We start from the raw sequence: 71,692 nt of genomic DNA, 5'->3' as shown, positions 1-71,692 counted from the left end.
GGAGAGCATTGCAAGGATAAAGGATGGATATGAGGGGATGGGGAGATGAGCAGGACTGGGGTGCATGATGTGAAACTCACAAAGAATCAATAAAAAGTAAAAAACAAAAAAAACAAAAAAACATTTACTCCAACTTTAAAACTCCTATAACCATTAACAATTCCAAAACCATTAACAGTTTCAAAGAGTCTGTCAGGGCTGGAGAGATGGCTTAGTGAAGGTGCTTCCTATGTAAGACTAGTGTCCTGAGTTCAATCCCTGGAGGTAGTGAGAGGGAACTGACTTCACAAGGACGTCCTCTGACCTCCATATGTGCACACCCAAATAATGAATGGAAAAAAAAAAAAAAAAACCTGTTCAAGCCCTGATCCTGAGAGTCCTCCTCCTGTCTGAAACTTCCAAGTCAGGCCCCCACTGTCTGCTCCCTTAGCAATCTTATCTCCCAAGCGCCTGCTAGAGTGTCCCAGTAAGCCCTGTTTACAACGTTGGAGAGCTTTTCTAATCCAAAATTCCAGATTGTCACATCCCAGCCATAAAACACTTCTAAAGGCCTTAAGACCACAGCTAGGTTTATCTCCTCAGCAACCCTGCGGCTTAGTGCCAGTTTCTGTCTTAACTTCTTTTCCCTTTGCTGTGATAAAATACTAATAAAAACAACTTAAAGGAGTTCTTTTAGTTCACTAATAAGGCTACATTACATCATGGTGGGAAAGCCAAAGTGACAGGAACTTGATGCAGTTGGCCATGTCAGACCCACAATCAGAAAGCAAAGAATGAGGAGTGTGTGTTTTGCTCCTTTGCTGAATCTCCCTCAACTAACCCAGTTAGGATAACCTTCCACAGTCATTCCCACAGACCTATTTCCCAGGTGATTTTTTTTTTTTTTGGTTCTTTTTTGGATTTTTAGATCTGGTTTTTTTGAGACAGGGTTTCTCTGTCCTGGAACTCACTCTGTAGACCAGGCTGGCCTTGAACTCAGAAATCCACCTGCCTCTGCCTCCCAGAGTGCTGGGATTACAGGTGTGCGCCACCACCGCCCGGCCCAGGTGATTTTTTTTAATACCAGCCCTGGTTCTCCTGGAACTCACTCAACACCAAGCAGCCCTCGAACTCACAGAGATCCACCTGCCTCTGCTTCCTGGGCTAGGATTAAAGACGTGCACAACCACACCCAGCTACTTTTGAGTGATTGTAAATGCTGTCAATTGTAAATAACACAACCCACCACGCCCAGGTTAGCCTTGAACTTGTCAGTCTTTTTACTCAGGCTGTTGAGTTTCTTTGATTATAAACCTGCATCATGAAGGTCAGCTTTCCCTGGACGCTTTCATTGATTTTTTGCTAAACTCAAACTTAACATGTAGCCAAGGATGACCCTGAATTCCCGATTCTCCCTCCATGCCCTGTGATGTGCCTCACTGTGACCGGTAATAATGACAAAGCAGTCTTATTCTGAAGCCCAGGATGGCCTTTAATCCACAATCTTCCTGTTTTATCTTCTCAAGTACTGGGATTGTAGACATACACCAGTATGCTTAACCACAATAGGTTTCGAATCTAATCTGCATTTTGACCTTTGTCTCCATCACTTCCTTCAAGATCAGTGGTTCTCATCCTTCCTAATACTGTGGCCCTTTAATACAGTTCCTCATAGTGTGTTCACCCCCAACCGTAACATTATTTTTGTTACTGTTTCATAGGTGTAATTTTGATACTGTTTTGAATCTTAATGTAAATTATCTGATGTGTAGGAAATTTGATATGTGACTCCTATGAAAGGGTCATTCGAAGCCCAAAGGGGTTGAGGTGCCCAGGCTGAGAGACACTCGCTGTTCTAGAGAATTACCAAGCCTTGATTTATAGTGTTTGACAGCTACAAATGTGATTTCATTAGCCAGGGGGTTGGGAAGAGATCCCCTGCAGGACCGTGCAGGTAGAACAGATGCAAAGAATCTTGAGGGCATGCATTAGAGTCAAAGGGTAGAGACACTAATATGAAGCAACGAGGGCTTTTGTTATTTGTATTTATTTTTTTGTTTGCTCAAGGTTTTCTTTTTGTTGGTTTGCGGTTTTGTTTTTGGTATTCAGGACTGAGGTCAGGGCCTCACTCATGTTAAGTACATACTCTACCACTGAACTGCACATTCAATTCCAGGAAATAATAGGTTTTCAGTATTTAATATCCTTGTGTTTAACATAATTTATTTAATCTTGTTTGTATATCAATTTTAATATACCTATTTTTTGATTTTTGATAATATTTTTGTTTTTAAACTACTGACTGTCAGTTGTTTTTTTTTGGGGGGGGGTGGTTTTTTGTTTTTCGAGACAGGGTTTCTCTGTGTAGCCCTGGCTGTCCTGGAACTCACTCTGTAGACCAGGCTGGCCTCGAACTCAGAAATCCGCTTGCCTCTGCCTCCCAAGTGCTGGGATTAAACGCACACACACACACACACACACACACATTTGTTTACTTTAATGCTTTATTTATGTGCATAAGTCTGCGGGAATATATATTCACAATGTGTATGTAGGAGTCTGTGGGAACCAGAAGAAGGCATCAGAACCCCTGAAAATGTCATTTCGGGTGGTTTTAAATTGTTGTATGGGTGCCCTTGATCCATTTCTCTAGCCTACACAAAACCTCTTTCTTGATTTCAAGTCCACAGAGTCACCTAGCACCTGGACATCTCCTCTTGAATGGTCCCCAAACAACTAAAACTCTGCAGAAACAGAATTGATCGCTTTTCTCCTTCATCCCACTTCCAGGACGCTTCTGTTCCTGGAGTCCTTGGCTTTTTCTATTTTTCTTCTACTCATTTCACCTCTTCTTCTTTCTTCTTCTTCTTCTTCTTCCTCTTCTTCTTCTTCCTCTTCCTCTTCCTCTTCCTCCTCTTCTTCTTCTTCTTCTTCTTCTTCTTCTTCTTCTTCTTCTTCTTCTTCTTCTTCTTCTTCTTCTTCTTCGTCCTCCTCCTCCTCCTCCTCCTCCTCCTCCTTTACAATTTCTTTTACTTACTTATTTTATATTTTGAGACAGACCTTCACCATGTAGCTCTGCCTGGTCTGGACTTGATCTGTAGAAGGCTCACTCCATGGGCCTCTGCCTCCTGAGTGCTATGTTTAAAAATGTGCACCGCTACACCTACCAGCCTCCATTTTTTTTTTTCTTTTTTTGTCAGGCTCCCACGATGTGGCTCAGACTGACTTTGAATTTGTGGTCCTCTCACCTCTGCTTTCCACGTTCTGGTTTTACAAGTGTATATCATCACACCTGGTTCCTAATTTTCCTAGTGTACCTTGTTCCTTTCTGTCTTCAGCTTCTTTGGACACTTTTCTCTCGGGAACATCTTTTAATCCATTCCACTGTCCCTCTTGCCCGCTGCCCCTAACTTTATTCCACCTGACTCTCAACCATCCTTCAGATTCTGATAAAGATGCTGCTTACTCTGGCAAATCTCTAGCAGATTAGGATCTCACGCACACTGTTTCCCGTTCTTCCAGCATGGATTTTCATCACACAATAACAACTGTCTGTTTAGCTGGGTATGCGTGGGACATGCCAGTAATCCTAGCACTTGAAGTTTGAAGGCAGGAAGATCAAGAGTTTAAGACCAACCTTGGCAACTTACAGAGTTCAAGGCCAGGCTAGGCTACATAACACTTTGTTCCAAAATATTTAGCAATATCAACCACCCCTCAAAGTCTCCCCTGAGCGGTAGTGAGGTCCGTAAGACCAACGTTGTCCACAGCTCTATCCCAAGCACTGGCACACTCACTGGCACACTGGATCTGAGCAGAGGAATTTGTGAATAAATGGATGAATGAATGAATGAATGAATGAGAGATACATCCTGTATTTCCCTAGAAGCCTTCCCTCTCTGTGCTGCCACCACTTTCTAGCTGCTGAAAACAAAAGTAGAAATCCATAGTTTTTACTTGTGCTTAAGGGGACAAAATCAGAAAATGTCACCTTCAGAAATTGGAATTAATAGAATCAGGATTGAAAAAAAATGAGATCAGCCATCTGCAAAATAATCCACTTTAAGGGTTGTTTTTAAATATGATCCCACAGAGACAAGGGTGCTTTTTACATCTCTGTGGTGATCAACGTGTTGCTGCAGGCTGGGAAGCTGCCAGAAATAAAGAAAGTGATAATGTCAATCAATTGTAACTGGATTGCAAGTGATAATGCTGTACAAACAGGACAGCCTGTGTCTGTATGGGGGCTTAAAGAGAAGTGAGCCAAAGGACACATTTTCTGTTTGATTATCAGTATTACATGCAGCCCTTTGCAGCTTACAAAGCACCAGTGTATTCTACCTTAGAGTCTCCAAGAAGACCCCACAAGAAATCCATTTTACACATACAGAATGTCCACTCCTTCACTAATACTGAGAAGGTTATAAACCCAAGGACATTAACACTTCTGGGGGTAGGGGCTGGGAATGTGTCTCATTGGTAGAGTGTTTGCCTAGCATGCATGAGGTCCTAGGTTTGATCCATAGCGCCACATAAACTTGGGTGTGGTGGTGTACACATGGAATCCTAGCACTTGATAGAGGCTTCATCCTCAGCTACATAAAAAGTTTGAGGCCAGCCTTGGCTACTTGCGATCCTGTCCCTTACACACAAAGTTATATATAATATCTGGGCAGATACAGGAAGGTCTCAGAGTGACCAGATATCCACCTCTGTTCAATCTCATTCTGTCTCACTTTTAGCTTCCAAGAAGCCTGCCTTGGGCCCTAGGACACATAGAAGGGAGGTGGACTGAAGGAGAAAACTGCTTACTACCAGGTAGATCTCTTGTTCATTCAGCAAAATCTTAAGGGACTATGGGCCCAGCAGAGTGCTCAGAGATTGAATAAGGTGTCAAATTAATGCATAAGGGTTCTTAGCTGGTGCTGTGGCACATATCTGTAGTCCCAGCTGCTCTGGGGGTTGAGGCAGGAGGACTCCTTGAACCTACAAGCTTAAGATTAATCTAGCTAAGACAGCAAGATCCCATCTAAAGAAAACAAGGCAAGATATTCAGTTCCTTTTCAAATCGATGATCATAATTTCAAAGGCCAAACAATAACATAATTAGAATATGGTGTGGGAGACACTCTATGAAGAAGACATTGTACTTGGGACCCACGGACTGGGGTAGGGTCTTAGCGAGACAAAAAGGAATCAGTGGATGGTACAAGAAAGGTGTTCCAGGAAGAGAACAGAAAATGAGACACATAAATGGAAGAGGGGGTGGAGAAGTGAGGCTAGGGAAAGAATAGCAGAATCAAAAAAATACCCTCAGGTTACAAGAGACCAAGAGCTATCACTTTGTTAATGATAATCATGAATCATCACCAGGCAATTGAATCAATACTGATTCAACTTACTAGTCCTGATAATTTTATTTACACAACTATTCTTTCTTTTCTTTTCTTATTTAGTTTCTGTTTGTTTGTTTGTTTGTTTGTTTTTAAGACAAGGTCTAGATATGTAGCCTTGGCTGGCCTGGGACTCACTATGTAGACTAGCCTGCCTTGGAACTCAAAGCGGCCCTCCTCTCTCAGCCTCTAAAGTGCAGTGCTGGGATCAAAGGCATGTGCCTTCATATCTGGCCCCTGATAACCTTAAAGTAAGGAGAGATAATTGGAATCATAGTATTAAGGTTCATAATTGTCAAAGCTGCCATGTGCTATGTGTTCCTGAGGCTGAGGTAGGAAGGGCCCATGAGTCACATACTGTCTCTAAATGAAAAAAAAAAAAAATGTTTCCTGGAAACTAAGATCAATGATAGAGTAGTAAGTATATGCCTAGTATTTGTTGTTGGCCTGGGGTTCAATCTCCAGCCCTGAAAAAAAATCATAAAACAAAAAAAATAAACACTACCTATACTGACTGGTTTTGTGTGTCATCTTGACAAAAGTTAAGAATTATTAAAGAAGGAGCCTCAGTTGAGGAAATGCCTCCGTGAGATCCAGCTGTAAGGCATTTTCTCAATTAGTGATCAATGGGGAGGGCCCAGCCCATGTGGGTGTTGCCATCCCTGGGCTGGTAATCCTGGGTTCTATAGGCAGGCTAAGCAAGCCAGGGGAAGCAAGCCAGTAAGAAACATCCCTCCATGGCCTCTGTCTGCATCAGCTCCTGGATCCAGGTTCCTGCTTGGTTTGAGGTCCTGTCCTGACTTACTCTAATGATGGATTATGATTTGGAAGTGTAAAAAAATAAACCTGGGGCTGGAGAGATGGTTCAGTGGTTAAGAGCACTAACTACTCTTTCAGAAGTCGAGTTCAAATCCCAGCAGCCACATGGTGGCTCACAACCATCTGTAATGAGATCTAAGGCCCTCTTCTGGGTTATATATAATAAATAAATAATTTTTTAAAAAATTTTAAATAATTAAAACTTAAAAATAATTAAAATTATTTAAATAATTTTAAATAATTTAATAATTAATATTAAATAAATAAAATTAAAATTTTAAATAATTAAAAATAATTAAAAAAAATTTTTAGAGAAATTGCTCAGTGGTTAGGAGCACTGACTTCTCTTCCAAAGGTCCTAAGTTCAATTCCCAGTAACCACCTGGTGGCTTACAACCATCTGTAATGTGATCCAATGACCTCTTCTGGTGTGTCTGAAGACAACTACAGTGTTTGCATATAAATAAAATAAATAATTTTTTTTTTAAAAAAAGAGGGCTGGAGAGATGATGGCTGACCGATTAAGAGCACTGACTGCTCTTCCAAAGGTCTTGAGTTCAAATCCCAGCAACCACACGATGGCTCACAACCACCCATAATGAGATCTGATGCCCTCTTCTGGGGTGTCTGAAGACAGAGACAGTGTATATACTTACATATAGTAAATAAATAAATCTTTTTAAAAAAATAAAGGAAGGAAGAAAGAAAGAGAAGAGAAGAGAAGAGAAGAGAAGAGAAGAAAAGAAAAGAAAAGAAAAGAAAAGAAAAGAAATCCTTTCCTCCCCAAATTGCATTTTGGTCACGGTGTTTCATCCCAGCAATAGAAGCCCTAAGATGCAACCAAAAGTCACCCTGGCTATGAAGTGGCTGGCTTGGCATTTGAATCAAGTTTTCCATAGACTCCAAGACCCATACTATAAGTCTTTCTAATAGCACAGCATCCTATCACACAAGTGCAGAAATTTCTGAGTTCGAGGCCAGCCTGGTCTACAGAATGAATTTCAGGACAGCCAGGGCTACACAGACAAACCCTGTCTTGAAAGAAACCAAACCAAACCAAACAAAAACAAACAAACAAACAAATGAGAAATTAAGCCCAGGAGTGGAGGGAGGAGGTGTCCCAGGCATAAGGTGAGAGCCAGGTCAGGAGATCTCTTGAGGGAAGGCATTGTGAAACTGACCTGCTAAGAGAGACGAGCTTCTAAGACATGCAGCTCAGCGACAGAGCACTTGCTTAGCATGTATATAGCCCTGTGTTGCATCCTAGCATCGACAAACAGTCAAAAGGACCTTTGGAAGTCAATTCAAACTTCTCACTAAAGACACCACCCCAGAGAATGTCACTTGCCGTGAGGACATGGCCAATTGAGTATGCATATATCTTATAGTAAGGGTAAGGCTTGGGGCCTTAATCCCAGTGTGTGTGTGTGTGTGTGTGTGTGTGTGTGTCTTATTAACCCTGGCTGGCCTGGGCTACTCACCATGTATACCAAGCTCCCCTTGAATTTAGAGATCTACCTGCTTCTACTGGGATTAAAGGTGTGTACCACCACATCTGGCCAATCCCAGTATTTCTCACAGATTCCTTAGGATATAGATTGTCACATATATGATAGATTTGGTCCAACTATTCGACCATACAGTACAGCTGGCCCTTCACAGCCACAAATTCCACATCTGCAGTTTCTGATGTGGAAATGAACTGGAAAAAAAAAATCTATGAAAACTCCATCTCCACTAAGCATGTACACACTTTTCATCTTTATTCCTGGAGAAACATATGACAAAAATGTATATCACATTTACATTATAGTAGGCTTAAGCAATCCGGAGGTGGTGGGAGGAGCCAATTGACTCCGTGTTCCAGCTGGTGACTGTTGGTGAAGGCTCTGAACATAGGCGACCTCCTTGTAAAGGCCGTATGCTTGACGGCTTTGCTATACAGTTCCTCATTATCCATGCAGAGACTGCTTCCAGAACCCCTGCTATACTGAGTTGGAGGGTACTCAAGAACCTTATAGAAAACTGAATAGGTAAAAGTAGTCCAGAGATGGCACTGTGGATGGAACCCAAGGGCTCACGTGTGCTAGTTCCTGGGCTATACCAACCTAAACCTCCAGCCCCTAGAGATGACTCACAGTACAGGAAAGGGTGTGAGGGGTTATGGAGAGAGCTACTCTAATATTTTCTTTCTTCCTTTCACTCTCACTCCTGACACCTCATATTGGGAATTAAATCCAGGACCCAGTGCATGCTAAGCACACATTCCATCACCAAGCATCCATCAACTTTGAAACAATATCCCCATGGACAATGAGGGATGGCCATAGAGCACAGCAGCCAAGCTTACAGTCTCTACAATGAGGATGCCTGTGTTCAAAGCCTCTAGCAACATCCACTAGCTGAAACACTGAACAGGTCAGTTCATTTGCTGATTCTGGCTTTCCCATCTGCAAAAGGAGTTGAGAGCCGCACTAACTGCATAGGGTTTGCTGTGAGGATAAAACCAAGTAGACCACACCCCCCTCCCCAGCACGCAGCATGTTATAGTGAGTATTAACTGATCCTATACAAACAGGATGTGTTGGGCCCATTATGGCTTCTAAAATCCATTCTCCAATCTGATGGTTCAGTAAAAGCACTCAGGTTATTAGCAAAGCTAAGATAATAACTAGAATGCCTTGGGGGCACAATATGATATCTGGTATTTTAAAGATTCCATCAAAGTAGTTGCTCATCAGAAGAAAACTTTGAACCTGGTTACACTTTCCTCCCCTTTCTTCAGTTTGGTCAGTTTTTACATTGACCCACATTATGATAATTATGTACTGACAGTGGAGATGGACTGGAAGGACAAGGTAAAGTACACATTTTGTTGTTGTTGTTTAGTTGGGTATTAGAAAATATTTGCAGCCTGGCAGTGGTGGTGCACACCTATAATCCCAGCACTCAAGAGGGCGGAGGCAGGCGGATCTCTGTGAGTTTGAGGCTGGTCTGGTCTACAGAGTTCCAGGACAGCAAAGGCTACACTGAGAAACCCTGTCTCAACAAACAAAAATGACTTGTTATTATTTTGTGTGCATGTATATGTGTGCATGTTGTATGTACATTGGAGCATATGCCATAAAACATGTGTGGAGGTCAGAGGACAACTCTGTGGAGTCAGTTCTCTTCTTCCCCTTTATGTGAGGCCTAGGGCTCAAACTCAGGGCATCAATCTTGCTTGCTTCACTCCCTATACCCAGGAAGCTTTCTTGCTGTACCAGTTTGGTTTCTGAGATGCTCTTACTATACAGAGCAGACTGGCCTCAAACTTGCAGTGATTTTCCTGCCTCTGCCTGAGATTGCAAGGTGCTGAGATTACAAGTGTGCATACCACACCCAGCAAAGTCCCTAAGCCCCAGTGTCATATAATACCACTGGGCTTGTGAGGGAGGAACCATTTACACTCTTCTTTGCAGAAGTAGGAAATAGGGCCTAGAGAGGTTAAGAGACAAGTCTGAGTTTATAGAACAAACAGAGATGAGGCGGGATAAAAAAAAGTTCAGGCAGTCTGATGTCAAACATCCCTGAGTTGAGGGGTTGGTGTTTGCAGTTCTAAGGGAAAGTCATGCATACTCAGTGGGGGGGGGGGGGCAAGTAAGGGGGACTCATGCTCTGGGGCAATGAATAGGAGCTGCTGGTGAGAAGCTTAACACAAAGATGGTTCTCAGAGCCTCTGCCTTGGGGGCTGTAGGTTTGCAATCAGCATGTGTACGGTTGATGGAGGGAGGTCCCCCAGTCTGGAGCCAAGCCAGATGTTTGTGGTGATTGGATGCAGTGAAAAGGCATCTTCTCAGCACGAGCATCTTGCATGCATACTTACAACTAGCTTCATCCTATAGCGCAGAGGGCTTCAAAGGGCTTCCTGGCCAGGCCCAGTCCAAAGCAGAGCTGGAGAGGCAGCAGGAGTTTGGCCTCCCAACCCTCAACCATCCCAGTAGGACCCCTGTGCTCATGCATCATTTTGGGTGTATCAGGTTCTCTTCACACCCAAGAATGCTATGTCCTCACACAGCCCCCTCCACAGAAAGGTCTTCCACAAGGCTCCTCTGTCTGCCTGCTGCTGGAGAGAAAGATAACCAATCCCCTTTTGCCTCTTCTCTACCTAACAAAACCTCCGTTGTTCATCATATTCCCTTTAGATGCAGCTCCACCCTGAAGGTCCTCTAGTTTCCTCCCAAAGGGAAGATCAAGAAAGCAGCTAGTGCTTAGAAAGACCTAGTGGGCGCCAGCTGTGGAACTAGGCTTTTAACATCATCACCTCATTATATCTCCATAAACTAGCACATTAGTCTACACCCAACTTTTAGTATTTGGAAGCTGAGGTGCAAGGATCCTTTTGAGGCCAACCTGGGCAACACAAACCACGTCTAAAAAAAAAAAAAGAAAAGAAAAGAAAAAAAGAAAAAAATCTTACAACTCTCAATGCAGAAAAATCCCCGAAGCTCTCATCCTAAGGGAATAAGAGGTGGCGAACATGGAGCCGGAACAGACTTAGGCTACCCCACATTCCACGTTTCAATATGGAGCAGCAGAGATCTTACAGCTTTAGAGAACAGAGAAAGTCATCAATTAAAGCAAGTTTAAAATCCATCGGTGGGAGGACAGGCAAGGTGAGACACACACTCAGGGAGAAGCAGGGGGATCCCTGAGTTGAGACCAGTCTGGTCTACAAAGTGACTTCTAGGACAGTCATGGCTACGCAGAGAAATGGTCTTGGGGGAACAAATAAACAAAACTAAAACTAAAACACGTTGGTGGGTACATCAGAGAGGCGGAGACATGGAGATGGGGAGAGCCTGTCTATAGGTTCAAAATACTATCTGATGGCATTCCTAGCTTTTGGGTTGGTAGAAGCTAGTCACCTGCTAAGGTCAGTAGATTCAGAGGTTTTTATCTATTGTCACAAGATGTTAGTTCTAGTAAGGTGGGGGATGGGGAGGCAGGGAATGGGTCTTTCAAAAGGCCCAAAATTCAGCCCAAGATAATGTATTAGCCTCTGGCCCTGCAACATTCCAATCTTCCCACAGTACTAAAATCCTTATCAGCCAGCTGGTCTCCGCAGACTCGGCTTCTTGTCAGGAATTTTTGTTCACAGCCAAATGCAGATTCTTTTCAGAACTTTTCATTCATACGTTATACCCAAGTTTGTACAGATGAAGAGGTTCAGAGCAACTCGGCCAAGGCCTCACAGCTAAGGACATGGATTGAATCCATTGTGTCCCTTTGAATTTGAATTGTCCATTTCACGTACCACAGTATCTCAGCCAAGACACCTTCTTTCATATTCTTTAGCTCCTCCATCAATCCATCAGCAAATACTGTTGGCTTTTCCTTTAAAATACATCTGAATCCACTGCTTGTCATCATCTCCATGGTCATCTTTTTGCTGGGATTAGTGCAATGGTGCTTTATCTGCTCCTCTGACCCTGGGACTGAGCTGTCTTTGAGCTGGGGTTTCATGAAGCCCAGGCCTCAAACTGATGCTCACCTACTTAGCAGAGGATTAAACTCCCACTCTCCCTTCCTCCACTTTTCTTTTCTTTTTTTAAAAAGATTTATTTATTTATTATATGTGAGTATACTGTAGCTGTCTTCAGACACTCCAGTAGAGGGCATCAGATCTCATTACTGATGGTAGTGAGCCACCATGTGGTTGCTGGGATTTGAACTCAGGACCTTCAGAAGAGCAGTCGGTGCTTTTAACCACTGAGCCATCTCACCAGCTCCCTTCCTCCACTTTTCAAGTACTAGGATTACACGCATGACCCACCATGCACAGTTTACGTGGTACTAGGGACTGAACCCAGAGCCACGTGTTTGAGAGGTAGGCACTCTACCAACTGAGATTCATCACCAAACTCCGCCTCTGCTCCCTCTATAGTCTAGGCATAACACAGAAGCCAAAGAGAACCTATTAAAAAGCAAACCAAGAGCCAGGCATGACGGCTCAGCCTTCAATCCCAGTACTCAGGAGGCAGAGGTAAGCGGATCTCTGTGAGTTCCAGGCCAGGCAGGGCTATAGAGTAAGTCTCTGTCTCAATAAAAACAAACAACAAAACAAAAGGAACCACAGGTCAAACTGGGTCACTCTGCCCCACTCTCAAATCTGTAAGGGCTCTCATTTCTTTCTTTTGGTCTTTTTTTTAAAAAAGACTTATTTATTTTATGTATATGAGTACACTGTAGCTATCTTCAGACACACCAGAAGAGGGCATCAGATCTCATTACAGATGGTTGTGAGCCACCATGTGGTTGCTGGGATTTGAACTCAGAACCTCTGGAAGAGCAGTCAGTGCTCTTACCCGCTGAGCCATCTCACCAGTCCAGGGCTCTCATTTCTTTGTAGGATAAATCCCTCTGTTACTCAAATAGCTTCGGTGGTCCATTCTACCACCTTCCGGCTTCTTTTCCCCTTGTTCCTTCTGCTCCAGCTGGGCTGGGTTCTGGCCTTGTCAACACAACATAGACTCTTGCCTCAGGGCCTTTGTACCTACCGCTGGTGCCTGGAATATTGTTACAAGGCTGCACGTGTGCTCACTCACTGCTTGCTTGCTTTCTCCTTTCTGTTTTTGTTTTTTGCTTTTTTGTTTTTTCTCCCAAGACAGGGTTTCTCTGTATGGTGCTGGTTGTGCTGGAACTGGCTTTATAGACCAGGCTGGCCTTGAACTCATAGACCCCCCCCCCCCACACACACACACACCGAGGCATTAAAAGTGCTGGAATTAAATGTGTCCAGCACCATGACCAGCTTCACTCATTGTTTCCAAATCTTGATTTGAATGATACCTACTCAGTAACCCCTCCCCCATCATCCAGTATAAGTGTGCAGCTAATGTCCCACCAGCACCGTTCTATTTTCTTGCTCTATCACCAACTGTGATCGTTTATTTTATCTGTCAACTTGACAACACCACAGGGAGCACAGCAAAAGGAATTTGAGACTAGGTCCCATGGTGTCCAACTTGGCTGCAGACTCACTATTTAGTTGACCTTAAACTCCTGAGTCCCCTGTTAACCACCTGCAAGGGTTTCAATTAGAAGTGTTTGCTACCCTACCTAGCTCTAGAAACCTGGTTAAACATTATTTCTGGGTGTCTCTGAAGACACCCAAGAATAATATCAACACTTGAACACAGAAGGCTGGACGTGGAACTCAGAAGCAGGGCCCTTGTTCTGAGGTCCTGGATTCAATCCTCAGCATTGGAAAAAAAACCAGGAAAGCATACTGGAATTTCAGAATAAACACAGCAGATTACTCTCACAGATGTGAGCAGGCGTCCCCCATTCAATCCTTTAAAGGCTTGAGTACAATCAAGGCGGAGGAAGAAAGAATGACTTTTATTTTGTTGAGGTGTGTGTGTGGATCTGAACTTTTTTCCAATATAGTATTTTTATTGATTATTTGGAAATTTCACATAATACATCCCAATCACATTCACTTCCCAGCCATCCCAGGTTTCGCCCCACACTCCTGGGACCCCCTCCAAAATAAAAGAAAAAAGAAGGAAGGAAAAAAACCAATTTCAATTTGTGTTGCCCATATACTCACTAGACCATGGTTAAACTCCCAGTGTCCACCAGTCCCTTACAGAAAACTGTGTCCTTCCCCACCCCCACCCCTGCCAGAAGCCATCAGCTGTGAAGAGCTACACTTCAGGATTCCCATCACAATTTTTTTAAAAGATTTATTTATTTTTATTTATATGAGTACACTGCAACTGTCTTCAGACACACCAGAAAAGGGCATCAGATCCCATTACAGGTGGTTGTGAGCCACTATGTGATTGCTGGGATTTGAACTCAGGCCCTCTAGAAGAGCAGGCAGTGCTCTTAACTGCTGAGCCATCTCTCCAGCCCCTAAAAATATTTTTTAATTGGCTGAGTCCTTATAGTAAGAGTGTTTTGTGTATGCTTCCATTCTATTGGCTCTGGGTTTCTAGAGACTCTGGATGAGTACTTTTAACACTGTTTTAGTTGTACAATTTGTTACCTCCCTTCACTTAAAGGTAAGCTTCATATCGGTGGAAATTCTGGAGTTTTGTTCATTGCTGTATCCCTAACACAATGTCTCCATCTAGTAAGTGCTTAATAAACAGTGATTGAAGACGGATATGGTGGCCCGCACATGTATTATACCAGCACCTGAGACCGAAGCACAGCGATAGCCACAAGTTTGAGGCCAGTTTGTGCTATGAAGAAAACATTGTTTTGTTTTTGACAGTAGGTTTCTCTGTATAGCCCTGGCTAACCTAGAACTCTATCTGTAGACCAGGCTGTCCTTAAAATCAAAGATCCTCCTGCTAAGCCCCCCACACCCGAAATGTGAAACCAAAGGCATGCACCATTACTACCTGGCTGGGGAGAACCTTCTTAAAAGACAAAATTCCAAACCAAAACCAACTAAGAAAGTAAATAAATACTGAATGAATGAATGATAACCATTATGACTGGATCTTTCTCCACACTCACTCCCCCAGGAGGTTATGGGTCATTCTGTGGACAGGAATTGTCAGCCCCTGGCTTTCCATTCCCAGGACCAAGCAAAGTGCCCACTATCAAAGGGGCTCCGTATGTAATGCCTGAAATGCTTTGCTATGCTTGTCCAGAAGAACATTCCAGTGTCCAGATAAACAGCACGGAGCCCTCTTCGGTGTGTGAGTCACTCTCCCTGTCACACCTCCTTAAGGCCCCAACCCTGGCAGGGACACTTGCAGGTGTGCCTGCTCCCTTTTCCTATCCTTTCTCTTCCTCTGGGTCCCCCTTCCCACACGTCTGGGTACAGGCTATCATCTGGGGGTAGCAATTACCGCTAGGAAGCTGGATGTTGTTTTGCTCAGGGCTATGTCTCACAGGGCTTCATTTGCATGCTTCCTGGCATTTCTGATGTTCCAGGGAAATGAAATAGCAGCTGCCTGAAGAGAGATCAGGCCAGGAGCTGGAGTACTGCTGAACTAATTCACCAGCAGGATCAAGGGCACCGGAACCGGGAGGCCATTGCCCTTTGTTGTCACCTCACTGGCCCCAGTTTCTCTGTCAGTATCAGTTTAGGGTAAAATTGAGGTGCTGTCTGGAATAGTTTGTAAACTGCAAACCAAGGGCCTGCTACCGCCAGAGCATTACAATAGATAGATTAACTCAGCGATCTTTCCCTGGAGCTCCCTTCTCTGCTCCTCTCAGTTTGCTGCTCAGCCCAGCCTGCCATTGTAGCACAGCAGGAGCGAGGCCCCTGCTAGCTCTCTTCTATTCTGTACAAAACTCACCAGCACTGGAACACCTTTTAAGGACAGGGCCCACAGAGGCGACCTCAAGCTCATCCTGTGGGGGCGAGCCATTGATCAAACTCTATTCACTCCGACTTCCGGTTGTTCAGATCTGCTGGGATGAGGCCAGCTGGAATTAGTGACAAATTGGAAGCAGAGAATATTGACAAAGAAGTGCTGTTTTATTGCCTGCGATGACTCACTATAATTCAAAGGCGACAATTCAAAAGCAGCTCTCCTCGTCAAGGAGAGTCACAGTTAGTGAATAGGTAAAAGTGTGTTAATAACTTAGCCAGATCCAAACCTTAAGATTAAATTCAGTTCTGTTCCCTTCAAGGAGCTGAAAAATAACCCTTTCATCTCCAACCCCTCCTTCCCCCTCTAAATCTGAAAGCCTTGCCAGAAGGCTTTGAAAATAAGACAGCATGAGCCAAATATTTCTTGCTCCAACCACTCTGCCTGAACCCTGTGTAGCCCAGGATAAATGACTTTGAACTCCCAATTCTCTTCAGCCTCCTGTGTGTTGGGATAAAAGGTATGTGCCAGCATACCAGTCTAAGACACACACACACACACACACACACACACACACACACACACACAAGCGCGCGCGCGCGCAAGATTTATTTATTGTATGTATACAGGTACACTGTAGCTGTCTTCAGACACACCAGATGAGGGCATCAGATCCCATTCCATTACAGATGGTCATATATAAAATGTTAGGAATTGGGCCCAATATCTTACATATACTAAATGAGTGCTCTACCTCTCTAATTAGATTTCCAGCCCTGGGAAAATGTTAAAGTATCTTTGTTTAGGCCCTAACTCTAGAGATTTTGATTTAGTCATGGATGGAATGTGGGCGTTTTTTAAAATGAGGCATAATTTAGATACAATAAAATATGTAGGTCTTTTTTTTTTTTTTTTTTTTGGTTTTGTTTTGTTTTTTGAGGCAGGGTTTCTCTGTATAGCTCTGGCTGTTCTGGAACTTACTCTGTAGACCAGGCTGGCCTCAAACTCAGAAATCCTCCTGCCTCTGCCTCCCAAGTGCTGGGATTAAAGGCGTGCACCACCACTGTTTGTTTTTTTGTTTTTTTGTTTTTTTTTGTTGTTGTTGTTGTTTTTTTCGAGACAGGGTTTCTCTGTGTAGCCCTGGCTGTCCTGGAACTCACTCTGTAGACCAGGCTGGCCTCGAACTCAGAAATCCTCCTGCCTCTGCCTCCCAAGTGCTGGGATTAAAGGCGTGCGCCACCACTGCCTGGCAAAATATATAGGTTTTTTTTTTTTGTTTGTTTGTTTGGGTTTTTTGTTGTTGTTGTTTTTTTTCTTCAAGACAGGGTTTCTGTGTGTAGCCCTGGCTGTCCTGGAACTCACTCTGTAGACCAGGCTGGCCTCGAACTCAGAAATCCTTCTGCCTCTGCCTCCCAAGTGCTGGGATTACAGGCGTGCGCCACAACACCCGGCCTTTTTTGTTGTTGTTGTTGTTTTTTTTTTTTTTTTTAATATATAGGTTTTAAGTGCCTGTCCTGCCTGGTTTTATGTGAACTTGACACAGGTTAGAGTCCTCTTGAGAGGAGGAAAATTCAATTGAGAAAACGCCTCCATAAGATCTGTGAGCAAGCTGCTAGGGCATTTTCTAATTGGCAATTAATGTGGAAGGGTCTGGCCCATTGTGAGAGGGCGCACCACTGGGCCTGTGGTCCTGGGTCCTATAAGAAACCAAGCTGAGGGAGCACTGAGGAACACACTCCTGCCTTCAGGGTCCCACCTGGTTTGAGTTCCTGCTTTGGCTTCCCTCAATGGATGGTGACTCAGGATATGTAAGCCAAACAAACCCTTTCTTACCAATGCCATGGTGTTTCAGCACTGCAATAGTAACCTTAATGAAGACAGTATCCTGATAAAAAATATTTCCATTGCTTTAGTGTCCCCGAATTTGTGGACCCCTGCCAAAGGCACCCTTCATATGGATTTCCATTAGAGATTCATATTGATTGTTTTTGAGCTTCATAGAAACCTATGGAGTGGTAACATTTAGAGACTGGCCTATCTCACTTAATACAGTGCCACTGAGAGTCACCCAAATTGTAACGCTGATCAAGCAGTTCATTTTCTTTTAATGCGTGGCATTCCCTTATATGTTATTTTTGTTGTTTGGGTTTTTTTGTTTTTTTTGTTTGTTTGTTTGTGCCATTGCTATAATGGAACAATCTGAATCTATGTTATCTATTTGTTTGTTTGTTTGTTTTATTGAGACTGGGTCTTACTATGTAGGCTTGTCTGGCCTGGAACTTGCTATGTAAACAAGGCTAACCTCAAACTCATAGAGTTCTAACTCCCAAGTGCTGTGATTAAAGGCATGTGCCACCATGCTCAGCATAAATCTATGTGCTTAAGAGCACTGGCCCTTCTTTCAGAGGTCCTGAGTTCAATTCCTAGCAACCATGTGAATCACAACCATCTGTAATAGGATCTGGTGCTTTTGGTGTGTAGGCCTACAGGTAGGCAGAATACTGAATACATACATAGTAAATTAATAAGCTTTTTAGAAAAGATCTCTAGTGGGGGGAGAGCTGGGGAGACAGCTCAGTGATTAGGAATGTGTACTATTCTTACAGAGGACCATAAGCTTTTCAGCACCCACAAAGGGCAGCTCACAGCTGCCTGCAACTCCAGCTCCAAGGAATCCAACAGCTCTGGTCCCCAAGAACACTGGCAAACACACAAAAACATTACATATGATAAAAAATAAATCCTTAAAAATGGTCTTCTAGTGGGGCTGGAGAGATGGCTCAGTGGTTAAAAGCACTGACTGCTCTTCCAGAGGTCCTGAGTTCAAATCCCAACAACCGCATGGTGGCTCACAACCATCTGTAATGGGATCTGACTCCCTCTTCTGGTATGTCTGAAGACAGCTACAGTGTACTTATATATAATAAATAAATCTTAAAAAGAAAAATATGGTCTCCTAGTGGGGCTGGAAAGATGGCTCGGCAGTTAAAAACACCAACTGCTTTTCTGATGGTCCTGAGTTCAAATCCCAGCAACCACATGGTGGCTCACAACCATCTGTAATGAGATCTGATGTCCTCTTCTGGAGTGTCTGAAGACAGCTACAATGTACTTAATAATAATAATACATCTTAAAAAAATGATCCGTAGTGAAAACTGGGTATGGTGGCACAGTCCTTTAATCTCAGCACTGGAAGAAGCAGGCAGATTTCTGAGCTGAGGCCCAGACTGGTCTATATATCAAGTTTCAAACCAGTCAGGGCTCCACATTGAGTTCCTGTCTATAAAAGAACTCCAGTACATCTACTATGAATCCAGAATTGAGAATTCCTAGAAAACTGAAGATCCGCCCCAGAAGCTCCTTATTGTTATAGGTCCCAAACCTATGTCCTCAAGCTGTCTGCTTCCTGAAAGGTATGAATTCGCAAGGCACTGCTGTATGACCCTGCACAAAGTGACTCACCTCTCTGGACCTTGATTCCTTCACCTGGTAAAGGACACAGTGCGTGATTACTGAGAAAGGGCCTGGCATCAAACAGCTCTTCATAGCGCAGCAGTTCTTGGAAGGAGTGCGGAGAGGTACAGCTCTGGGAGCTGTCTATTCTACCCCGGGCCTGCCATACTGAAAACATACCCTGGTCTTAGTTCTGTGCCTTTTCTTCATACCCTCAAAGGTGGAGACTGGTCAAGCTCCTGGCTGTGTTCTCACCCTGCCTTGATGAATTTGAACAAAACATCCCAAGGGTCCCTAAGCTCTTTAAGCTCAGAGAAGATGGCTAAGCAAGCCAGTTCTCTAGGACACACAGTCCCTGACTCAGATCTAGGCAGGGGGCCAAGGCCTTCGAAGGCTCTAGAAAAGCTTAACTGTCATCCCAGCTTCCCCTACTTGTCTCTGAGAGCTTATGTGTTTTACTGCTGAGCTCTGTTCAGTGCCAGTGAAGGAAGGGAAAGAATAAACATCAAATTGGGTGTCTATGTGGAGGACCTGGACTCTGATGCTGAGGAAGGGGTTCTTCATTGGAGAGAGAAGACAAGAGAAAGCTTATGGAATTCCCAGGAGTGTCTATGGACTAGGAGGAAGGGATTCTGGGTACCTGAAGTCCACCAACACTAGACGATGGCTGGAGCTAGCTATCTTGCAGCCAAGTATGAGTGTTTCTGTCCCAGTATAAGCTCTAGGAGGGGAACTGAAGAATGTCCAGACCCTGAGTGTCACTTAGCTTCTGTGCTACCTCCAGTGCCACCTTGAGGCGAGTATAAGAGGGAGACAGGGGTAATACTGGCAAGAAGAATGGCTAGAAAAGACACGTGCTGCCCTTCCCCCTTCCTTGGTGTCTGGTCCCAACTATGGCTTTGAATGTATCAGTCCCACTCAAGACTTTATTCTGAGTCTAACATGGTGCCCACCGCTTCCTTTCTGGAGTAAGATATTGAAAAGTCATTCATCAGTTCATTCATCTAACACTTTTGCTGATATGATTTTATACCCAAAGTTCGGTCCTTGGCCAACCCTTTGAAAAGAACAGCTAAGTCTTCATGGGGGGGGGGACTTGATCATGGGAGGTGGGGGGATATAAGTTACCAAGCTGCTCTGTTCCATGAAATCAATCCATGGAATAAAGTAAAAAGGGGATGTGGTGGTCACCGGGGGTGACTTGGGAAGGATGGAGGGATGGAAAGGAGACCTGAGGAGACAAGGAAGAGTCCAGGAAGAGGAAACAGGATGAGGAGGCCCAGAGGAAAGCAGAGTAGCTGCAGATGCTCACCTTGAGCAGAGACGGCCAGGAAGGAGTGAGACATGAGGTAGGAGAGGTTGTTGGAAGCTATTGTGAATTATGATGAGAAGGCAAGACTTGATCTTGAAGGCTGTGAAAGCTGAAAAGAGTTTTTGTAAGTTTTCTAAGATTTTGGCAATTAGACAGTAGGGGAAAGGTACAAATAGAAACTGTAACACAAATCAGTGTGCAGCCTCACTGAAGGCCTGGGGGTGGGGCAGCTCAATGGTAGAGGGCTTACCTAGCATATGTAATACCCTAGGCTCCCTTTCCAGTGACAAACACACCCACACACATATGTGAACTACATGGTGAGATCCTGTCTCCAAAACTTATCTTACTAGTTAGGTACTTATTTAGTAGGCAGAAGGCCTATGGTTTGATTCCCCAGTACTGAAAAAAAAACAAAAACAAAAACAAAAACCTGAGACCACTTTAACTGGACACCTTGTAGTATACCCTGCAATCCCAGTACTTGGGGGGTAGAGCCAGGGACACTGAGCTTCAGGCAAGCCAAGATGACTTCAGCTGCATCTCTGTACCTTTCTCCTCCCTCCTCTTTCTTTCCCTGTGCTGGGAATTAGACCCAGAACCTCTTACTGTTAGGCAAATTGCTACCAAACACCGAGGCACACTTCCAGCCCTTGGACAACTGAGATGAAGACTAATGAGGGAAGGTGAGAGATGAATTTAGTGTTTGTCATGTTGGCTTTGAGCTTCTAGGTTGACATGTCCTATAGCCAATCTGTCACCAAGATATGAAAGTCAGGAGAGGATAAACCGAAAGATAGAGTTGTGAGATCTTGAGTAGCCCAGAGAGGAGGATACTGTGCTTCAGGCAGGGAAACTATTTTATAAGGACTCCTTATCCTTTGGCACTTGTATTAGTCAGGGTTCTCTGATGGAACATAACTGATAGAGTGTACACACACACACACACACACACACACACATGATTCATTACAGTGGCTTAAAGGCTATGTGGCCTGGTTAGTCCAACAATCCCTAGCTCCAGACAGAAAAGCCGAAAATGTAATAGTTGTTTAGTCCATGAGACTGAATGTCTCAATAGTCTCAATCTGGTACTGGAGTCCCAGGAAATCCTAAAGAAGTAGATTATAATACCAGCAATGCCTCAGCAGCAGGATATAGGATGCATGAACTTGCTAGCAGGAGTGAGTGGCTGGCTGGAGAGATGGCCTGTCAGTTAAGAGAGTTAACTGCTCTTCCAGAGGTCCCACGTTCACTTCTCAGCAACCACATGGTGGCTCACAGCCATCTGTAATGGGATCTGATGCCCTCTTCTGGCAGACAGAGCACTCATAAACATAAATAAATAAACCTTTAAGAATGAATTCAAGCACGCTAAACATAGTAGCAGCTTCCTGCTTCTCTGTCCTTTTATGTAGGTTGCTCCACAAGGTATGACCCAGATCTAGGGTAGGTCCTCCCTCTTCAAATCATCCACTCACAAAAAGCCGTCATGGGCATGCCCAGCTGCTTGGATTTTAGTTGACTTCAGATGTAGTCAAGATGACAACAGGAGGCAGAGGCAGGCGGATTTCTGAGTTTGAGGTCAGCCTGGTCTACAGAGTGAGTTCCAGGACAGCCAGGGCTACACACAGAAACCCTGTCTTGAAAAAACTAAATCCAAACAAAACAAAAAAAAACAAAGATGACAACCAAGATGTCGCTTTGCACAGCGAAGACTCTGCAAAGACTCTGCAGGAAATCCTTACTTTCCTCCTTTACCCTCATTCCTGTCACCCTGGCTGCTAAGCTAACTTGAGTTTCAGAATAAGAATTTACCCAGGGGCCCCGAGTCAAACTCACTCCCATTCTTAGGAAATTCAGTTTATGGCTCCCCCTGCTGGCAGAGTCATTCCATCCTTTTCCTCCCCCCCTTTTGAAGAACCCTCTTGTGGCTGTGCAGTGGTGGCGCACACCTTAATCCCAACACTTAGGAGGCAGAGGCAGGTGGATTTCTTAGTTCGAGGCCAGACTGGTCTACAGAGTGAGTTCCAGGAAAGCCAGGACTATACAGAGAAACCCTGTCTTGAAACAACAACAACAACAACAACAACAACAACAACAACAAAGAACCCTCTTATGGACCAGACAACAACAACAACAACAAAGAACCCTCTTATGGACCAGACCTGTAATCCCAGCAGCATTCTGCTGGCAGAGGCAGACAGATCTTTGTGAGGTCGTAGGCCACCTGGTCTACACAGTGAGTTCCAGGCCAACTGGGGCTACAGCGGGGAAATCTTGTCTCAAAAAAGAAAGAAACAAACAACAACAGCAACAACCAAAAAGCTTCGGTCCTTCCCCGCTATTCTTTTAGAACCCCATCTACTTTATAAGAACAGGACTAAAAACATGGAAGGCTAAGTGATTTATGTGGAAGCAGAGTTTAAATTCCTAAGTTTAAAAAGAGATTTTTTTTAAACGATTCTATTTTATTAAGGGTAGGTATATGCATCTGTATTGGTAAGTATACATCAATCAGTGCAGGTACCATAGAGGCCAGAAGATGGTGATGGATTTCTTGAAGCTGGCATTACAGGGAGTTGTGAGCAGCCCAAAGTAGGTGCTGGGAACCTAACTTGGGTCCTAAGGAAGAGCAGCAAGGGCTGGTAACCATCTAAGCCATCTTTCTGCTCCCCCATCATTTTGTTTTGTTTTTCCAAACACACTCTATTCCTTGCTTCTGAAGGCTTCATTTGATTCTTATACCTAGCTCCAAAAACTTTGTCTTGTGCTGCCCTTGATGGTATATGCCTTTAACCCCAAGCACTCCAAAGGCAGGCAGATTTCTGTGAGTTCGAGGCCAGTCTAGTCTAGTGAATTCTAGTCCATCCAGGACTATACTATGAGACTCTGTCTCAAAACAAAACAAAACAAAACAAAACAAAACATTCTCTTTTGTTCTTAGCTCTGAAGAGCAGTATTCTGTTAACACCTATTTTGCCTTCTGCTTTTTCATACACAGGGAAGCCATGGTCAGTTCTGGAAAGAGTTTATGTAGATAGGCTAGAAATTCAGATTACAGACTTGATTCTGACACTGATCCAGGGTATGACCACTCCCTTCCTTCCACACAGCAATCCCCTCACCTATGCCACCAGATTGAACTGAGAAACAGCCTTCCAACCATGGCATTCAGGTCTTTGCTACAGCATTTTAATGTTTTGGGTTTTTTTGTTTTTTTGTTTTTTTTTTTTTAGAGACAGAGTTTCTCTGTGCAGCCCTGGCTGTCCTGGAACTCACTCTGTAGACCAGGCTGGCCTCGAACTCAGAGATCCGCCTGCCTCTGCCTCCCAAGTGCTGGGATTACAGGCTTGCGCCACCACCGCCCGGCTGGCAAGTACTTCTTAACATGCTGTCGTTCTACCTCTAGTTCTGCTTCTGAACTTTCATCGAGTCCATCAGTGTCCATGTTTGCATGGTTATTGTTGCAAGTCCACCTCCTTCATAAACTCTGAAAGCAATGAACTGTCTGGCCTGCAGCTTTACCCAAGCACTCAGGACCTTGCTTGCCTTCCTGTTAAAGGCTCAACACTAAATTGTTAAATAAATAAAAGTGTTTGTAAAGGGGTAAATGCATCCTTTTCTTCACCCATCACCACCACCAGGTTGCACAGTCCATGCTTGCTTGGGCAGAACATCATGGTGGTGACAGTGTGTGGCAGAATAGGGTCTCATCTTATATCAGACAGGAAACAGAGAGAAGAATAAATCTTTTTTTTTTTTTTTTTTTTTGGTTTTTTTGGATTTGTTTTTTTTTTCAAGACAGGGTTTCTCTGTATAGCCCTGGCTGTCCTGGAACTCACTCTGTAGACCAGGTTGGCCTCGAACTCAGAAATCCGCCTGCCTCTGTCTCCCAGAGTGCTGGGATTACAGGCGTGCACCACCACCGCCTGGCTAAGAATAAATATTTTAAAAATTATTTTCTCGAGGTGCTGCAGATTAAACCCAGGGCCTCACATATGCTGGACAAAGAAAGCAGGTTGACCTGGTCTAGGTTCCTTTATGCTGGTCAGAACGAACTATAGCTTCCAAGCCGTGCCCTGACTTACTCCATTTTAAGAATGAATGCCAAGAGCCGGGCGGTAGTGGAGCATGCCTGTAATCCCAGCACTCTGGGAGGCAAAGGCAGGCAGGCAGGCAGGCAGGCAGGCAGGCAGAAAGAAAGAAAGAAAGAAAGAAAGAAAGAAAGAAAGAAAGAAAGAAAGAAAGAAAGAAAGAAAGAAAGAAAGAAAGAGGAAAGGAAAGGAAAGGAAAGGAAAGGGAAAAAAAGGAAAGGAAAGGAAAGGAAAGGAAAGGAAAGGAAAGGAAAAGAAAAGAAAAGAAAAGAAAAGAGAAAGAAAATGACTGCCAAGGCAGAATGACTGTACATCTTGTCATCTTGTTTAGAGAAATAAACTCCCTCTATCTGTTGGCCCAGCATGAATACAAACTGATAAATAATTTATATCACACATGTGAATATATCAAACCCTATAAGAAACACCAGACACAGGAGCTTACCAATCACATCAGATATAACCCCATTATCTGGGACTATTAAAAAAGATCTTGCCAGGCAGTAGTGGTACACGCCTGTAATCCCAGCACTCTGGGAGGCAGAGGCAGGCAGATTTCTGAGTTCAAGGCCAGCCTGGTCTACACAGTGAGTTCCAGGACAGCCAGGGCTACACAGAGAAACCCTGTCTCCAGAAAAAAAAAAAAAAAACAACCAAGAGAGAGAGAGAGAGAGAGAGAGAGCAGGTACCTGTTACTTGATCAATCAACACAAGCCTCATCCAGGAAAACTGTCACAGTAAAGGACCTTTGCCATTGTTCCCTGGTTTGAGCTCAGTTTCCCTTACCTGTGCAATGCAGCCCACTTTGATACTCAAAAAAAAAAAAAAAAAAAAAAAAAAAAAAAAAAAAAAAAAAACAACCAAACAAACCAAAAAACTTCCTGCCAGGCCTAGCATGGTGGCTTAGGCCTATAATCTTAAGAGGGATACCATAAGTTTACAGCTAGCTCGGTGACAAAGTGAGTACCAGGCTAGTCAGAGCCATTTGGCAAGTCAGACAATTATATCGATAATAAAGAGACTGGGATGAAAGAAGCTGTGATTGCCAAAGCCATGAATAACAAGTGAGACCAGGAATACTTGTTGAATTAAAGCCAGTACAATTCCGATAACTTACCTATTATCCTTAAATAACTCTGATACTGTGTAAACACATAAACATCTAGAATTCTGACATAACCCATTTAATAAAGTAGGCAAGTGCTCCTCACAGCTACAACCCCAGGTTCTCATATTTTGTGAGACAAGTTTCACTATGTAGCTCAGCCTGGTCTGGAACTCTCGTTCCTCCTGCCTCGCTTTTCTGAGTGCTGTGACTATAGGCATGCGGTTCTGCATCTGGCCTTAGGCAGATTTAGAGATGGGGGATTTCCTTGGGAACATGTCTTTGCTGCACACTTATCTTAGTCCCATTAGCTGGGATATTCAACTGGGGCAGGGAACTTGTTTTGTCTAATATTCATGTCTTTTTTTAAAGATTTATTTATTATATGTAAGTATACTGTAGCTGTCTTCATATACCAGAAGAGGACATCAGATCTGTTTTCAGATGGCTGTGAGCCACCATGTGGGTGCTGGGATCTGAACTCATGACCTTTGGAAGAGCAGTTGATGCTCTTACCCGTTGAGCCATCTCTCCAGCCCTAATATTCATGTCGTAACTTGCCAACCAGGATGTCAGTTCCCAGGGAAGTCTTGGGAACTTGAACTTTACTCCACCACTACGCAAAATGGAAGTTTTATTCCAAATAGTTTCTTATATTGGTGCAAGTATCTCTTATGTTGGAGTCTATCCCAAGGGCAGTTTATACCATAAATGCTTATACAGAGGTGTAGGAAGTGCTTCTGGGTGGTTATTTCGTTCGAGTCTGAGCTTATTGTAACTAGACAAAGCTTCTCAGGGAATCACAATGTCCATGTGCCCATTGGCATGTTTTTAGTCCTTGCTGGCCTGGAACTCATCACAATCCTATCTCAGTTTCCAGAGTTCTGGACTTCAGGAGTGCCTTTCTTAGCAGTATGTAAGGTAATTTTTTTTGTTTGTTTGTTTTTTTGGGTTTTTTGTTTTGTTTTGTTTCGAGACAAGGTTTCTCTGTATAGCCCTGGCTGTCCTGGAACTCACTCTGTAGACCAGGCTGGCCTCAAACTCAGAAATCAAGCTGCCTCTGCCTCTCAGAGTGCTGGGATTACAGGCGTGCGCCACCACCGCCTGGCCAGAATAATTTTTGTTGGCTCACAACCTCTTATGTAGCTCTCCTATTCCCTAAGACCTAAGCTTTGCCTTTGAAAATGACTACATCTTAACTAAAATTTCTGAAGGGGAGACATTATAATCGTGCTTATTTGTTTATCTTTACAAAACTAAGGAGCCCAGAGACTCACAGAGCTAAGCAAATGCTCTACTACTGAGGTACAGTCCTAGCACTCACAGGGTCTCACTGAGTTGTTTGGGTTGGTCAGAACCACAGATTTTGAGTTTGTAATCCTTGTGCTTCAACCTCAAAGGTGCTGGAACCTTTGATAAGATATCTCCACTGACAACATAAACCAAATTAAAGTATAAAGGGGTAGGTTTATTAGGGGTAGCTTTCAGACAAGTTCACCCACCACACGGGGGAGGGGGGGGAGAGGGGTCAGTGAAGTCACCATGGAAAGGTAGACAGAGAAGGGGAAGAGAAAGAAAGTAGGCATGCAGAGAGAAAAAATAAAATTATATAATTATATAATGAAGAGCTGCTGGGTGGCCCAGCCCCTGGGTTGGAGTTCAGTGTAGAGGGCGTGGTATGCCAGTCATGCTCTGTAACAGGTAGGACTGAGGGATGTTGGGAGAACCTAGAGGCCAGGTCCACTTTGGTATGTCATATATGCACCTCAGTCACTTGTCCAGGATCTGAAACCCAACAGGCTTGTACCACCAAAGCCAGCTATTTTTTTTTTAACATTTAAATTTTTCATCATTTCATGTGAGTACTGTTTTAAATACATAAATAACCTCTACTCTATAGAAAACCTGCTGAATCTATTTAGTATTGTGTGTGTCGCGTGTTTCTGTGACAGGGTCTTGTTTATATGCAAGCCCAGTCTGGGCCGGCTCCTCCTGCCTCTGCCTCCTATTATCAGAGGTGTGTATCACCACGAACCGCTTAGGCTTTGTCATTGAAAACCCTTCTTCAGCGTCAGCTTTAGGTTGCAGGATTGCACCTCTAGGTGTGTGAATTACAAGAAAGTTCAGTGCCGAGCACTGGCGGGGAAGGAAAGGGGCAATTACAGTAAGATAGCCTCCACTCACAACGACAAGAGAAACAAGCGCGCATTTTACTCACGCTCTCAACTCCTTTCCTTCGCTCTCAGCACTCAACACTCACACTCACGGCCACGCAGTTGGGATGGGACTGAAATCACCATCGGCCACATGAATCAGCATCCCAAAACGCAGGGCCACACTAGCTGACGTAGCTAGCAAGCGCCAGGGCTCGTGGGCGCAGGCGCAAGACCTTCCTGGGCGGGGCTCGGGAAACCGCTCGAGCACCGGATCCTGGATTGGCCAGCCTCGCGGCAGGCAGTTGGCTCTACCGGTCTAGTTCCTGTGCCCAGCCTGAGTAGGCGGGAGCGAGCGGAATTCAAACGCTGCTTTAGCTGGCAATCCGGTTTCCTCGGCCATCCGGTTTCCTCGGCCATGGAGGCTTCCCAAGGCTTAGCGGAAGTGGAGACTTTGAGCCCACAACTGGCTGAGAGTTATCTGAGGTATGCTTGGGTCTCCGGACCGGTCTAGCTTGTAGTTCCTGGCCTGGGGTTGAGGCGGGTGGCCCCCACTTCCCCCTAGGATTTGACCAGATTTCTAATTCAGGGAGCTCCCCTGCCTCCGCACGCCCTGACAAGTAACTTTTAAGTCAAATAATTGAGTGTGAACTCTTTAAGAGCCTGAATTTCAATTAACTAATGAAATCCTTGAGTCTTTCTAAATTGCCAACCGTCAGACCTGGGCAAAAAGAGGATAAATAGTCCCCAAGTTGTTAGCAATCGGGAAGTGGAAATGGGATCTGAAAAAAAAACAAAACCTTATGGCGTTTGGTGGATGCTGCAAAATGTTTCATTTCCTGACCAGGGTGTTGTAATTAAAGAAAAGGGTGGCCGATTATAATGGTCAGTGAGCGAAGGGAAGACATATGCCCCAGAGGAACCATTAAGCCCTGTGAATGAATACGCTTTCACCAGGCAGCTAAGTTGGAACTTAGAAGTGTGTGGGGAGGAATATTTAACCATTAACAATTGTAGTGCAGGGCTGGAGAGATGGCTCTGAGGTTAAAAGCATTGACTGCTCTTCCAGAGGACCAGGTTCAATTTCCAGCAACCACATAGTACCTCACAACCATTTTATAACTGCAGCTCTACAGGATCCTGTACTCTATTCTGGTTACCACATGTACCTACGTGGTGTACAAACACACACACACACACACCCCACAGGCAAAACACCCATCCATGCTTATAATATGAAAATAAATAATAAATGAAATTAATTTTAAAATATCTACATAAAATATAAGCAAAGGATTTGTAGACATTTCTCTTAATAACTGTGGGCAGTGGTGACACACGCCTTTAATCCCAGCACTTGGGAGGCAGAGGCAGGAAGATTTCTGAGTTTGAGGCCAGCGTGGTCTACAGAGTGAGTTCCAGGACAGCCAAGGCTGCACAGAGAAACCCTGTCTCAAAAAAACCAAGAAAAAAATAGTAATAATAGTAATAATAATAATGGCAAATAGGCACATGAAAGGTTGATCAAAACCACTCCTGAGTAGAGGGGAAAAGATTACAACTATAATAGGGTGTGTGGCATCCCTCCTGGGACTGGAGATACAGACGGTTGTGAGCCACCATGTGGTTGCTGGGAATTGAATCAGGGTCCTCTGGAAGAGCAAGCAGCCAGTGCATAAATCTACAGTATGTAGATTTATGTTGTTGACTTGTAGTTTTGTTTTTTTTCCCTTGGTGACAAGGTTTCTCTATGTAGTCCTGGCTGCCCTGGCTGGCCATGAACTCAGAGAGCCACATGCCACTAACTTTTGCCCAGTGCCCGGATTAAAGGCTAGCAACATTACCACCAGGCATAGATACTTTTTTTTTTTTTTTGAGGCAGGTCCTTCCCATGTAAAGCCCAGGCCGCTGTTGAACTCTCCATCCTTCTCTCTGAGCCCCCATAGTGATGGAATTATAGGTGTGTAACACCATGTCCCAGTGAATGAGATCAGTCAGTGGACAGAGCCACCAGTATTCTAAGGAGTTTTCCCTTGAGGGACCTCCTCTTAGAAAAAAAATGAAGAATTTCAAGACAAACCAGAGTGAAGCAGAGTTAGAGAGTCTATAAACCTGGAGTCACATAAGAAAAGGACAGTCCGTGGGTGTATGCTTCACAAGAAAGCTGACGCCCAGGTGTCTTCACAGTGGCTATCTATAGAAAAAAAGTCTGTGGCTTTCCAAGTTTAATATCTCAAAGGATGTAATTTACAACAATGCTTAAAAATTAAATCAATCTTTTTTTTGCTTGTTTGTTTTTCAAGACAGGGTTTCTCTGTGTAGCCCTGGCTGTCCTGAAACTCACTCTGTAGACCAGGCTGGCCTCAAACTCAGAAATCCGCCTGCCTCTGCCTCCCAGAGTGCTGGTATTCTCTCTCTTTTTAAAACTTTTTTTCATTTACTTATTTTTTCACTTTACATACCGATCGGATTTTTTGACAGTTATTTTTTAATCTATATTAGTAGTCTATGTATGCAGATGCCGTGTCTGACCAAAAAAAAGGTGGATGGAGAGACATCTGTGGGTGCTGGGAACCAAACTCTATGCTTTGGTTGTGAGCCTAGCCTTTCACAGCTGAGCCATCTTTCCAGCCCTTTTGCGGTTCTCTTACAATAACTGTACCACATACCTTGCTGCTACCAGTTACTACCAGCTTTCTGGCACTGATCACCTTTCAGAGACATGGAGAGATCCTGTTGTGATTTTTGTTTGGTTTTGGTGTTTTTTTTTTCAAGACAGGGTTTCTCTGTGTAGCCATTACTGTCCTGGAACTCACTCTGTAGACCAGGCTGGCCTTGAACTCACAGAGATCTGATTGCCTCTGCCTCTGGAGTGCTGGGAATATAGACATGTGCCACCACGGCTGGCAAAAATCCTTCTGTGTTTTGACCATGACTTGATCCCATCAAAACGCTGATGGAGAGTTAATTGCCAGAGTAATGATCTTGAGAAATAATGGGTTGGGTGTCTGGCTCTCTGTCCTCATCAAGGGATTAGATGAGAACACCTCTCAGAAGAGCAAGTTTGCTTCTGTGTTAGTCATGTTCTGTTGCTGTAGCAGAGTATGTGGGGGAAAACAGCTTAAGATTTATTTAGGCTTACGATTTTAGAGGTTTTGGTACATGTTTGGCTGGCTCCGTTGCTTTTAGGCCTTCCTTGGGCAAGGCAAAGCTTCTTGAGTGAGTTAGGCATGGCAGAGGAAGCAGGAAGGGGAGTAGAGCGACATGGGACAATCTATACCCCTCCTGGCCACATTGGCAGTCACACGCTTCCTCCATCTGGTCCCATCTTCTAATTCCCACGGCCTCCCAATACTGCTATTAGATTATGACTTCATCAAGAGATTATTGGCCATTCCTTCGATTAGGTCAGAGTTCTCTGGATCCAGTTTGAGGCTCAAAAGCCACACCTTTGAACATGACACTGGGACTAATCCTTCGATGCAATTTTTCTTCCTCTTTTAATGCATTAGGGTTTTCTTTTCCTCTTCTTTTTCATTCATTTGTGTGCATGTGAGCATCTGTACACATGAATGTGGAAGTCAGAGGACAACTTAATGAGTTGATTCTCTCCATCTGCACATAATCTGGGTTCTGGAAATTGAATTCAAGCTGTCAGACATGGTGGCAACTGCCTTCACCCTCTGATCCATCTTGCCAGACTGCGGTTTTATTTGGGAGTAAGGGTAGTCGTGAGTGTGATGTATGTGCATGTATATGAGCAGATGGCCTGCAGCTATGTGCAAATGCATAAAGGCTAAAAGGACACTGGCTATCCTGCTCTGTCACTTTCCACTCTATTTCTTTGACATAAGATCTTACTGAAATGTAGTTATTTTTATTTTATATGCATTGTCATTTTGCTAACATGTATGTCTGTGTGAGGGTTTCAGATCTTAGAGTGCTGGGATTTGAACTTGGGTCCTGTAGAAGAACAATCAGTGCTTTTAACTGCTGAGCCATCTCTCTAGCCCCCATAGATCATTTCTAATACAAGATGGGTGGAGGAAATTCACATATACACATATACTTTCAGGTAATTTCAGCAGTGTATTGTTTTTGAGACACAATTTCTCTTTATAATAGAACTGGCTGGCTGTTCTGGAACTCATTTTGTAGACAAAGCTGGCCTTGAATTTACAGAAATCCATCTGCCTTTGCCTCCTGAGTGCTGGAATTAAAGTCCTGTACTACCACCCAGCTAAGGAAACATTCCTTAAACTTCCCTCTTTCTAGGCTGGGCTGTGGTGATACATGCCTTTTTTAAATGCTGGAATGGGGTGGGGCTGGGGGGCTGGGGGGCTGGAGGCTGAAGCAATCAAATCTATGAGTTCAGGGCCAACCTGATTTACAGAGTAAGTTCCAGGACAGCTAGAGTTACATACACAGAGAAACCCTGTCTCAGAAAAAGAAAAACAAACAAATATTGTCTTTTACCCAGACTGGCGGTATGTGCCTTTAATCCAGCAATTGGGAGGCAGAGGTAGGTAGATCTCTGTGAGTTCCAGACCAGCCTGGGCTACATGAGTTTAGGGCTAGCTAGAGCTACATACAGAGACCCTATCTCAAAAGAAAAAAAAAAAAACAGGTATGTATAGGTTTATATCAAGTTGACAAAAACCAACCAACATAGACTAAAAGTCCTAACTCCTAGATCTAAATACTTCTAATAGTCTGTGATGATTTGTGTGTATGTATGTTAGGTGTACAGGTGTGAGGAGTATCAGGTATATAGCTGTGGGTGCATGTATATGAGCATACATGTGCATGTATGCATATAATCATGTGTAGGTCAGGGATAGGCTTAGCTGCCATTCTTCAAGCTCTGACTACCTTGCCCATTGTAATAGGATCTAACATCTATCATTAGGCTAGGCTGACAGGCCAGCCGGACTCAGGGATCCTCCTGTCTCCATCCCCCGGGTTTGGATTACAAGTGCATGCCACCTCTCTCACTCCCACATGGGTACTGAGTAGTAAACTCTGCAGTGTCTTAGAATTTTACTGCTGTGAACATGATCAAGGGACAACATTTAGTTGGGGCTGGCTTACAGGTTCAGAGGTCCAGTCTGTTATCATCAAGGCAGGAACATGGCAGCATCCAGGCAGGCATGGTGCAGGCAGAGCTCAGAGTTCTACACTTTCATCTGAAGGCTGCTAGCAGAATACTGGCTTCCAGGCAGCTAGGATGAGGGTCTTAAGCCCACACCCACAATGACACACCTACTCCAACAAGGCCACACCTCCTAATAGGGTCACTCCCTGGGCCAACCATATTTAAACCATCACATGCAGCATTGTACTGACTGAACTGTCCTTAGTTTGTTTGCAACATTTTATTTTATATGTGTGTGTGTGTGTGTGTGTGTGTGTGTGTGTGTGTACCATGCACCATGCACCATGAACAATGCAGGAACCTTTGGAGATCACTTCCTACCTTATACAGTTTTGCTTTGTTTTGGAGTCAGAGGCTTTCTGTGTAGCTCTTGCTATTCTGGAACTCACTGTGCAAACTGGAGTTACAGACAGAACTGAGCCCATATTCTCTGCAAGAGAGGTCTTTTATCCACTGAGGCCCCTGTAATGATTTTAATATGAGTTAAATGTACTGTGTGCTGCATGGTTTTATGTCAACTTGACACAAGCTAAAGTCATCTGAGAGAAGGGAACCTCAATTAAGAAAATGCCTTTATAAGATCAGGCTTTAGGCTTATAGGGCATTTTATTAATTATTGGGGGAGGGAGGGCCCAGCCCACTGTGGGTGGTACCATCCCTGGGCTGGTGGTCTGGGTAGGCTAAGAAAGCAAGCTGAGCAGGTCAGGAGGAGCAAGTCAGTGAGCAGCACTCTTCTATGGCGTCTGCATCAGTTTTTGCCTCTAGGTTCCAGCCTTGTTATAAGTTCCTGTCTGGACTTCCTTTGATGATGAACAATGGTGTGTAACAAAATAAACCCTTTCTTCCCCAAGTTGCCTTTGGTGGTGTTTATAATAACCCTCACTAAGACACACTTAAGTACACTCATTGGAAATAATGAGGCACAATCAATAACAATTCCATCTGGTGCATGGACTAAGAAATGAACCTTAAGTGAAGCCTGAACTGTTATATTTTTAAAATATTTTACTAGTATGTATTAATGATATAAAAGAGTGGTTTTCATAATACTTTAACATGGGCTGGAGAGATGGCTCAGCGATTAAGAGGACTGACTGCTCTTCCCAAGGTCCTGAGTTCAATTCCCAGCAACCACATGGTGGTTCACAACCATCTGTAATGAGATCCAATTCTCTCTTCTTGTGTGTCTGAAAAGAACTACTGTGTACTCACATACATTAAATAAATAAATAAGTAAATAAAGCAAAGCAAAACAAAACCCAGGCAAAAAATCCAAACAACTGTCATTTTAAAAAAAAAAATAATCCTTACATGTATGTATGTATGTATGTATAGAACTTTGATGGTATTTATCTCTCCCTTACCCATACTTAAAATGATTTGTAGTGCCATCTGTTTTTGAGTTAATAACAATTTCTTTCTTCCTCCTCCTCCTGTTTTTTTTTTTTTTTTTTTTTTTGAGACAAGTCTCTATGTAGCCCTGGCTGTTCTAGAATTTGCTATATAGGCTAGGCTGGCCTGCTTCTGCCTCCTAAATGTTGGAATTAAAGGTGTGCATTACCATGCTTAGTGATAGTGATTTTCATTTTAGTAATATCTGAGTATTTCCATTGTACATATTGTTGTGATCATAAAAAGAGAAAGAGGTGTGAGAATATGTTCTGTGGTGGTGTGGGGGAAGGGAATGCCTCAGTGGGCCCATGCTGAGGCATTCCTTCCCTGGAGGAACCAGAGACACACTGGCATAGTATAGAATAGAGATTATTCAGGGCATGGGATGGAAGTTAAGGGTAGTAGAGGCAGAGAAAGGCAGAGAGAGGGGGAGGCCGGCCATGACCACATGGAGAGAGGGAGGAGAGGAGGGGAGCCCAAGAGGAGGCAAGAGAGAAGCTGAGAGTGAGAGATGTAAAATCGATAAGAGGGCTAAGAGAGAGGAGGAGCTAGCCGCCCTTTTTATAGTAGGCCAGGCCTCCCTGGCTGTTGCCAGGTAACGGTGGGGCGGGGCATTCCTGGCTGTTGCCAGGTAATTGTGGGGTGGAGCTTAGACAGAATCCTAACACATATATCCTATTTATGCCTGTGGCCTCCGGGTGAAAAGCATTAATGTCAGTCACCTGGCTACTTTCATGGATCTATGAATTTTTGCATCTCAATACAGAGTCAGGAAATCCGATGTTGATGCTAGAGATCTGTGTCTTAACAAGCCCCTATTCCAAAAAACTCAAAACTGAGACTCATTGTTCTCAATTTTTTGTGGTACTTAGGATTGAACCTAGGGCTTTGTGAATGGTAAGTGCTCTACTATTGAGCTTTTTTTGTTTGGTTGGTTTTTTGTTTTGGTTTTTTGAGACAGTGTTTCCCTGTGTAGCCCTGGCTGTCCTGGAACTCACTCTGTAGACCAGGCTGGCCTCGAACTCAGAAATCCACCTGCCTCTGCCTCCCAGAGTGCTGGGATTAAAGAGAGACATGCGCCACCACTGCCCGGCTACTATTGAGCTTTATCACGAGCCTGAGAACCAATTTTTTAGCCTTTTGAGACAATGATCTTGAGAGCAGGGTGGCTTTGAGCTCGTGATCTTTCTGCCTCCACTGGAAATACAGGTGTGAGACATCACACCTGGCTTTGGAAATCTTTAAAGGCTGAGTGAGGTGAAGTTAGCTTACTGAAAGAGGAGAGTGTTCTAGCAAGAGGACGGTGCCATGAGCCTGTACTTAGAAGTAACAGAGAAGCAGAAGGACTTGGAATAAAATTTGTAAGGTCGAAGGAGCAAGCGTGGTAGTGGATGCCATTGATCTGAGCACTCAGGAGGCAGAATCAGGCAGACCTCTGAGGCCAGGCCAATCTGGTCTAGCCTACACTGTGAGTTTCAGAATAGCCAGGCATACCCTGTCTTCAAAACAAAAATGTGTAAGGTAGGATGTGACCAGTAAAATTAGAGGGGTCATAGTCATTGACTTTGTTAGAGAGGACTTGTAATACCAGATGAAGCAGCTTAAATTTTGTAGACTATGAGTCCACCAGAGAGACCTTTTTAAGTTAACACCTTTATTGGATGCCTATGCCAGGCATTTTGCCTCTTGATACTGTACAGTTCAGTGACATTCATTATATTCACATAATTGTGAATATGGTGTGTTCAAATATAATGTGCACCTTTCACTATAGCCAATTTTTGGACATTTTTCATTACCTTCCAAAGACATTATCTCTTAAAAACATATAATTTATTTTTATTTTATGTGCATTGGTGTTTTGTCTGTTGTGAGCCTGGCAGTGGTGGCGCATGCCTTTAATCCCAGCACTTGGGAGGCAGAGGCAGGTGGATTTCTGAGTGCGAGGCCAGCCTGGTCTACAGAGTGAGTTCCAGGACAGCCAGGGCTACACAGAGAAACCCTGTCTCCAAAAAGCCAAAAAAAAAAAAAAAAAAAAAAAAAAGCCCTGGAACTGGAGTTACTAGAGAGTTGTGAGCTGCCATGTGGGTGCTGGGAATTGAACTCATGTCCTCTTAACCTCTGAACCATCTCCCCAGCCCCACAAAAAATTCTTAACCTAATTCCAGCACTTGGGAGGCAGAGGCAGGTGGATTTCTGAGTGCGAGGCCAGCTTGGTCTACAGAGTGAGTTCCAGGACAGCCAGGGCTACACAGAAAAACCCTGTCTCGGAAAAACAAACAAACAAAAAAACAAAACAAAAAAACCTTAACCATTTAGCCATTATTTCTCTAGTCCTGGTGGGTTAAAAAGTGGTATCTCCTTGTGGTTTTGGTTTCCATTTCCATGATAACTAACACGGAGCATCTTTTCATGTTCTTATCTTTCTAAAAATTATGATTTTTTAGTACAGAGTAAATATACCAACTAATGGGATACACAGATATTGCATATTTGTTTGATCATCTTCACCATACCTTTATAGAGTAGGCTGACCTGGAATTTAGGGATCCACCTGCCCCTGCCTCTTCTATGCTAAGATTACCAGCATGTTCGACACCATACTTGGCCTCACCCGCTTTTATACCTTCCTCTGTTCCTTTCCTTTTCCCTCTTCTCTTTCTCCAATACCCGTCTACAAACTACTTACCTTTCTGGGCCTGACTGATATTGCTGCAAATAAGAGGATTTGGGGCCGGGTGGTGGTGGCACACACCTGTAATCCCAGCACTCTGGGCGGCAGAGGCAGGCAGATTTCTGAGTTCGAGACCAGTGTGGTCTACCGAGTTCCAGGACAGCCAGGGCTATACAGAGAAACCCTGTCTGGGGTGGGGGGGAACCCAGGATTTGGGGGCTGGTGATATTATCCCTCTATTCAACCCTCTGAACTATAGAGAAAAAGATTTCATTTTTTATGGTCAAATAATGCTCAATTGTGTGTTTTATTATTATTATTTTATAATTCCTATAAAGGTAAGGGGCTTTTCTATGCCTGCCCTAGCTCTGAAATAATGACACAAACCTGGTATTTTATAAGCTTCTTTCACTATAGCTGTGTAGGGTACTCATCTATTCTAACCTGACTATGCTGGTCTGGCCTACTTCCCAGCCACCTGTCCTGTTACTTGCTGTCTGAGTCTTGTCCTGACTAGGATCAGAAGTCCTGTCTCTCTTGCCCATTTATTGGGCGAATGAGCTCCTTATTAACCAATCAGAGGTGATAGAAAACAATCTTTACACATCATTGAGACAGGAGATGCTATAATAATCATAACAGTGCCAACATCTGGACTGCAAACAGATCTCTGGGCACGGAAATCAGCATCCGAAATACACAGTGTACAATACATCCCTCAACAAATTCCTTTTAATTTTTTATATGCATTGGTGGTTTATCTGCAAATTGCAAGTATGTCTGTGTGAGGGCATTAGATCCTTTGGAACTGGACTTACAGACATTTGTAAGCTGCCATGTGGGTGCTGGAAATTGAATCAGGGTCCTCTGGAAGAGTAGTCAGTGCTCTTAACTGGAGCCATCTCTCCAGCCCCTCAATTATATATTTATATTGCATATATGTATATGGGGAGCCTGGCTGATTCCATAACATGGGTATTATGTATAGCATTGTGGTGAACATGGGTATGAAGGGGTCTCTATACTAAGCTAACTGATTTTAGTGGGTAAATGCTCAGAATTGATATAATTGGATTATAAAGTGGTTTTTCTCATTTTGAGAATGTCTTCCATAGAGACTTACTAATGTACATTCCCATCAGTAATTGTTTACTTATTGTTACTGTGTGTGATGTGTGCAGGTGTCAGAAGACAGCTTTGGGATTTGCTTGAGGACATTAGAAACCCAACTTAGTTACAGGGCGTGATGAGCCTCTGCTGGTAAAGTGGCTGCCCAGCATGCACAAATCCCAGAGTTCAGTCTCCAGCACCACATATAAAATTGGGCATAGCACATGCCTAAAATCCCCAGCACTCATGAGGTGGGATAGAGGCCAGAAGATAGTTCAAGTTCAACCTTGGCTATATAGTGAGTTTAAGAAGAACTTCAAGGGATACTGGAGAGTGCCTTTTTATTAAAAGTCCAACTACAGTCTGGATTCCAAAATGAACTCTAAAGCTTTCATAGGTTAAATATTCAGTCTGTTTCTGTTTCCTTTTTGGAAATTGACTTCAGAGGCTCCTTCATGCCAAACAAGTATTCTACCACTTGAACTAATTTCCAAGTCCCATGTCACATTATTTTTACCTTTTTTTTTAAATTAGATATGTGCAAGAAGCCAAAGAAGCAGCTAAGTGTGGAAATCTGGAAGAATCATTGAAACTTTTCAATTTGGCAAAGGACATTTTTCCCACCAAAAAGGTGATGAGCAGAATCCAGAAACTACAAGAAGCTTTGGAGCAGTTGGCAGAAGAAGAAGAAGAAGATGATGAATTTACAGATGTGTGCAACTCTGGCTTGCTACTTTACCGAGAGCTGTATGAGAAACTCTTTGAGCACCAGAAAGAAGGCATCGCTTTTCTCTATAGCCTGTATAAGAATGGAAGGAAAGGGGGCATCTTAGCAGATGATATGGGATTGGGAAAGACTATTCAGATCATTGCTTTCCTGTCAGGTATGTTTGATGCCTCACTTGTAAATCATGTGCTATTGATCATGCCAACGAATCTCATTAATACATGGGTCAAAGAATTTGCCAAGTGGACTCCAGGAATGAGAGTCAAAACCTTTCATGGCTCCAGCAAGAATGAACGCACTAGAAGCCTGACACGGATTCAACAAAGGAATGGCGTTGTGATCACTACCTACCAAATGTTACTCAATAATTGGCAGCAGCTTGCAAGTTTTAATGGACAAGCATTTGTATGGGACTATGTCATCCTTGATGAAGCCCACAAGATCAAAAGCGCCTCTACCAAGTCAGCAATATGTGCTCGTGCTGTTCCTGCAAATAATCGCCTCCTTCTCACAGGAACACCAATCCAGAATAATCTGCAAGAACTGTGGTCCCTGTTTGACTTTGCTTGCCAAGGTTCCTTGTTAGGAACATTAAAAACTTTTAGAATGGAGTATGAAAATCCTATTATTAGAGCAAGAGAGAAGGATGCTACCCCTGGGGAAAAAGCCTTGGGTCTTAAGATATCTGAAAACTTAATGGAAATCATCAAACCCTATTTTCTAAGGAGGACCAAAGAAGAAGTGCAGATGAAAAAGGCAGACAACCCAGAGGCCAGACTTGGTGAAAAGGATCCAGCTGTTGAATCCATTTGTGAGATGTTGTCCCTTACCAGGAAAAATGATTTAATTGTTTGGATATGCCTTGTGCCTTTACAAGAGGAAATTTATAGGAAGTTTGTGTCTTTAGATCACATCAAGGAGTTGTTAATGGAGACACGCTCACCTCTGGCTGAGCTGGGTGTCTTAAAGAAGCTCTGTGACCACCCTAGGCTGCTGTCTGCCCGAGCTTGTCGTTTGTTGAATCTGGGGACTGCCACATTGTCTGCTCAGGATGACAATGAGCAAGAAGATGTCTCCAATATGGACAGCATTGATCACTTAACTGACAATACACTGATTCAAGAGTCTGGAAAAATGATATTCTTAATGTCCCTGCTAGAGAGACTTCAAGATGAAGGCCATCAAACTCTGGTGTTTTCTCAGTCGAGACAAATTCTCAACATCATTGAGCGTCTCTTAAAGAACAAACGCTTTAAGACATTGCGAATTGATGGCACAGTTACTCATCTTTGGGAACGAGAAAAAAGAATCCAATTATTCCAGCAAAATAAAGAATACTCAGTTTTTCTACTTACCACTCAAGTAGGTGGCGTTGGCCTAACGTTAACTGCGGCGACTAGAGTTGTCATTTTTGACCCTAGCTGGAACCCTGCAACTGATGCTCAAGCTGTGGACAGAGTGTACCGAATCGGACAAAAAGAGAATGTTGTGGTTTATCGGCTCATCACTTGTGGAACTGTAGAAGAAAAGATATACAGAAGACAAGTTTTCAAGGACTCATTGATCAGACAGACTACTGGTGATAAGAAGAACCCATTCCGCTATTTCACCAAGCAAGAGTTAAAAGAGCTCTTCACAGTTGGGGATCTGCAGAACTCTGCAACCCAGCTGCAGCTGCAGTGTCTGCATGCTGCCCAGCGGAGATCTGATGAGAAACTAGATGAGCATATTGCCTACCTATACTCGCTGGGCATAGCAGGAATCTCAGACCATGATTTGATGTTCACACATGATCTGTCTGTTAAAGAAGAGCTTGACATGCTAGAAGACTCCCAGTACATTCATCAGAGAGTTCAGAAAGCTCAATTCCTTGTTGAATCTGAGTCGCAAAATACAGTGGAAAGACAAAGGACTGCAATTGAGGAGACCTGGCTCAGAGCACAGGAATTTCCTTCTCAACCAAAGAAGAAAGGTACTGAATTAAACAAGCCCCAGCCTCAGCCCTCACGCTTCGCGACTAATCCTACCCAGGTAGAGGCTATCAGTTCTCAAATGGCCAGTATAAGCATTTATGATCAGTCTGCAGAGAGTGAGCTCCAAGAGCACTCCGAGGCACATGCTGTCACTTCACTGCAAGGTGAGGAGCGCCACTTCGAAAGTACATCTGATGCTGACACTATAGCTTCTTCACCCCAGGGGCCTGAAAGTATAGAAGGAATTTGGACTGACTCTTTATTGAGCTCTGCAAAAGGATTTGCAGCTGAAAATGAAGCTGTGCAGAAGAAGGAATTACAAGCATCACCTGGGCAAGAGGCGCCGTCAGAGAACCTGGGAAGTTTTCATTATTTACCTAGCCCATCCAGCAAGGCTGATCTTGGGCCAAATTTTGATCTACAGGATAGTGTTTTATATCACCGCAGTCCCACAGCAAATGAAAATCAAAACCTAGAATCAGATGTACCCATGATTGAAATATCTGATGACTTGTCAGCATCCCCTAGTGCACTGCAGGATGCTCAAGCAATCGAGGTCCAGTTTGACTTGAAAGAGGACCCTTTAGAATCACCACCACAGTATGCGTGTGATTTCAATCTTTTCCTGGAAGACTCTGCAGATACTAGACAAAACCTCTCCAGCAAGTTTTTGGAACATGTTGAGAAAGAAAATAGCCTGCAAAGCCCTGCAGCTAACTCCGGGGAAGAGTCAGCACTTAATTTCAGTTTGGATTCTTCTAATAAGAATGACGAAGAATCAGAAGTGATTAGTGTGAAAACCAGAAACAAAGCTAGAAGGATCCTCTCAGATGATGAATATGAAGAAGATGCTTCTAAAGGTCATTCCACAAATGCATTTAGCATCTCTCCCTTTCCATTCTCATCTGTGAAACAATTCGATGCTTCAACTCCCCAAAATGACAACAGTCCATCTCAAAGGTTCTTTTCACCTAAAAAATTTGACGATGTGAATACGTCCTTACATTCTAGGAGGTCTCTGGCTTCTAGGAGGTCTCTGATCCGTGTGGTTTTAGATGATGTGGAAGATATGGAGGAAAGGCTTGATAACAGCGGCGAGGAGGAGAGTGAGCCAAGGCTCTCAGAAGAGAGTGACGAAGAAGCCTTAGCCTGCACAGAAGAGCAGCCTTCTGGGGCAATGCTGGCCTCAGGAAATAAGTCCAGCAACTTGACCGTGCCTGAGCCTACTTCTCCAGCCCACGAAGAAGCCTTAGCCTGCACAGAAGAGCAGCCTTCTGGGGCAACGCTGGCCTCAGGAAATAAGTCCAGCAACTTGACCGTGCCTGAGCCTACTTCTCCAGCCCACGAAGAAGCCTTAGCCTGCACAGAAGAGCAGCCTTCTGGGGCAACGCTGCCTTCAGGAAACAAGTCTGGCAACTTGACCATGCCTGAGCCTACTTCTCCAGTCCAGCAAAGCTCTCCCTGTGGCCCTGAGCCTTCATCAGGTGACCCTTTGCTTAATCCTGCCCAGGATCCCGCAGTGGAGGCTGCTAATGACTATGAGAGTCTTGTAGCTCGTGGGAAAGAACTGAAAGAGTGTGGGAAGATACAGGAAGCTCTCAACTGCTTAGTTAAAGCACTTGATATAAAAAGTGCAGATCCTGAGGTCATGCTCATGACTTTAAGTTTGTATAAGCAACTTAACATTTAAGAACTTTACAGCCTATTTCTTATGTCTAAAGTGAAATTGAATATATATGCTTTGTTCAGTAGTTCTTCCCTTGAATATTTCACTTTTCCCCTTTAGGCCTACTTGGCAAACTTTCAGAAGTGTTACTTTTAATTGGTATTACCTAAAGTTTTGTAAAGCTGTTCTAGCTATTTTTACTCTGAAAAGGACTATCTTGTCTGTTACCTCATTTCTGAAAATTAAAGTGCCTTTTCTCAAGAGTTTTTCCATTCATTTTCTTTCACAAGGTGGTAGGCAGATGTATACAGAAACTCTTTATAAGCTCATCATTTAGTATTCCAAAATCTAAGATATCACTAATAATGTGGTGTTTGAGTTTCCAGCTTAGCTGCAGACAGTACCTGTGCTAGCATTCTTTGGCACTTGTAGCCTGCCCTGAAGTCACTGTACCAACTGGTTAGTCATTCTTCACTTACTCTTGATTGTCAGCTTTTCTTATTTTTGGGGGGGGCGGGGGAGGGGGGTCCGAGACAGGCGTGTGGTGGTGCCGCCGCTGCCACCGCCACCCCTCACCCCCCCCCCACCCCGGCTTCCAGTACCCAATCTTATATATATTTTATTCATGAACTTAATAAAACCTCTGAGAAGCACGACTGTAAAGATAGCTCTTATTATTCTTAGGAGGACCCAAGTTTTGTTCCCAGCATCCATATTAGGCAGCTAATGACTGCCTGTAACTCCAACCCCTGGCGATCTGATGCCCCCTTCTGGACTGTGAGGATGTCTGCATGAATGAAGTAAAATCACCAGGCTCACACACATAAATAAAAAATAAAATAAAAATCTAAAACAACAACAATAAAACTTTTTGAATACAGGGCATGGTAAGAGGTATCATCTAAAAAAAAAAACAATAAAACCCTCTCAATTCTGAGAAGGAATGTACAGCTTTGAGCACATTGCCAAAGGATTTCCTGTCACAATATTTAAGTCCCTTGGTTTAGCTGGATGTGATGGTTGGTACATGCCTTTAATCCCAGAACTGGGAAGGCAGATTTGGGAGTTCAAGGCTAGCCTAGTCTACAGAGCAAGTTCTAGGTTAGTCAGAGGGATACAGTGAGACCTTGTCTGAGAAACGATGACAAAGTCCAAGTCTAATGGTGTGAGATCAAAATTCTTTAGTCTGCTTCTCCCCCTTGGTTCTAGTTGCCACTCCCAATGACTGTCTACATTTATTTGGCAGCATTAGGATGGACGGGCTGGCTTTCCAAATGCTCCAAGCTCTTTGTATACATTTTTTCCTATCCTAGTGCTAGTATGTTGTATACACCGTAGTATACGTGACTTCATTGTACTCTACTGTGTTAAATGTCTTGAGTTTTACCAGACAGTGGCGGTGGCACACACCTTTAATCCCAGCATGGGGTGGGGGTGGGGGGAGGCAGAGGCAGGTGGATCTCTGTGAATTCAAGGTCAGCCTGGTCTACAGATCGAGTTGAGGACAGATAGGAAAATGTTAAGGTTTAGGCTGGTTGTGGTGATTCGCCCCTTTAATCCTAGCACTTGGGAGGCAAGGGTATGGGTTCAAAGCCAGATCAGTCAGCATAGCAAGATCCAAACACCCAGGGCTACACAAAGAAACCTTGTCTCAAAAACCAAAAACATAAAAAAAAAAAAATCTTGACAGTTTTGTTTTTGGAGTCAGGGTCTCTCTGTGTAGCCCCAGCTGTTTGGGTCTTGCTATGGTGACTGACCTGGTCTTGAACCCATACCCTTGCCTCCCAAGTGCTACGATTAAAGGGGCGAGTCACCACGTCCAGCCTAAAACTCCTTAAGTTTTCCTTTTATCATCTCCAGAATTATAAATACCAGTCAAAGGCTGACTTCCCAAAGGGTCACTGGGTATAAGAGGCCCATTCCTCCCTACTTTCTCCCAGGCTAGTTTAAGTTGTTCCTCAAAACACAGAATCTAGTTTTTCTGGTTCAATTGTCCAGTCTCTGAGGAAGCTCCTGGGGATGACACCCATGCTACAGGGCCACTGTCCTGAGCAAAAGAGCGGGTATTAAAAAGCCTTTCAAAGTTTCGAGACGTTTAGAATGTATTGCCATTATTGTTACAGATGTGTCTGTGAGATTATTTACTCTGTGTGGGTATGGACTGGAGATTGAATCTAGGGCTTTGCTAGGCAAGTGCCCTATTACTGAGCTACATCCCAGCCCTTTGAAAGTGGTTTCAGGTACTAATATATTATGTGAAACTACTTCAGTAAGTTTTTTCTTTGCATTTTAGCTGAGCTCTGATTTGTGTTTGGAGACAGAGCCATGGTATTGTATTCCAGATTGATCAAGAACTTACTATGTACCTCCAGACTGGCCTTGAACTCACAAGCCCCCAACCTAAGCCCCAATGAGCTGGGATTACAAGCATTAGGCGCCATGCCTAGCTTATTTTGAACACTTTCCTTTTATAGTGGCATGCCTGCTTAATGGCAGAAATTCAAAATTTTTAAAAATGGGAAAGTTGAGTCTATAGGCAAAATCACCAATGTTTATAAGCTGAGATAACACAGGGCTACCACAGGATGGAGATGACACAAGAACATGGTATGTTAAAAAAGATCACTCTTAAGCATCAGTTTTAAGGCTCAGTGAGATGGCTTAGCAGGTAAAAAGGTGCCTGGTGTGTGCCCTGGTTTGAGTAACAGGCTTATATATATCAATGCTTAGCCATCAGGGAGAGGCACTGCTCCACAAGGAATAGGAGGCGCGGCTTAGAGGAAGTGTGTTTCTCTCTTCCTGCTGCCTGATGATCCAGATGCAGAACTGTCAGCTCCTTCTCCAGCAACCTGTCTGCTTTTATGCTGCCATGCTTCCTGCTGTGATAATGGATTAAACCTCTGAAACTGTAAGCAAACCCCAGCTACATTCTTTTGTAAGAGTTGTTGTGGTTATAGTGTCTCTTCACAGCAATAGAGCACTGACTAAGGCACTGTGCAAGTCAGGAGACATGAGTTCGATCATGGAAAACCATGTAAAGGTAGCTGGAGCGAACCACTCCTGAAAGCCTCTGCACACACATTTCATGTATACATATACTAGTTAAATGTTCTAATTTTAAAAAATCAGCAAATTTTTATTTTTGAAGCAGTATGGTACTTTATTATTCATTTTACATTTTTATATCATAAAGAAAGTTAAAATTTTTAAAATATAAATACAAAGTATTATGGAGACGAATCCATGACCACCCTGCTGTCACACCTGTGGGCCTGAGTTTGATTCCCAGGACCTACACAGGGGAAAGAGAAGCAGCTCAGCAAGGTGTCCTCTGACCTCCATGCACAGCTGTGGCACATACACACACTAAGTAAATAAATATAATATATAGAGTTGATGTAGATACTGTTGGGGTGGGGAGCAGCTCAGTCAATGAAGTTCTTGCTATTCAATAACAAGCAAGAAGGCTGAGCTCATTCCCCAGAATTGGATGTGGTAACAAGAGTTTAGGAAGACAGAGAAAAGATCCCTACGGCTTGCTGATCTAGCATGATAAGGTAAGCCCCAAGCCAGTAAGAGACCCCCATCTAAAAACAAAAATCCAAGCCAAAAGCCACCTAGGTGGACAGGTCCTGAAGAACAGCTGGCCTTTACATACACACATGACTGAACACTCACATGTGCAGCTTTAAAAATAATTTTTAAAATAGGTAACAGAATATCGCTCACAGAAAGGAGACTTATACTGTAAGCCATGTGTTGGGTTTCTATTGTTGAGATAAAACCAAGCAAGGGGCTGGAGAGATGGCTCACTGGCTGCTCTTCCAACGATCCTGAGTTCAAATCCCAGCAACCACATGGTGGCTCACAGCCATCTGTAATGTGATCCGATAACTTCTTCTGGTGTGTCTGAAGACAGCTACAGTGTACTCACATACATTAAATAAATAATTCTTTAAAAACGAAACAAACAAGGAAATATAACTGGCTGGAGAGATGCCGCACCTCAGTGGCTGCTTGTCCTGTGACCCAGGATCAAGTCCTAGCACCTCTGCAGAAGCTAACGCCAGTCTGTAACTCCAGTTCCAGAGGATCTGACTACCTCCTGAGGGAGCACCAGGCACCAAAGAGGTACACAGACATGTTGGCAAACATCCACACATGTGAAAATAAACAAAAAAAATTTTAAAAAATCCTACAAATGAAAATAAATAAAAAAATTTAAAATTTTAACTGGTATAATTAAAGGTTATTAGAGTATCAAAGTAACAAGAACTGCGGTGAGCTAGAAGGACAAGGTAAGCAGTGTGAAAGATTCCGGGGTGGTGGTGGGGGCGGGGTTCTAAGGAGGGGGAGCTGTCTTTAAACCAAAACCCTGCTCTATAACTACAATGAACCATTGGAGGGCTTTTAAGCAAGGACCTGCCATGATCCTAAACGTTCCTAAACATCAAAGGGAACTGCAGGAGATGGTGAAGGAAGGCACTGAAAGCATCAAGTTATAATCAGTTTTGGAGAAGTGACAGATTGGAAATTTGTTCACGGTACTGAAACAGGGAATAATCATTTCAGGAATGCTCAGCTGACCACAGGTAAATTTTAATGACTCTTACAAACCCAAAATATCCAGATACTTGATCTTCCCACTCTCAGAATGAAGGGATCCTAGAGCAATCTTAAAATTCAGAATAGCACTTTAACCCTTTAATTAAACACCTTTGATCCCAGCACTTGGGGAGGCAGGCAGATCTCAGAGTCTAGTCTACAAAGTCAGTTCCAGGATAGCCAGGGCTACATAGTGAGACCCTGTCTGTAAAACAAAAACTGAAGGCAAAAAAAAAATCACAAACAAATCACATTTTGTACCTTGATGTGTTAATTTGCCCTCCCTAAATCCATGGTACTTACATCTTTTCTTAAGTATATAGTATTAACTGTTTTGTGGGGTGGGGAGGAGTAGGGTAGGTGGGGATGAGTAGGGTATGTGGGGATCTTGCTATTTTTGTTCAGGTTAGCTTCAGCTCACAGCAGTCTTCTGCCTTAATATCTCAAGTGCTAGAACTACAGATGTTTACCTAGCTTTTACTTAATGTCTCTATTAGACATCTCCCCCTATTGTCTGTAATTTTTGATCCAAGCTTATACATACCTTCTTACCTATGTAGATGTCTCTGGGATTTGCATGTTGCTGAGCATGAAAATGTTACCAAGTAACATAAAGAATAATTAAAGTTAGCATTTGGGGGGCAGGGATTAAGCTTAACAAAATACTAAACAGACATTTTGAAACCTTTACAATTATCTTTCTTAGTTATGAGGTATCATACCAATTTTATCTAAAGTCTAAACAGGAATTCTTGACACCTGTATAAAAACAAATTATTTTTTTCCCTAGTGTACTAAAAGAAAATGTATTCTAAACATTTCGTTTGATGTGTGAAGACAGTATAAAGATCAGATGCCTGGTTTCTCTAAAGAGCATCCACCTTTTTATGTACTGAGAGCTGGCAAGTTCATGCTCTTAAGTGGAAAATGTCTGTGTTTTAAGGACTCTTTTTTTTTTTTTTGTGTGTGTGTGTTTTGGTTTTTTTAAGACAGGGTTTCTCTGTGTAGCCCCGGCTGACCTGGAACTTACTCTGTAGACCAGACTGGCCTCAAACTCAGAAATCCGCCTGCCTCTGCCTCCTAAGTGCTGGGATTACAGGCGTGCGCCACCACCGCCCGGTTAAGGACTCTTTATAAGTGTACTCTACATACTGCTGTCTAGAATAAATACTCAGTTTTTCAAAAAATGAAACAAACAAACAAACAAAACACCCCACCATGACTAAAAGGGTTCATTCCGTCTTACAGGTGTTAGGTCACTCCTCTTCACTGAGGGAAGTCAGGGCAGGGACGTGTCAGGAAGCTGGAACTGAAGTAGAAGCCACAGAGGAGCAGCACTGCCTACCGGCCGGTTCCTCCAGCCTGCTCAGTGCGCTTTCTTATGCAATCCAGAGGTGGCACTGCCCACAGTGGGCTGGGCCCTCCCACATCAAGCATTAATCAAGAAAGTGTCTCATAGGTTTGCCTATAGGCAAGCCGACAAAACAAACAAACAACCCCCCCCCCCCAACCGGGACAGCATACAAAGAGCATAAAAGTGTGCATTTTGTTCTGTCCCCACCCTCCAGGCAGGGTCTCTCTGTGGTCCCGTAGACCAGGCTGGCCTCAAACTCAGAGGTCCACCTGCCTCTGCCTACTAAGTATCACTGCCAGCTGACTAGGAAAAGTATTTTTATGTTAAATTTTGTCCCTTTACCTAGGAATTGAAAAATACCTGCTTAGTTTAGTACAGACAACCCCAAGGGAGAATCAAGTGCTTTTAAATTAGACCGTGTGTGTGTGGGGGGGGGGGGGGGGCGCATCTATCCATCCTTGTATACCATAGCCCATAGTATGCATGTGGAGGTCAGAGGATATGCTGGCTACTTTTATGTCAAGTTGTCACAAGCTAGTCATGTAAGAAGGAACCTCAGTTGAAAAAATACCATCAATAGCCGGGTGGTAGTGGCTCACACCTGTAATCCCAGTACTCTGGGAGGCAGAGCCAGGCGGATTTCTGAGTTCGAGGCCAGCCTGGTCTACAGAGTGAGTTCCAGGACAGCCAGAGCTATACAATACAGAGAAACCCTGTCTTGAAAAACCCAAATCCAAAAAAAGAAAAGAAAAAATCAGTCTGTGGGCAAGCCTGCAGTACATTTTTTTAAACTGATGATAGAAATATGAGATGGCCTGACTCATTGTGGGTGGTAGCATTCCTGTGTTGGTGGTCCTTGGTTCAAAAACAAACAAACAAACAAGCAAACAAACCAGCAGGCTGTAAAAGCCAGGAGAAGCAAGTGGTATCTATTACTCCTCCATAGCTTCTGCCTCCAGGTTCCTACCCTGACTTTCTTCAATGATGGACTATGGGGTGGAACTGTAAGAGAAATAAACTCTTTCCTTCCCAAATTGTTTAGGGTCATAGTGTTTTACTGTAGAAATGGAAACTCTAACTAAAGCAGAGGACAAATTATAGTTACCAATTCTCTCTACCATGTGGGTCTCAGGGTCTGAACTCAGGCTATCAGACTTGGCAGTAGGCACCTTTGCCTGTTGAGAAACCTGAAGGCCTCCAAGTACCTTCTTTGACACATGTTTATTGAAAGAGAAAGTTGAAGAGCTGGAGGCATGGCTCAGAAGAATGCTTGCTGCTCTTCAGAGAAGAAGTTTGGTTCCAGCACCAATGTCAGGTGGTTTACAACCATCTGTAATTCTAGCCTCAGGGGCTCTGATACCCTCTTTTGTCCTTCGTGAGTACCCATACACATAGGCACACTCAGAAAAATACACATACCCCTTAATAATAAAAAATAATAGTAAGCAGAAACTTGATGTTAAATGGCTGCTTGGGCCAGGCAGTGGTGGCGCATGCCTGTAATCCCAGCACTTGGGAGGCAGAGGCAGGTGGATTTCTGAGTTAGTCAGGGCTACACAGAGAAACCCTGTCTCGAAAAAGCCAAAAAAAAAAAAAAAAAAAGAAGAAGAAGAAGAAATGGCTGCTTGGCCGCCACGCACATATATTAAGACAATACCTGTCCTGGCAGATCAGGGTTGACTAACTTGAATTAACGTCTTCACGTACTAATTCACCTACTAGATGACCAAGGTTTTCAGGGCCTGAGATTTGACTCCTCTAAAGATGATTTCAGAGTTAATTTATGGGGCACACTGAGGGTCAATATTAGTCTGGGGAAAATGGGAATACAAGTTAAAAGGAGTTTGCATGAGTCATCCCTGAAAGTGACTATACTACATAGTGATACCCACCCAATCTTACCTACAAACCAGTTCACAAAACATGAGGATTATTTTATACCTTTTAAAGAGATAAACAAAATATAAAACACTTATTCAGTTTTTCATGTGATTTTATTTTCTCCCTTCAACCATAATAATATGATATCCAAATTTTGTCTTAACTGGTGGGTCTGTAAACACAGGCTTATCCATCCCACTGACAGGCAAGGCAAATGCTGCTTCTTGAAATGGCCCCACCATGGATCCTCTGGTCATCCAACCCAAGTCACCCTGAAAAATCCAAAAGATATATAATAGCAAGTGGCCGTAAAAAAGAGAGCAGTTCTACTGTAGCTTCTAAGTGTTTTCCCAATACGAACACAATGGCTCACTGGGCTGTATTATTCATCTGGCCATGTAGGCACTGTCTCACAAGGGACAAATGGGAGGAGGAAGACTAAGACTGGATGGAGCACTCCTGCTCATAATCCTGCTGCTTTCTGGCAGTGATCTGGGAGAGGTTTGTCATGCCTACCATTTAGCTACATCTTTAGTCCCATAAACTGGACATTTCTACTTTTCTTGAAACAAAGATATTGCTAAAATTAATGACAGAACACTCAAATGATAAAGAGCAACATACCCCTTGTCTGGCTTTATCTTCACTATATTGTGTGGCCACTTCACTGAATCTCATCCCAGACTTTAACTTTTCCATGGCTTCCATGATTTTCCCATGTTTTTCACATAGAATGTGTCTGACCTACAAGGGAAAAGCATATCCTGTTAGTACTTGGAGAAGAATATGAATCTTCTTGGTACAAGAGTCGCATCTGAATTATCCCTGGTAACTACAAAACAACACATCTAACTCACAGTCATTGAACACAGTACAAGTTTGCCCACTGGAGCGACTGCCACAAACCCATTTCTGTATCTAACAGTATCTCAGAGCCTGATTTAGATGGAAAGTGGGCAGCAGCCCGTGGGGATCTCCTATCCCTCTCTGTCTACTTCACCAATAACTGGAAGAAGAAATGTAATGGTTGAGTGTTTGGGTCCTGGAGTCCAATCCCAGCTCTCTTGTGTGATCTTGGGCTTTTATGCCTCCAAGACTGTTGGCATGTGATTGTGGAGAAAGCTATGCAACTAGCATCAACCAGCTGCTGTCTGAGTTCAATGTCCAGGACCCACTTAGTAGAAGCAAAAACTGACTCCTGCTACTGTCTTCTGACCTCCTCTCTGTGGAGGCAGAGATACCAGATTCCCGTGAACTAGAGTTGCAGTCGGCTGGGAGCCACCTGATATGGGTTCGAGGAAATGAAATCAGGTCCTCCAAAAGAGCAGAGTCATCTTAACTGCAGAGTCATCTCTCCAGCTCAACAAACACCATTTAAAAGAAACATATTCCTTTTATTGACTGTGCATGTTTATGTAAGAATGCATGTGTACCATAATACTTCTGAGGAAGCCAGAAGACATTTGCAGGAGTCACTTTTTCCTCCCACCACACGAGTCCTGGAGATTGAATTCAGGTTATAAGAGATGCTGGCAAGAAGCTTGTATAGAATGTGTCTAGTCCTATCCAGAGGAGATAGGTATGCAAGCTAGACAGCAAAGGACAGCACAGGGGCAGGGGGCAAGGGGCAGGGGGCAGGGAAGAATAGCTCAGATCTCAAGCTGACTTAACTACATCTTCTAGACTGGTTCTCTCACTGAGCATGGTGGTGTACACCCATAAACTCAGCACCCAAGAGGCTGAGGATGGAAGATCATATGTTCTAGGTCAGTCCTAGGTACATAATGAGTTCAAGGGCAACCTGGGCTAAGAACTCTAAATAAATAAACACGAAATGGAGGGAGAGGACAGAGGAAATGCTGGGGATGTAACAGGACACCAAGGAAAATAGCTGTTGTTGATAAGAGTTGAAGACCAAAGCCTTCTATCCTTTGGTAAATTATTAAATATAATAGCTAACAATGAAATTATTATCAAACTAATTCAATTAATGACTACATAATTTAAGCGTTATAAATATTATTATGAAAAATATAAACTTTTTTAAAATTGTGAAATCAGTACATTTTTATTTAAGGGATTTTTAATTCTTTTGCTGTTCATTCGGGTAATTTATATTCAAGATTTTTGAAAACCTTTTCTAAGAAAGATGCTTAGTTCCGTTATGCTTATCTCTCCTTGAATTAAAGTCAACTTCCAAGTGCTAAGTGCTTTACATGAATGGATCTCATTAAAGCCTCACAGTAGCAACCCCTACTAGCATATTTGGAAAACCTCCAGGGCTGAAGACATTCAGATCCAGGACCCAAGTCCAAAGATCCTGATGCAGCAGACCTGAGGCGATCATGGACACTGGAGGGTTGAGCTCGCAGGTATATAGCAAACTAAGCCCTCAACATCCAGGTTGAGAACCACTGGCCCAAGTTAGCTGCCGACCGCAGCACAGTGCTGGGTGGCTGCCGAGCAACACTGGGGCCATCCACGCTCAGGCTCAGGTTACAAAGCAAGTTTGGGGTCTCCATCACCAACACCGGGTCTCCCTAGTAGGGCCTGCAGTTTGGGTTCAGTTCAGAGAAAGCGGCCTACTGGACTGACCCCCAAGTTGAGGTCTAACAGGTGAATGAGTATGAGGAAAAGCAGTCAAGGCTCCTTAGTGTGAGGGTGAAGCCCTTAGCGGCATTTCCATTGCTGAGATGTGGAGGACAGCATATGGGAGCCTGGGGAGCAAGTGCTGGGGGGCAGGGCAGGTTTTAGACATGAAATCTATCTGAACAGATAGGAAGCCTCAGCAGGTGGGACTCAGAGCTCTTAGTGACACAGGAACAGTATGTGGGTACAGGGGTGTGGTTGGTTCTAGGGTTCTTGTGGTGTCCGAACATTTGAAAACAACAAAAACACTAATATCCTTCAGCAGGTAAATGCTAAAACAGATGTGGTACTTCTATATCATGAAACAGAACTTAGCAACACATGGTAAAAAACTACTGTCACAATGACCTGAATGAAACCACCAGAAAATTACACTGTGCCAAAAAACTGGCATTCACCAAAGGTCATAAACTATACAATGACTCCATCCAAAGTGACATTCTTCGAATTATTTATTTATTTATTGGTTTTTTTCGAGACAGGGTTTCTCTGTATAGCCCTGGCTGTCCTGGAACTCACTCTGTTAGACCAGACTGGCCTCGAACTCAGAGATCTGCCTGCCTCTGCCTCCCAAGCACTAGAATTAAAGGTGTGCGCCACCACCGCCCAGCCATTCTTGGAATTATTAAATATAGGGCATAGTGGCACACACCTCTAATTCCAGCAGTTGGGAGGCAGAGGCAGGTGATTTCTTTGAGTTTGTGGCCAGCCTGGTCTATATAATAAGTTCCAGGACAGCCGGGCGGTGGTGGCGCACGCCTGTAATCCCAGCACTCTGGGAGGCAGAGGCAGGTGGATTTCTGAGTTCGAGGCCAGCCTGGTCTACAGAGTGAGTTCCAGGACAGCCAGGGCTATACAGAGAAACCCTGTCTCCAAAAAAACAAAATCCAAAAATCCAAAAAAAAAAAAAAAAAAAGTTCCAGGACAGCCACGGCTATACAGTGAGACTCTGTCTCAAAACAACAAAACAAACATGCATACAAAATAGTAATAACAGCCGGGCAGTGGTGGCGCATGCCTGTAATCCCAGCACTTGGGAGGCAGAGGCAGGCAGATTTCTGAGTTTGAGGCTAGCCTGGTCTATAGAGTGAGTTCCAGGACAGCCAAGGCTTCACAGAGAAACCCTGTCTCGAAAAAACCACATCAAAAAAACAAACAAACAAAAACAAACAAACAAACAAAAAAAAACCCCAAAAATAGGGATAGAAAGATGGGATAGGTTAGAAACCTCAAATTCCAGCATTTGAGAAGTAGGAACAGGTGGGTCAAAAATCCAAGGCCATCCTTTGCTAAATAATGAACTTGAGGCCACTGTGGACCAAAGAAGATCTCAAAAAGGAAAAAAAAAAAGTATGTGTGTCGGGGGATAGAAGGCAGGAGGAGTTATAAAGGGGCAACAGGGGCTGAAGAGTTGGTTCAGCAGGTAAGAGCACTGACTGCTCTTCCAGAGGTCCTGAGTTCAAATCCCAGCAACCAATGGTGGCTCACAACCATCTGTAATGAGATCTGATGCCCTCTTCTGCTGTGTCTGAAGACAGCTGCAGTGTACTCATATAAATAAAAATAAATCTTTACAAAAAATAAAGGTGCAACAGGAGTGGTCCTTTCTATAGGGTGGAAGGCTTGAGGTGTAGCTCAACATTCTGGATCAATGTCAATATTCTGACTAGCCATTGAACTATAGTTTTAGCAGATGTTATTATTGAGGGAATCAGGGTAAAATATACATTACACAGAAAGCTTAATAAAAACTTAACCCAGATCTACCCTCCTACCTAATTACATGCCACTCCTTTCCATTTATCTACCATAAAGCCACACTGGAGCCTCTTCGAGAGGGGACCAGATGGCTACTTAAAGCTACATGCACTGCAGCAGTCTCCTAGGTCGGGAGCTTTGATAGTACAATTCATTAAAGAGTGCACACAGCCCGAACGACCCTATCCATTATGAAGACCAACATGCCAGCTCTCTCGGAGCCCAACAGACTGTAACAATGACACCCTCATCTCCTACTATATTTCTTAGGCATAGGTTTATTGAGTAGAACAGCTCAGTTCACATTTTCTCTCCATCTTTCTTACTTTTATGCTGCATGTGTATGGCTAAATTTATAGGCAGAGGCAGTGAAACCTTTTTTTTTTTTTTACCTCCTGTATCCTGACCCAAATTTGGAAATTCCTACAGTTCTGTTTGCAGACAGTCCTCTAGGATTAGGTACTTAAGCCCTTCAAGGAATTATTTGGGGACTATGATAGTTTGTATATGTTTGGCCCAGGGAGTGGCACTATTAGGAGGTGTGGCCCTGTTGGGAGTAGGTGTGCCCTTGTTGGAGTAGGTGTGCCACTGTGAGAAGTAGGAACAGGTGGGCCACTGTGGGTGTGGCTTTAAGACCCTCACCCTAGTTGCCTGGAAGTTAATCTTCCATTAACAGCCTGCAGATGAAGATGCAGAACTCTCAGCTCCTCCTGCACTATGCCTGCCTGAACGCTGCCATGCTTTCTGCCATGATGATAATGGACTGAACCTCTGAACCTATAAGCCAGCCCCAATTAAATGTTGTCTTTATAAGGGTTGCCTTGACAGCCAGGACTACACAAAGAAACCCTGTCTTGAAAAACCAAAAAAAAAAAAAAAAAAAAAAAAAAAAAGACTTGCCTTGGTCATGGTTTCTGTTCACAACAGTAAAACCCTAATTAAGACAAAGATTATCTCCCATCCATGATCAAAATAACAAATCTGTGTGCATGTGTATCTAGAGGCCAGAAGATAATCCTTCCCAGGGTGCCATCCACCCCCTTTTTTCTTTTGAGATAGGGTGTTTCACTGCATTGAAACTCACCAATTAAACTTAGGTCCTTTCTCAAGTGCTTTACTGAGCTACAACCTCAGTCCCTAAGTTAACACATTGAAAAGAACAGTGCTCGAAGTGTGAAAATTCTACCTTTTAAAAGAGAGACTGGTTTTTGGTTTCCAGTTTTGTATCATCTTGAATTTAACTTAGTATTAAACCTCATTGATAAGAATAGGTTACTCACACTGTCTTGTCTATGCACACACACCTACCTGAATACTTTACATGGAAAAGAGGAGACACAAGATAACTTACCTTTACTGCATTGCCACCACCTTTAGGACCCTGAGACTTCTTGTCAGCACTGTCACTCCCAGAGGCTGCACCTCCTTTAGAAAAGAGAAAATAGGAACTCATCTCAACTGTCCTTTGACATTTATCGATAGGTCCAAGGGCTCATAACACAAGGCAATCCATCCATTGCAGCCCCAAGTTCCAAAAGGCTACATGGTGAGTCATGCAATCAAGCTAACTTACTCTGTGACTCATCTCTAATAACAGGAAATGTGCCCTACAAAATACTTCACAGAAAACAGATAAAGAAATGATTGTGGGCATGGATGAAGGAGCTCCCAAAGCCTGGTCCAGAGTCTTCAGACCCCATTCCAAATCGTGCCTTCTAATGGCAGAACACTAAACACCGCCATTATATAAAGTTATGTTCTGTGACACTGTGTTTGACACTTGAAATTCTAACATGCAAAATCTCCAACAATGTATTTTGAAGGGTTGGTTGTATTTCAGGGTTAGAGTGCTTGTGTATGTATGTATGTATGTATGTACATATGTGTGTGTGTGTGTGTGTGTATTCCCTTCAGTCTACCACAACAGCTACTGATAGCCTCCTGGAGTCTGTGATATTCAGGTATCAAGCATTGGTAGCACATCTTAGTACTCTTAAGTTTTGTGTTGAAGGCAGCATATTAAGTGTAAGTATTTCGTTTAACAATTGTTTCCTAAATAATTCCCAAGTTCCAGTTGTCAGGGGTATAAGGTGAATAGGATTCATAGCTGCAGCCAAGGAACTCATATTCCAGTGAGGAAGGCGGACACTTTCTGAGAATCCAACAAGTAAAAAACTGGGGAAGGGGACACATATTTTAGCTAGTCAGGTACTAGTTGATGGGTGAACAGGAGCTGACAGCTAAAAGACAATGCACTCCTGGTGACCTCAAACTCAGATCCTCCTCACCCTCCCATGTGCTGTGGCATGGCTTTGTGGTCCCTCTCCCATTCTCACACTTTTCTTTAAAACATCTTGGTTCTGTGGGCCTCTGGTGCATCACTCTATTCCACTCCCTTTATCCATCTCTTCTCTGGGTCCCTACAACCACAATCTTAGTTCAGGCACTCTCTTGCTCTTTCCCTCTCTCAAATTTTTTCCTCTCTCTCTGGCCCAAAGATTTCTTTATTTATTATATGTGAGTACACTGTAGCTGTCTTCAGACACCCCAAAAGAGGGCATCAGATCCCATTTCAGATGGTTGTGAGCCACCATGTGGTTGCTGGACTTTGAACTCAGGACCTTCGGAAGAGCAGTCAGTGCTCTTAACTACTGAGTCATTTCTCCCACCCAACTCCATCTCTTACCAGAACTACTGAGATAATGTTTTTAAAGGACCTCCTGGCCCCTAACCGACCTTAATTAACATCATATACAGCATACCCCATGATTTAGTTTTTTTTCTGCTTTAATTTCCATCACTAGCTTATTTGTCTTGAAGCTTATTTACTTCAGCAATAGTATACCACACAAACTAATTTTGGGGCTGGACTCTTCTGGTCGATTATGCTTTACCCTATTGCTGCTGCTTATCTTGGCCTGCCCAAAGTATCTCCAGTTTGTTTCTTTACCCTCTTTCTACCTTCTATAATATACTTCTCAGAACTACAGTCAGCATAGTACTTCGAGACTACTATGGAATGACTAAGAATTGTCTTATTTTTCTAGGCCGAAAGCACAATGCTGTGCCAACACCCGTCTTCAAGAAATGAGTCCCTCCACATGGGGGAGGGAGATACATCATAGTTATTAAGAGGTCTATATGGACCACTAGTGTAGGCTTCCTTTTATTGCTGGCACTACATCAGATTCCATTTTAGTGGTAATAAACCCCTAAAATAGCAGTTCTTGCCCGCCACGATGGTCTCTGCACTGAAACTTCATGTATGCCCTGAACCACAGCAGCCCCTCACACACTTTTATCTTACCACAAGAACCCTAAACAGAAACCATAGCGGCTCAGGGTTCTCCTGGTCACCCTGCTGTCCGGCTTATGAGCACCTCCCCGACTCCCACCCAACTGCCGGCCTTCTCCTGTCCTCTTCATCCACCCCTACGTTCCCTGATTGTCTCGGCCGGTCTACCTTTCCCTCCTTTTCCAGAACCACTTTTCGCTTTCGGCGGCATCTCTTAAGCTTGCGGTTGAACTCTCCGGCAACTGTTCCGGTGCTACAAAAGGCCCCTTCAGGCCCCATAGGTATGTCCTAAGCAATGCCTGAAAGCAGCTTCACAATCAACTATTTCTACTGTGGTTCCGGAATCAGGCACAGATTGGGACAGACCCAGTCTATTGGTTCTTTGACCCGTAGAGCTAGAGATGTTAGACCAATAAGAAGCCGAAGCCCTACCGAGAGGCGGGGACAAAGGTTGCCTAGAGACGAGAAAGCACCGCCTCTGTTCTGTCCCTCAGGGTTTTTTTCACTTGCCCTCATTTGCACCCGTTCCGTGCTCTCTCTCGCCCCGCCCATTTTTCTGTGCATGCGCAGTGCGAGCCTCAGGCCACTGCAGTTCCTTGGCGTGGGTTTTTGCTTAATACCTTGGGGATGCTAGACAAAGGGATAGCAGAGGGAGCTTAGATAATGGCCTTCTTCTGTCCTCTCACCGACTGACACAGACTTGCATTCCCTAGTGGCTTTTCTTACTTATTTGTTTGTTTATATTTTTGCAGCAGTAGTTGAAGGGGTACAAAAGATGGAATTTTTTTTTAAAAAAAAACCTACCATCCCATTGCCTTTGGCACAAGTCTGTCATGGACAAACATTGGAAGCAGCCTAAATTAATTTTAAAATAACGATTATAAACTGTGTGTACAGAAATAGCCTTAAGGAAGATTATAGACCAAGGTGTAGAATGTGATTTTTAAAGTTATTATCCTGCAGTACATAATATATGCACCTAAAAGACAGACAAGCCATTAATACTATGTCCTCCTGCTCCTGCTTCCCAAGTGGTGGAAATAGAGTCATTTGCCACTTGGACACATTTTTCTCCTTCCCCACAATCCTTCCTTCCTCCACCAATAATTTTCATCATATATGACACTTTTCCCTCTATTCTGTGAGATCACTGTCCCATCCTGGCTATCTGACTCGGCTTAATTTTTGTTTGTTTTTACAATACTGGCTATCAAATTCATGGCCTCAAAAAGGCCAGGCAAGAGTTTTATGGCTGAGTCACACCCCAGGCTAAAATTTTTGTTTTTTGTTTTTAGTTTGTCGTTGTTTGTTTGTTTTAAATAGGATCTCACTATTCAGCCCAAACTGGCCTGAAATTTCCAGTCCTCTGGCCTCTGCCTCCTGAATGCTAGATTATAGGCCTGTCCCACCAAACTAAGCTAAATTTAGCTTTTGAATAGTCTCTGCTGGACACGGAAGTGACTCATGGGCCCCTTCGTTTTATGATGCTGTGACTTTTGGATGCATTCCGGTTCCTTCTTGTTTCAGATTGATCAAATCAGCTGTGGAGAATACTCCTGGTATGGAAGGGGTCACTGCTTCTCCACATCAGAAACAGAACCCCAACCCCCATCTACTGACTTCCCAGGTCTGGTTGAGAGGTGGGGTGGGGGAGTTAACAATTATAGTGTTGACTCTTGCTTAGAGCAAAGTGGATTAGATAATGTCTTTGCCTTTGATTTTTGTTTGATTTTAGTTGGGACTGGCCTTTCCTGTAAGCAGTGGCTACACCAGTGTTGGAGTGGGAATGAAACAGGCTAGTGTTCAGGTCCCGGTGAAAAGTCATTATGAAAGCTGGCCATGGGGGTACACCCACCTTAGCACTAAGGAGGTTGAGGCAAAAAAGAGGTTGGGCTACGCAGCCAAGATCTGTCAAATGGGCAGGGGTTGTCAAAGCCAGGATACAGAGCTATAGCTCAGTCAGGAAAGTGCCTCCCATGCAAGCATGAGGACTTGAGCTTGATCGCTAGCACCAGTGTAAACTACTGGGCCTGGTGGTGTATGCTCCTCATCCCAGTGCTAGGAAGTCACAGGAAGATCACTCGTCTATCTGAAACAGCAAGTCCCAAGTCTCTGGCCTCCACATGCTCACACACTTAGGTACATATACAACACACACATACAGGACAGGGCAAAACAAAGAGTGGATGATACAACCAGCTTGGTACATTGTGAAACTCTGTACTGCAGTAGCTAATCATGGCTACAAAGACAACAATCAAGCCTGTGTGTATGACTGAATTTGTCCAAAGCAGTGCCTGAAAAACAATAGCTCCAGAAAAGGGGCCGCTGCTGGTTCAACCAGACATATATAAAATCAGGTACTAGGGCTCAGTTGGTTGAGTGCTTGCATAGCAAGTATTAAGCCCTGGGTTTGAGCCTCGGCACCATGTAAAGGTGCATGTGGTTGGCATATACCTGTGATAGTTAGTAGGTCTTGGGAGGTGGGGGTGGGAGAATCAGAAGTTCAAGACCATCCTCAGCTACATTGTGAGTTTGAAGCTAGCTTGGGCTATACGAGATCCTATCTTTAAAAAATACTATAGCCAGGTATAGCAAGGTGGTGGCAGCACACACCTGTAATCCCAGCACTTGGGAGGCAGAGGCAGGTAGATCTCTGAGTTGGAGGCCAGCCTGGTCTACAGAGAGAGTTTCAGGACAGCCATGGCTACATAGAGAAGCCTTGTCTTGAAAAACCAGAAACAAACAAACAAAAACTATATATGATGTCAACTATGCAGTATGCATCATTAAAAATTGGGTGAAAAAATGGTGAACATTGCTGTATTTGAAATGTGAATTTATAACTTTCATTTTCATCTGCTAACATATGCTGTGCTATTTCTTGGTATGTATTTTTTTAATTCAAGAAAAAGGCAATAGGCAGATATGTACATGCCTTAATTCTTGACATTTGGGGGATACAGGTAGGTACATAAGAAATTCAAGTCCAGCCATGGCTGTATAGCCAAGGTCAGTCTGGGCTACGTGAGAGCCTATCTCAAAAACACTAGAAAAAGAAAAGGGTGATGTTATCAGAGAAAGAAGCTACAAAAAAGCACACACAGGGTTAAGTGTGCATCAATCTGTGGACTCTGACTGTGGAGGAGTGTGAAGCAGAGTGACAAATTAGCCGAATAGAGGGCAGAAGGAGCAGAGAGGAGGAAGATGCAGTCTTGAAACCATGGCAACATCGGCTGGAGTGCGGGAGTGACTCACAGCCAGTAATGGCTGCTAGCTGTATTTTCTCGTAATTATCTGCTCCGACTGGGGCGTCTATGCACAATTTGAACAAGGGAAATCAAGAACGGAAGCTGGCAGCCCTCGTCCCAGAAAAAAAAAAAAAAAGGTTCACAAACCTTGGCCCAGACTCCACCTGCACCAAAAGCAAGAGGCTATGGTTTTTTCCTTTGTTAGTGATCCTGACAATACTCTGATAAGAAAAGCTTGAAGCAACAACACAGAAATCACGTTGATCTCATTCCAGTGGACCGTGCATAGGGATCTCTGGGCCCCACACTCTGCAATCAAGAGTAGAAAAGAGCTGGCTGTGGTGGCGCAGAACTTTAATCATACTTAATCAGGTTGTTTTTCTTCCTGATTTCAATCATCAGATGTGACCCTTTTCTCCTCTTTGTTAGTTACTTTGATTGGTTTGGTTTGCGTTTTTTGAAACGTGGTCTCTTTATGTAACTCTGGCTGTCCTGGAACTGGAGCTGTAGACCAGGCTGGCCTCAAACTCACAAAGATGTACTTGCTTTCCACGTGCTGGGATTAAAGAAGGGTATGCATCACCACCACCCCCACTCCCACCACCACACACCCCCATCCCCACCCCCGGCAGAGAGTAACTGGTTTTCAAGAGGTCTTCAGAGAGGAAGACCTTTAGCTACGTTTCTTTAGCATTGTATAAGCAATGTATCAAGTGAGTGGTATTGTTCTAGGGGCCAGGGGCTTTCTCTTCAGCTTCTGCATAACATTGGATCTGGTTTATTTGTAGAGCTGGGACTTAAACTCAGGACCCCACCCATGCTTTCCGACCACTTTGTGTTTCCACAGAAGATTTGTTTGTAAGATGGCACTATCACTTTAGAGGAAGAGGCTTGGAGAGGTCAATGATCAGCTCCAAGTTCTCTGTTAGCTGGGCTCTGTGGCCAAGTTGGGCTCTCAGGTATGTGTGTCGCCCAGATGGTGCCTTTCAGCTCCGGAAGGAAACCCACAGATGCCTAACTTCTCTTGTCCATGTATGGTCCCCAAGTCAGCTACCCAGGGACCATTGGAGGGCACTGACAGTGCTGTGAGGGCCAAATTATGCCCCGGAGCAGGTCACTAAGAAGCCAGACTCTGGCTTGTGCAGGAGCATACTGGTTGTGAAGAGCCTAGCATGCACCCTCCCCATCTCAAGTTCTGGACTTCCCAAGCCACAGAAGCCTGGAGGTCGGTGGTGGTGGGGAACCCTGTAGAGATGTGAGTGCAGGAATGGGGCACTGTAGCTGAGCGGAGCAGACGTTGAGCACGGCTCTGTGTACCTACTTTGCCTTGTAGAACTCTTCTCCACGTCTGGGACATACAGAGATGGCAGTGTACATGGAGGCCCGAAGTCAACCTCAGATGTTGTTTCTCAGGTGCTGTCCATCTTGGTTTTGTTGAGACTTCTCTGGGTCTCTTCCGGGAACCTGAGGCTCACCAATTAGGTGAGGCTGGGTGGCTAGCCTGCCCCAAGGAGCCAACCTCCTGTCTCTACCTTCCCAGAGCTAGGATTAAATTTGTGCCACTGCCCCAAGTTTTTTAGATGGGTTTGAATTTCAATCCTCGTGTTTGTATGGTATGCACTTTCTTAACTGAGCTATCTCCAGAAACCAACCCCCTTTTTGAGATCGGATCTTGCTGGTTTGCCCAGGGTGGCCTTGAATTCTAGGACTCAAGTGATGATTCCACCTCTGTAGTACTCGAGACTACGAGGCATATATCACCAAACTGGGCCTTCTCAACAGTGAACATGTTAGGATTTATTTTTTTCACCTACTCACTCATCTTTCTTTGTTTTGGTTGTTGTTCTACCATTTCCTTTTCTTTTTTAAATATTTATTTATGCCTGGGCCTTATGTTGTACATATTTAACCTCAGCATTCAGGAGACAGAGGCAGAAGAATGCCCATGAGTTCGAGGCCAGCCTGATCTACATAGGGCGTTGCAGGTCAGCCTAGGCTACACAGGAGACCCTTCCTCAAAAGAACAAACACTACAAATGGAAACATATATCTGTTTGTTTGTTTCTTTGTTTTCTCTATCTCTGTCTCTGTCCCTGTTTCTCTCTCTCCCCTCCCTCTCCCTCCCAGTGAGTGAGTGAGTGAGTGTGTGTGTGTGTGTGTGTGTGTGTGTGTGTATGTGTATACATGGCATATACCACAGCAAGTGTTGGAATCAGAGGACAACCCATAGGAGTTTGCTCTCCCTTTTTTCCCCATGTGGGTTTCAGGGCTTTAACTCGGATCATTAGGCTTGACAGGAAGTGCTTTTACTTGATGATTCATCTTGCTAGCCCTTTTTGTAGCATTTCAAAATTACAGAGACTTCAGTGAACTCCACTCCTGGACACTTGATTAGTCATACTGTTAACTTCCTCACTAATGGTCGTGGGCACTGGTCCTTCTCCTCCTTCCCCCTGCCAGCTTCCGGCACATTTTATAAACCTTTGGAGCAGTGTCGGCATTGATTCTTACCCACTAGTGGCATTTAAAGGGATATCTCAGGTACAGAAATCTGACACTGTCACTCTTCTAACTGAGGCCTTCAGTGGCTTCCCATCATCTACCAGAATGGTGCCCCTCTCTTTAGCTTGCAGCCCCAAGGCCGTTCTGCTGATACCTGCAGCCTGATGTTTTGTTAATCCCCTTGGGCTCTAGACACCCAGGTACCATTTTACAACCCTTTCTTCAGCCTTCATGTTGTTCTCCCTGCCTGGGATACTTTCCTTTCTTTATTTTTGTATGTTTTAAAATTTTTTGAGATAGAATGTTTCACTGTAGCCCAGATTGTCCTTACTGTTCTGCCTCCTGAATGATTAGATTACCATCCTGTGATACCAAGACTTACCGTCTGGATACTATTTACCCTTCAAGACTGAGGACTTTTGATTTTGTTGTTGTGGTGGTGGTTTGTTTGTTTGTTTTGTGTTTTTTATTTGATATATTTTATTTACATTTCAAATAATTTCCCCTTTTCTAGCCCCCCATTCCCCGAAAGTCCCATAAGCCCCCTTTCCTCCCCCTGATCTCCCACCCACCCCTTCCCACTTCCCTGTTCTGGTTTTGCCCTATACTGCTACATTGAGTCTTTCCAGAACAAGGGGCCACTCCTCCGTTCTTCTTGTACCTTATTTGATGTGTGGATTAAGTTTTGGTTATTCCAAGTTTCTAGGCTAATATCCACTTATTAGTGAGTGCATACCATGATTGATCTTTTGAGACTGGGTTACCTCACTTAGTATGTATGATGTTCTCCATCTCCACCCATTTGCCTAAGAATTTCATGAATTCATTGTTTCTAATGGCTGAATAGTTTGTTTTGTGTTTTTGAGACAGATTTCTCTGTGTAGACCTGGCTGTCTTGGAACTTACTCTGTAGAACAGGCTGGCCTTGAACTGAGAGATTCACCTGCCTCTGCCTCCTGAGTACTGGAAATTTTTATTTATTTATTTATGTACTTTATGTATATAGGTGTTTTGTCTGCATATACATCTGCATACCAGAAGAAGGCATTGAATTTCATGGGAGTGCAGTTATAGGTGCTTGTGAGCCCCCGTGTGGTTGCTGGAAATTGAACTCAGGACCTCTGGAAGCACAGCAATGCTCTTAAAGTCTGAGCCATCTCTACAGACAGCAAGCATAGCTCCTTGAAGCTGGGACTTATGTTTTCTCAGCTAGGCTAGAAAGAAGCAAGCTCCAGAGGAACTTCTGCCTTGTCTCCCTTCATAGCTGGGACTGTAGGCCTGTTCAGGATGCCTGCCTTGTTACATGGTGCTGGGATCTGAACTCTTCCCCAAGATTGTGCAGCAAGTGTTCCCAACATCTCTTCAGGCCTTGAGGAGGTTTCTATACAAGACAGTTATCCCTATTGGTTGATGGTGTTTTTTAATTCTTTTATATCCTTGCTAAATCAGTGTAGTTACACTAATTATTGAAAGAGGAATATTAAATTTCTCTAATATTAGCCAGGCAGTGGTGGCGCATGCCTTTAATCCCAGCACTTGGGAGGCAGAGGCAGGTGGATTTCTGAGTTCGAGGCCAGCCTGGTCTACAGAGTGAGTTCCAGGACAGCCAGGGCTACACAAAGGAATCTTGTCTCGAAAAAAAACCAAAAACCAAAAAAAAAAAAAAATTCTCCAATATTATTGTGGATTTATCTTTTCTTTCAGTTATAATTTTCTTTAAATTTCATATAATTTAGAACGCCATTACTGGGTACATAAATGTTTTGGATTGCTTTATCTTTTGGAAGAATGATCATTTGATCATTTTGAGATGACTTTCTTTAATCCTGGTAATACTTGCTCAGAAGCTTACTTTGATATTAACATAGCCACCCCAAACTTCCTTTTATTAATGTTAACATGATATAGGCTCTTTGTAGTAGTCCACAGTTCGATAGAGGAACAGAACCAATAGAATGCTGCAGGGAGACTCATTCGATTGGCTTATTTGATATGGTCTGGGCAGTTCACCAATGGCTGTCTTTGTAAGGAAAGGCCGAGAACCTGTTAGTTGCTCCATTCAATAGCCTGGATGACTCAGCCGCCATAACCTGGTGCTTAAGGCCTGGAGGTTTGTGGAGGGCCACTGGTTTTCAGTCTACTTTGGGTGCATGAAGAAACTGGATTTTGTTATTAGCAAAGGAACATGGCACTTAGTGACATCAGTAACAGGGTAGACAAACTCATCACTGAAATTTGAGGGCAACTGGTCAAAAAGCAAAGCTTTTTCCTCAAACTTCCATGTATTTGCCTGCCACCAAAAGGTGCTGCACAGATTTAGGGGAGGCCTTTCTGTTGTGATCATAAAAAGAGAAAGCAGCATAAGAATATGTTCTACGACGGTGTGGGCAAAGGGGGTGCCCCAGCGGGCCCATGCCAAGGCATCCCTTCACCCTGAGGGACCAGACATACACCGGTATAGTGTAGAATAAAGTTTATTCAGGGCATGGGATGGGAGTCAATGGGGTAGTGGAGGCAGAGAAAGGCAGAGAGAGGGAGAGAGTAGAGAAGCAGAGGCCGGCCATGACCACTTGGAGAGAGGGGGGAGGGAAGGGGAGCCCAAGAGGGGGCAAGAGAGGAGCTGAGAGAGTAAGAGGCAAGAGAGAGAGGAGGGGCAAGAGAGAGAGGAGGGGCAAGCAGCCCCATTTATAGTGGGCCAGACCTACCTGTCTGTTGCCAGGTAACTGTGGGGCGGGGCATACCTGGCTGTTGCCAGGTAACTGTGGGGTGGAGCTTAGACAGAATCTTAACACTTTCCACTTTAAGTAGATTGATCAAAGGTTAGAGAGACTGCTCAGTGATTAAGAGCACTGGCTGTTTTTTCAGAGGACCCAGGGTCAGTTCCCAACAACGAACTGGCTGATATGGCTCATAACTGTCTTGTACCTCCAGTTCCAGTGCATCTGCCACCTCCTGCCTCTGCAGGCACCAGTCAAGCAAGTGGTACACAGATAAACATGCAGGCAAAACACCCAAATGCATAACATCAAAATCAAAATAAACAAGTAACTTGATCAAGAAAATCCCTCACATGTGTGGCATGTTAGTTGATTCTGGATTCAGTCAATGTGGCAACCACAATTAGCCAGTAGACTTCCGTCTTTTTACTTTTCTTTTCCTTTGAGGCAGGGTCTGGCTGGCCTGGGGTTGCTCTCTGTAGACTAGACTGGCCTTGAATTCAGAGATCCCCCCCTGCCTCTGACTCCTGAGTGCTGGGATTAAAGGCGTGCATCACTTTTCACTTTAAGAAAGATTTAAAGCCGGGCAGTGGTGGCGCACACCTGTAATCCCAGCACTTGGGAGGCAGAAGCAGGCGGATTTCTGAGTTTGAGGCCAGCCTGGTCTACAGAGTGAGTTCCAGGACAACCAGGGCTATACAGAGAAACCCTGTCTCGGGGGGGGGGGGGGGGGAAGAAAGATTTAAAATTTTTCTTTTATTTGTGTGTATGCCTCTCTGTTAGTACACTTACATGTGTTCTGCTGTCCACAGAGGTTACACGACATCAAATTCCCGGGAGCAAAGGTTGCAGACTACTGAAGCATCCTTCCAGCCCCCTGTGCCCGGTCATTTTACCTTTAACCTGTGTGCATCTTTCCTTGGGTATTCAGTAAGATGACTGAGGTTGAATGGATCTTCATAGGTTTGCCATCTGTCGACAACTTCAGTGAAATGTCATTTTGTGCTCTTTGTCCATTTCCATGTTTGTTTGAGATAGGGTCTCAAGTAGCATGGCCTTTCCCCAAACTTGCTGTGTATCCTGAGCTCACCTTGAACTACTGATCCTCCTGCCCCCGCCTTCTGAATTACAGGCATGTACCACCATGCCCAGCTTTCTTTGTCCATGTTTTGATGCTAACGATTATTTTATTATATGTGTGTTTTGCCTAGTGTATATTTGTGTGCCATTTGCATGTCTGGTGCCTTCAGACGCCAAACAGGGGGTCAGATGCCCTGGGACTGGATTACAGACAGTTGTGAGCCAACCTGTGGGTACTGGGGACTCAAACCCAGGTCCTTTGGGAGAGTGAACAGCCAGTGCTCTTAACCACTGCTAGCAAGCACCTTTACCTGCTAGTCCTGCATTTCTATGTCTGTTTGTCCATTCATCTGTCCGTGTATCCTTGCATCTATCTATCCATCTAGTATCTGTCTATCTATCTATCTATCTATCTATCTATCTATCTATCTATCTATGACTATCTGTCTGTCTATCTATCTCTTTTACAGTTCAAGATTCGGTCCATTGTGGACAGCCGCGTTTCACAGGCTGGGTTCTGAACTGTGTAACAGTGAAGAAAGGCAGCTGCGCATAAGCAGCAAGCACACAGGGCCCATGTGTTTATTTTCTCTCTGTTCTTCACTGTGGACACAAGGCTTTATGGTGCTGACTTGACTCCCGGAAATAATGGACTATAACCTGGAGTTGTAAGGCAAATAAAGCCTTCCCCGCCCCCAGGCTGCTTTCTGTCAGGGTATTTTATCTCAGCAACACAAAATGAAAGTGGGACAGAAATTGGTACAGAGGAATTGAGCTGCTGATGTGATGGGCCTGACCATGTTAGTTTTTATTGTCTTAGACTGTTTTTTAAGAAAGGAACATGGAAACAGTTGGGATTATGGGCTGGAAAAGCTGTTGTATGCTGGAGGCAGAGCTTAATGGGCCATCTTTGCAGGGACTTGGAAGACTGAAAGTAAACAGTGAATGAAGGACCAAATGTTTCAAAAGAGAGCAAGGATTCTATCAGAGATCAGACTGCTGGCTATTTAGTATATTTAGGAGGCAGAAGCAGATGGATCTCTGTGCCTTTGAGCCCAACCTGGTCTACAGAGTGAGACCCAGGACAGCCAGGGCTACACAGAGACACACACCCCCTCCCCCCCATTCCATGTTTGCTGAAGCAATAGCTGGGATTGTTCAAGAGAGTAGCACCCTTGAGGTGGAAGTTTCTGTGTGTCCTGGGACAATAGGAAAGTGTTTCCTCAAAACCAGAAGACAGAACCTGACCCAGCTGTGGTCTGAGGGGGCAGGTTACATTCTGAGCTAAACATGCCAGTGTAAACATGATCCATATGGTACTAGTTGAAGGCACAAAACATGTAAAATTGAAGGGGTTCTGGAAAACAGCTGAGGTTTAGGACCCTAAGGCAGGGTCAGAGGTCCTGCAGAGAGACCCTGGGAGACCATTGTTGAGGTGAAGCCTCAGTTTGAGACTCCAAGATATGGAAGATGCCAGAACTATATATCTGCCAAGGAGAGCTTCAGGTGAGAAATGGAGATAGCTGAAGAAAGTATTCGTAGGTTCTTGGGGTTAGCAGAGCTGCTATTACCCTTTGAACCCAGAAGTTGGACCTTGAGCTATAGAATTTAGTTTTATACTGCTAGATTCTGCTTTGGCTTTGGCCTGATTATTTTATGTCTTGGTATTTCCTTTTCAGAATAAAAGTGTTTATATAACTTATTTTCTTTATTTTATAGAAACATACAGTTAAAAAAAACTTTGGACTTTTAAGAGAATTTGGATTTTTAAAGTATTGAAATGTTTGAAGACTTTGGGGGCTTTGGGGGTTTGACAGGATTTTACTTTATGATATTTTGAGACAAAGGCTTTCAAACTTCCCTCTAAGGAGAGAGGAGCAGCCAACACGCCTGTGGGTGGGCCGTGTGCCTGTGGTAGTTTGTTTTTCTTGTGCTTTGGTTTAAAGCTATTCATGCATGCTAGCCAAGCACTTCGCTGGCTGCCCTAGCAAACCTCAATTTATTCTTTTTTTTTTAATTTCAGTTATTACAATTACGTGGATATTTTTTATTTTTAAATTATATTACTTTTATTTATGTGGTGCTGGTGATTGAGCAACATTTGAGGCAAGGGAATGAACGCACATTTTATTACGTCTCATTTAGTTGTGTGTGCTTGTGGGTGTGGATTCGTGTCTGCACATACGGAGATCGGGGAACACCTTGAGGGAGAGCTAGTTCTTCCATTCACTCTATGGTCCCACCCATTACATGGTTGAACTCAGGTCCCCGCACTTGATAACAGGTGCTTTTACTGGCTCAGGACTTGCACATTTTGAGCTTGTATAACTGTCAAACTGCCCTCTAAGGAGAGAGGACCAGCCAACACGCCCACTGATCATGTGCCTGCCTTAATTTCTTTTCCTAGGGCAGCAAGGGGTGTGGCTCAGTGACAAAACATTTCCCCAACACACTTGAAACTCTGGAGTCAAGGCCCAGCAAGACTAAAAGGAAGCACTGTGAGAATAATGAGTTTAATGGCAAACCGGATACCTTAGGCACTATTGTGGTCAGGGTTTATTGTCAGCTAGACAGTATCTGGAATCACCTAAGACAATGAGCCTCCAGGGACACCTCTAAGGGATTACTTAGACTCTGAGCATGCCAATAAGAGATTATGTTGATTAAATTAATTGAGGTGAGAACAGTCATCTTAAAAGCGGTGGCTTCTTTCTCTGGGCTTGAGTCTATAAAAAGACGAAATCGGATCTGGGATGAAGCCAGTACTTCCATGTGTTTTGCTAGCACCTGGGTCAATAGCTGTAGGGTGGGGCCAAGCCCAGTGTGTTGGCCCTGCTGAGCAGAATACTTTCTTTAGGTTTCATGCACATAAGCTTTCTGTCCTCTGCCCTTGGCTGTATTAGGTGCATAGGCTGTTGACCCATATAGACCATGCCGTTAGCCACCTGTGGAATTATATCCACGTCATGTAGAACTCAGGACCTCTGGAGAGGAGCAGTGAAGAAGGACCTTTATCCCCTATCTAAGGCCTTGGTTAAGGGGGTGAGGGAAGAAGAGACACATCCCCTCTGCTTCCTGACTGTGAATGTGATGTGACTAGCTGTTTTAAGCTCCTGCTGCTTTGATCCCTGTCAGGATGGGCTGTAACCTTGAACAACTGTAAGTTCAAACAAAGCCTTTCTCCCTTGAGTTGCTTTTGTCAGGGTATTTCATCACAGCAGCAGGACTCGTGGATCTTCCCCAAGGCCATTTTGGCTTCACTGGCAGCTGTGCCTGCCATGCTGAAGCAGTAGCCTTTGCTCCACCGAAATGACATCCTGAAATGAACTGAATTAATCATGGTTGTTCCAGATTGGAAATCTGCAAACAGTTCTGATCTCTTTAGGGGTCAGGATTATTAAGTCGACAGTATTTCAAGCCATGTCATATGGGCCACTGTTTTGTGATCTCAACAAAACAAACACTTTTCCCAAAATTGACTTTGAGGCTTACTTGACGTAGTCACTAGATTCATGTGGGTCATTTTGGTGTCATGGAGTTTTGCTTCTTCTAACCTGATGATGGGCTTGTCTTGGGAGGCTATGTGACCCAGGTAGTAAGCAGCATTGATGACTTAAAACAGTACAAATGCCAATGCACCTGTAGACAGCAGTGAGAATGTTTCTGGAAGAATCTCACTTTTGTCACCTAGTATTTGTCACGATCACAGGGAAAACAGAGGCGATGGTAGCCTGTCCCTCAGAGTTTTTAGGAGAGTTAAATACATTAATCTGAACAGTCTCTAGGGTAGTGCTCATGCTTTTGGGAGACTAAATGGTTCTGTCTTCCAGGGTGGGTGGGTGGCGAAGTAGCCTTTCTTCTTTCAAGAATGCATTGATACCATAACAAAAGCTCTGCCAGCTGATGATGGCATGGTTGATGATAGTGTGTATGACAATGGAAGGTGTCCCCCTCTAGCAAAACCTACAGAAATCCTCTGTCAGAGCTGGTGCAGACAACTAGGGGAAGCAGAGATCACATTAGCATAAGTCTACACTTGCACACTCACTAAGAACACACTGAGAGCTAGTGTGCACTCAGTCTACTGAGGCACACATTTTTGTGATGGGAACTCCAGTGGAAACTTTCTTAAAAAGGTTTATTTGTGTGTGTGTGTGTCTGTTTATGTGTACCACACGCATGCTGGTACCCTGGGAGGCCAGAGGATCACGGATACCCCGGAGCTGGAATTACAGGCAGTTGTGAGCTGTCTGATATGGGTGGGTGCTGGG

General features: G+C 43.8%; 2 protein-coding genes across 2 annotated transcripts; one reads left to right on the top strand and one right to left on the bottom strand.

Annotated features, from left to right (window-relative positions):
• The first annotated feature begins 27,936 nt into the window (after nt 1–27,936).
• Nucleotides 27,937–42,590, top strand: Ercc6l (ERCC excision repair 6 like, spindle assembly checkpoint helicase). The gene is made up of 2 exons (XM_052170975.1): nt 27,937–28,118; nt 38,498–42,590. Exons 1-2 carry the CDS (start codon nt 28,051–28,053, stop codon nt 42,351–42,353), a joined length of 3,924 nt encoding a protein of 1,307 aa, XP_052026935.1. The 5' UTR covers nt 27,937–28,050; the 3' UTR covers nt 42,354–42,590.
• A 7,676-nt stretch (nt 42,591–50,266) lies between these two features.
• Nucleotides 50,267–58,164, bottom strand: Pin4 (peptidylprolyl cis/trans isomerase, NIMA-interacting 4). Its single transcript, XM_052170977.1, has 4 exons — nt 58,040–58,164; nt 55,928–56,001; nt 50,794–50,913; nt 50,267–50,441 (listed from the first exon to the last, which is right to left on the bottom strand). The coding sequence occupies exons 1-4, from the start codon at nt 58,080–58,082 to the stop codon at nt 50,283–50,285; spliced, it is 396 nt and encodes a 131-aa protein (XP_052026937.1). The 5' UTR covers nt 58,083–58,164; the 3' UTR covers nt 50,267–50,282.
• Between the last annotated feature and the right edge of the window lie 13,528 nt (nt 58,165–71,692).

This window comes from Apodemus sylvaticus, chromosome X (assembly GCF_947179515.1).
Source record: "Apodemus sylvaticus chromosome X, mApoSyl1.1, whole genome shotgun sequence".
NCBI lineage: Eukaryota > Metazoa > Chordata > Mammalia > Rodentia > Muridae > Apodemus > Apodemus sylvaticus.
This window is presented reverse-complemented; position numbering and strand designations above follow the sequence as displayed.

Bases quoted from the DNA above. Each gene is read 5' to 3' on its own strand.
- Ercc6l (XM_052170975.1), top strand. From the start codon at position 28,051: ATGGAGGCTTCCCAAGGCTTAGCGGAAGTGGAGACTTTGAGCCCACAA. The intron at 28,119-38,497 runs GTATGCTTGGGT...TTTTTAAATTAG, and splicing joins CTGGCTGAGAGTTATCTGAG to ATATGTGCAAGAAGCCAAAG.
- Pin4 (XM_052170977.1), bottom strand. From the start codon at position 58,082: ATGCCGCCGAAAGCGAAAAGTGGTTCTGGAAAAGGAGGGAAAG. The intron at 56,002-58,039 runs GTAGACCGGCCG...TCTTTTCTAAAG, and splicing joins TTCTGGAAAAGGAGGGAAAG to GAGGTGCAGCCTCTGGGAGT. The intron at 50,914-55,927 runs GTAAGTTATCTT...TTTCCCTTGTAG, and splicing joins GTGGTGGCAATGCAGTAAAG to GTCAGACACATTCTATGTGA.